Source organism: Borostomias antarcticus, assembly GCF_949987555.1.
Source record: "Borostomias antarcticus genome assembly, chromosome: 5".
NCBI classification, from domain to species: domain Eukaryota; kingdom Metazoa; phylum Chordata; class Actinopteri; order Stomiiformes; family Stomiidae; genus Borostomias; species Borostomias antarcticus.
The window spans coordinates 2,868,803-2,940,891 of record NC_140238.1 but is presented as its reverse complement, the minus strand read 5'-3'; the positions used below and the strand labels follow the sequence as shown (position 1 = coordinate 2,940,891).

Here is a 72,089-nt window from a genome sequence, read left to right as displayed (position 1 = left end):
ACAGGACCCGAGCCGGGAATCGAACCCGGGTCCACCGCGTGAAAGTCTAGCCTTCACACGGGACGCGCCTTACCCGGTGAACTACCAGGGCGCCCCTCCAGACCGTATCTTTGCAGTGATGTCAGATGGATTAAATCCACACGTGACGTGGAAAGAGAGAAAACGGTAAACGCTGCCGTTTTTTTTTTTTCATTGCCTTTTTATCCATCACAGCCTGTACACACTGACTGAGCTTAAAGTGACATGACCCCAGATCGTCGACGCTACAGAGAGCAAAGAGGAAAGCTCTTCCGCGGGGCCTGGGTAAACTCACCCTCGGACCAGAGCAAACACCTGGCACACGCTCGGTAGAGCGGCCCGGACAATTCAAACAAGCCCTGGGGACACAGATGACACGGCCGTCCAGATGACACTGTCATCTCTTTTTGTCTGTTTGCTGATTGTTCCCTCGGTCAAAAGGCGTAAGCGCTTTTCTCTCTATCGCAAGCAATAGTCTTCTTCTTCACCTGGAAACCACTTCGCTGTTTCCCTGGTAACGGGGTAGCCGACACAGATGTGATTTACATCCCATTTGAACTCACGTGACTTTAAAGCACAAAAACAAGCCTTTACAGATATATTACAGTACATCACATCACATCACATCACATTACATTACAGTCATTTAGCTGACGCTTTTATCCAAAGCGACTTACAATAAGTCGGAGTGACGCGGAACCAGTCGCCCCGAGGTAGCAGAGCGTAGCGGTCGGGCGGGGGTGTAGGGTTTGACCATGGCCTGGAGGTAGGAGGGAGCTGTTCCTGTCATTGCCCTGTCAAGATATTAAGGGATTGTAGACATGGATTTTTCAGGAGGTGCCACAGCTGTTTTTGGAGAGTGCTTGAGAGGTTCAACCTATGTGTAGTCTCATGAGACCATCCTGCTTTTCTGGATGGTCTCTCACCGGTGTAAACACCCCTGTTTCACTCAACAAACCATCTGGCACAAGAGGTTAAAGGAGTATTTTGGTATTGGTATCATAAGCCCTGTCATAAGGTTATTTACAATCATAAAGGTCCATATAAAGATTTCGACAAATTTTGCACTTGAGATATTAGCACTCAGTGTTAGAGATATTCCAGGCGTGTCCGGCTGGGAGGAGGCCGCGGGGTGGCCAGGACCAGGTGGCGGGACTACATCTCCGCACTGGCCTGTGAGCGGCTAAAGATTCCCCAGGCAGAGCTGGTTGATGCTGCTAGGGAAAGGGATATCTGGGGCCCACTGCTGGAACTGCTGCCTCCGCGACCCGACCCCGGATAAGTGGATGACGATGGATGGATGGATGGATGGTTAGAGATATTAGTGCTAGAGATATTAACGCTAGAAACCCATCAGCACTAGATTATGCTCTTAGTCACTTTTAGAGAGAAGATGCACTTGTGAGTTCTGGCAAGTAGTAGTACATCGGCTCTTCCTCCGTTAAATGCAATTATTGTTAGTCGCTTTGGATAAAAGCGTCTGCTAAATGACTGTAATGTAATGTAATGGCTAACTATATGATGGATCTCAATGGGGGCGGCTGTAGCTCAGGAGGTAGAGCGGGTCATCCAATGATCGTAGGGTCGGCGGTTCAAATCCCGGCTCCTCCTGTCCTCCTCCTGTCGAAGTGTCCTTGGCCAAGACACCGAACCCCAAATTGCTCCCAATGAGCAGGCTAGCACCTTGCATGGCAGCTGTTGCCACTGGTGTGTGTATGTGTGTGAATAGGTGAATGAGCGGCCTTCATTGTAAAGGGCTTTGGATAAAAGCGTTATATAAGTGCTGTCCATTTACCATTGCATATATATTGTGTACATGCTGTGACATGAGCAATGAGCACTAATCTCAAGAGTGCAAAGTCTGTAAATGTTTTACTATGGACTATTGTCTATGGACTATTGTCTATGGACTATTGTGTATTATTGTAAATAATTTAATAACAGGGCTTATGATGCTCAATACCAAACCACTGCTTTAATCTATGTGTGCATCTCTGTGTAAATTCTCAGAACTGGAGAAAGCTGTCTTACTTACTGTAGCAAACTATTAAAGACCTTCAATCAAAACCAGGCTGTCACATTCCAGATGTTCCCACATAAACTTAAGTAACGCATCTGTCTGCATCCCTAAACAACAAATTAACAATCTTCATGAATGATTCAGTGCAACCTGAGCCTGTTCTGTACAAGCTAAGCGGAGCTGGGTAGACGTTTATAGAACACAGCCAGGACATGCAACTAGGCTACAGTATAGCTGCTCAATGTTATTGCCTTTTTACATAGAGATTGTATGGGTTGTTTCTGCTTTTCACAGTGAAAGCCCTGTTGGCGTCTTGGTGCTGTTTTGACATGCTGCCCTGTTGGTTATTATTACTACGAAGATGACATCTAGTGGCTGATGGTGGAACTTCTCTTTTTCTCATGTACACCAAGCTGTTGTACCGGTACCATAAAGGACCTTGCAAAGAACCCACTATTCATGTATTTTATCTCTCTTTTCAGAACCTCTCCTTCAAAATGACTCGCCCAATGGACCATTCTTTCTCACCCAAACCGCAATAAGGACCGTTTGAAGATGGAGGCCGGGAGCATCCCGAACTCGTCTATGAATAACAACACCGCCGCCGACGTCCACCTGGTCACCCACAGCCTGTGGGAGGTCATAACCATCGCCAGTGTGTCCGCCATCGTCAGCCTCATCACCGTCGTGGGGAACGTCCTGGTCATGCTGTCCTTCAAGGTGAACAGCCAGCTGAAGACCGTCAACAACTACTACCTGCTGAGCCTGGCCGTGGCAGACCTCATCATCGGCGTCTTCTCTATGAACCTGTACACCTCCTACATACTGATGGGCTACTGGGCCCTGGGGAGCCTGGCCTGTGACCTGTGGCTGGCTCTGGACTACGTGGCCAGCAACGCGTCGGTGATGAACCTGCTGGTGATCAGCTTCGACAGGTACTTCTCCATCACCAGGCCCCTGACCTACCGGGCCAAGCGGACGCCCAAGCGGGCCGGGGTCATGATCGGACTGGCCTGGCTGGTGTCGCTCGTCCTGTGGGCCCCGCCCATCCTGTGCTGGCAGTATTTCGTAGGCAAGCGGACGGTGCCGGAGAGGCAGTGTCAGATCCAGTTCTTCTCCGAGCCTGTGATCACCTTCGGGACGGCCATCGCCGCTTTCTACATCCCGGTGTCGGTCATGACCATCCTGTACTGCCGGATATACAAGGAGACGGAGCGCCGGACCAAAGACCTGGCTGAGCTCCAGGGGGTCAACTACTCCTCCTCGGAGACCGCCGGGGTCCCCCCGGCCCAGAAGACCGTCATCAGGTCCTGCTTCAGCTGCAAGCAGCTAGGCTCCGCCTCCCGCGACGGCGCCCAGGCCTCCTGGTCCTCCTCCAGCAAGAGCCACGCCCCCAAGTCGGCCTCCGGCGCCACCAACGACGAGTGGTCCAAGGCCGACCAGCTGACCACCTTCAACAGCTACGCCTCCTCGGAGGACGAGGAGCGCCCGGCGTCGCCGGAGGCGTTTCAGCCGCCCTATCAGAGCCAAGCCTGCGGGCCCGGTAAGGCCGCGGCGGGCGGCGCCAGCGGGCAGCTCGGCGGCTACGAGGAGGACACCTTCTTCCACGCACCTCCCAAGAGCAGCCTGCAGAGGAGCAGGAAGTGCGTGTCGTACAAGTTCAAACCCGTGCCGCCCAAGGACGCCGGCGCCGGGCGGAGCAAGAACGGAGACGCCAAAACGGCGACGTCGTCCTTCTCCTCGGCCGAGTCGATGAGCGCCCCTTCGTCCGCGCCGTCCTCCAAGCCCACGGACGCCACGCTGAAGATCCAGATGACCAAGAGGAAGAGGATGGTGCTGATCAAGGAGAGGAAGGCGGCGCAGACGCTCAGCGCCATCCTGCTGGCCTTCATCCTGACGTGGACGCCCTACAACATCATGGTGCTGATCTCCACCTTCTGCTCCGACTGCATCCCCGTGTCCCTCTGGCACCTGGGCTACTGGCTGTGCTACGTCAACAGCACCGTCAACCCCATGTGCTACGCGCTCTGCAACAAGACCTTCCAGAAGACCTTCCGCATGCTGCTGCTCTGCCAGTGGAGGAAGAAGAGAGTGGAGGAGAAGCTGTACTGGTACGGACAGAACCCCGTGGTCAACACCAAACTCACGTGAACCGCTCGCTCGCGATGAACACATGCTGTACCCGCTACTGAAAAACTCACACTGTGGATAAGACACGTGTGATTGAGATACAGTACAATATCTCTGACTTGAGATACAGTACAATATCTCTGACTTGAAGAACTTTAAGAAGAGGCTTCGTCAAAAGTACAAATCTGTTGACAAGACAGTAGGTTATGGTGTAGTTTATTTAATTGGTATGTTGATCACAGCTTGAGAGATGCAGAATACAAAAGTATGAGATCATCTTGCCCCAATATACACATTGACCCTGTACAATTCATTGCAATTGAATATCAAAATATCAAAGTTACCCTTCAATAAATTTGCATCCTTACACATTAAAATGTCACAGAATAACATGTACTGGTTGTTTTAAAGGTATTAATTGTGTTTGTATTGAGGATGCACATAATTGTATTATTATTGTTTTATTTTGTAAGGGCTATAACTGTTACTGTCTTGATTTCAGAGTTGGCTTGGTAAGAAATGATTGTATGCTCTGATGATCAAAGCCTTGCTCACGTGTGCCATTTATTCACAGTCAGTCAGATCAACCGTCGAAGATTCAACATTATGCTTCTTAACATTTATTATTACTACATTGGTTCAGAACAAATATAAAACCGTGTTCCTCATAAAGTTCCCATGAGGCCGGGCAATACAGGAAACAGAATTTGACAGGAAAGAATCGGATCAAGATGCATGATGGGAGTTCAACTACTGCCATTATTCCTGACTCGGAGGGAGGTTTTTGTCAATGCACTGCATCATAACACTTCTTACGATCTGTCCTCAGGATATTGTATTGTTTTGTTATTCTGCGTTAAAATGTTTTCCTGTGGCTGACAACAGCGACCGCCAGTTTTTAACAGCCCAGGACCCATGAACTGACCACCATAACCCAGGCTACAGTATGTGTTGAGAGGCTTATACAGTCTGCTTAAAATGGGATAACTTTATGTAAACTGCTGCATCAAATCCTTTTTCTCTCCAAATACCTTTCCATAAAACATTTGATAAGCATTGTATTGTATGGGTGAGTAAACGTGTATTTACAAGTTGTTTTACATGTGTAATAAGCTGCAGTATGACGCCATGAGAAAAGTGTTTATTATTTCCATTTGTGTTTTTTTTTTTTTACTCTGATGAAATAGAAATACAGAAATCTACACTTGCTTATATGGGAGAGGGTAGAGGAGACTCACTGTAGACATGGTATATATGACTTATATCCAAAATGGCTTTTTAAAAATATTTTCAAAAATGTGCTATGAATCAGTTGATACAGTATGTTTCCTTTGTCGTATTTTGTGATCATAAGTCTGTGCATTTCTGAATTAAATGTGCTGAAGCCACTTACTGTACATATACAGTACCTTCATTCATACCAGTCTGTTATCAAACCTAGTCCTGACGAGTTACAGTATGCCCCCTCTAGTTGTCCCTGCCCAGATCTAGCAAACTCGATTTAATGTACCATAACAAATTCTAGATGAGCTTAATCAGGTTAGTGCTGGTCTGGGTCAAAGAGAGGCGCCACTGCGGCTCTCCGAGACCAGGATGTAAACAAAGGAAGACCACATCGATATGAACATACAGATTGCATTTACCCCCCTGAGGTCCACCCTCTCCGGACCCCATCAGCCCTCACAGCTCATCCTTGGGGCAGTCCCCGTTGTGAACCACCTTCACCGTCTCCGAGGGCTTCACCATCATCCAGGCGTACTTACACAGGTGCTCCTTGTTGCAGTCCTTCTGCCAGTAGATGACGTTCTTGCGGTTGAGGTTGGCGCCGGCGCAGGAGTCGTACCACCACCCTCCGCCCGCCACGCCCTGGAACTCCAGCCGGGCGCAGTTCTGGAAGTAGTTGTCGTTGTCGCGGTCCTTGGTGGTGAACCTCTGGTTGTCGTGGAGGTAGTTCTCCGTGTCCTGGGTGAGGGCGTCGACGGCGGTGCCCTGGAACAGGCCCAACCTCAGCCTGTAGCCCTCCGCCTCTCTCTCCACCAGGAAGGGGTCGTACACCCCCGCCTTGGTGACCGCGTTCCCGTCCACAAGCTTGACCCCCAGCTTGTAGAGGCCGGGCCCGCCGGTGAGCCGGTGGAGGTGTTCGTTCCCCAGCCAGTGGTCGCCGGTCAGCACCCCGAAGCCGTGCTTGTACTCGTTCCAGGTGCGGTCGAAGTCCACGCTGCTGTTGACGGTGATGTGTTGGACCACGGTCCAGCCGCCCTCCTGCATGGCGCAGTAGGCCAGGACGGGGGCGTCTCCGGGCTGGATCAGGTACACGCCGTCCCTGGCCTGTCCCCCGGACCTCAGCAGCATGTCATGGCAGTCCCTGGGCAAGGCTGAGGGGCAACAACAACAACAACAACAAACCCCATCATCACTCTGGATCAATTAAAGAGTCGTCACATGACGTCATGCTGATCAAATAGGCTACTTTGCCTGATTATTTGCTCAGTTTAAACACCAACTGTTGATGAACAAAGATGATTCACCTACAGCGCAGCGCCACTCCTCGACTTATCAGCTTTGAGCTAATCTGCTGGCTAAGGCACTTCCAACACATACAAACTTTAAATGTGATAACATGGTAAAACATTGATGCTCTGTCACGTTATCACAGCTGTCGGTCTGAGAAGACAGTGCCACGCCGTACAAAATGGTCTCTTATCAACGAACGAGAAGTCACCCTGTGAAGCAATGGAGGTTTTTCACTATTTGGAATTTGGAATTTGAACTACACTAACTTAAAGGAGTATTCAAAAGAGTTGGTATGTCTATCAGTGATAAGACTAGAGATACCGTAGAAGACTTGTATGTTGTAAGTAGAAGAACAATGTTGTAAGTAGAAGTCTCGCTGAAAAACAGGGATTCCATTTATTACAGTATCCATGAATTACGAGAAAATTCTGTTGAGCAATTAAAACGGGTCTGTAACCTGCGGCAACGGAGGTCTTTAACCCCTCTCCAGTGGCTCCCTGGCTTTGACCCAAAATTATATGGTTATTTTCATTTATAATTTTGTAATTATGGTTATTTTCATTTATCTTTGTCCGGGCTAGCTCTCATTTTCTGACTGGGACTGAGAGATGATGAATTATTTTCGATTCATTATGAGACTCTAGCGAGACATAATATTACATAACATTGTAACTACATAAGAACAGTAGGGCCTAATGTAACCGCAGTCTTCAGTCTGTCTTCTGATGTTAGTAACTATGTAGGCTAGATATGTTGTAGACAGAGTTCTAAAATAAATGACTGATGTGATAAAATGCTAGCATGGCGCCTAATGACACTAATTGAGAGGTGTAAATGTACCCAGCACAAAATTCACCAGAATGCAGGAAAGGAAATGTTTGATGCTCATTATTTCCTGGGAGAGGACCCCCAGACCCCCACCACCCCCCTTAATATGCCCCCCCTAGTGCATTACACCAGGCCTGAAAATAATATCTAGGAGAAACAATACCTTGATTATAACGCTCTAATGTTTTGTGGCTCCAAGGTTTTTGATCTATTTTTTGTTCAAAATGGCTCGTTTGGCAACGGATGCATACAAAACATATATAATCTTTGAGTTACATGGTAGAACTCATAAAAAGGATCTTAGATAGTGTATATCCCTATGCAGTACGTTTGAGTCCCTGGTTGAGGACCATCTCGTGCTCCTCCAGGGGCAGCAGGTGGAGGTTCTCAGCCTGGATGGGTTCAGGGTGTCCTTCAGCCAGACTGAGCAGCAGCAGGACGACCGCAGCCGGCCACGACCTCTGACCCCGCATCCTTCACCTGGACCGTCTGTCAGGGTCAACATACAAACACAGACACACACACACACACACAGACACAGACATACACACACAGACACACAGAGACAGACACACACACAGAGAGACAGACATACACACACAGATACATACACAGACAGACACACACACATGCACAAACGCACGCACACACACACACACCTTTACCTTTTGTTCAATGGTATAAACTGAGTTGAGAACCAGAAGCAAAAACACTGCAATTATAGTACATCACATCTGATCATTTGACAACTAAAACTTAATTGATCAGTACATACAGCCTACTGTAACTATCGACCTACTCAACGCACAACTACTTCCAGTAGGACACAGGAACACGAATGAAAGAATCACTGCCAGGGTGACATTTAAATGGAACCAAGAAAACAATACACTCACCTTCAGTGGGACAACCAGTGAGTTTAAAGCTCTTACAGGGTATGCTGTAGTCTGTGAATCCTCACACACACACACCCACACACAGAGACTGTACGTTGAGTACACTGAATAGACAGGGAGAGACACAGCGAGCTATAGACAAGGCAATCCTGGCCGCCAACTGTAGTTTCAGAGTCCACCGAGGTGTAGTCTGTTCAGCTCAGTCCTCTACGGCCCAATCTTGGCTGGACTTCAGCCCCCAGGCTCATATCACCATGGGAGACACCAAGGGGTTAATGACGGGTCTTTACTCATCTGTGTCAAGTGTGACGGTTACGTCATATCTCTCCCTCATTGGTAGATCTTCCTCCAGATCAGGGGAGATGATGTGACAACCTTTGTGTCGGTGTTGCAATTATCAGTTTGGTGTATTTGATTAAGTGGAGCAGCAAACGGCTGCTCTTTAAAACAAACGACTGTGCCAGTTGAAAGGTTGTCTGTTTTCACTGCTGTGCAACATCTGGGTTAATCAGATGTTGCGCAATGATATTCAACATCAGAATGACTTGATAATGCAATCAATAATTTATTTGAAATATGTGGTGGGGATGATGATGTATTAATCGGCCTTTTGGAAATTCTTCAGTCTGTACATACAGGCCCACAGAAGTCACCTCTCTCACTTCTTAATGATCCCTCCCTCCCTCCCTCCCTCCCTCCATCTTTCACACTTCCCATGTCTTCCAACCCACCATCCCACATCTCATCTCCGCTGCCGGGCCGGGCCGGGCCCACCCAGGCCTCAGAGTTGTCACGACAGGCTCAATAACAGGATCAATATCTGCTGCGCGTGGCGCTTTACGAACCAAGAGAAGAAGAGGAGGCGTCGGTGATGTACAGTAGCGTTTATGGACTCTCGTTTTCAATGAACTACAAAACATTCATTTTCTGTCATACAATTCTTCAACCAAGATCGCGAGTACATTTGACGTTCAATTGATCCACCAAGTCCTCTAAGTGCATTATCGATTCATTCACGTGGCATCATTGTACAGTAGCACTTCTGATTAAATTGATTCACAATAAACAAGACAAGGCACAATAGTAGAGTAGGCACTGTGGACTCTGAAGTGTTTCTGACTGAGGTAAACAGTCTTCATCTGACTGAGGTAAACAGTCTTCATCTGACTGAGGTAAACAGTCTTCATCTGACTGAGGTAAACAGTCTTCATCTGATGGCCTTTGTTAGCTGAAGAAACCGTTTCTCTTCCGTCCAAGAACAGTGGAAGCAGCTCTTAAAAGTGCATTGATTCTTTGAAGCGCATTGTGTTGCCTCTGGGTATGAAATGCGCTATACAAATAAAGCTTTGATTGATTGATTGATTGATCGACTCTTTGAAACGGTCTCAGGCCGGATTGTAGCTTCCCACTGTCATCAGGGAAGCTGGGCCAGGTAAGTGTCTACCACCTAGGGAATGAGAGAGAAGAGGATGGATTTAATAAAACAGCAGACTGAGTACTCAAGTGGGTTGATTGTTGATCTCTGATATTTGGCTGATGATTGGCTCCGCCCATACAGAATGCCCCACTCAGGTCTGTGTCTTTGTTTAAGACTGAGCAGCTGAAGATGCTTGTTTGATCTGCCCTGACGAAGGCCTCTTGGCCGAAACATGTAGGCATTTTTAGATGTTCATCATGAACTAGCCCAATAACAAAGGCTTTTTTAATTTTGTACCAGAAGAGCTGCCTTAGTTTTTTCTTTTCCATGGTATGAATTTAATGTTCTGTGTCTCTACTCATATCTTCATGTTCCAACAAAGACACTGATAACACTTCAACCAAAGCCCCTCACCGTTGCTATGTGGTCTTCAGTCCCAGAAATCAAGCTCAAATATGGCTCCTGCTTCCACAGCTCCAGAAGCTGTTGTTTGAACACTTGGACATTTCTGCGAAACCATGATTAAAGACAAGATGTTAGTTACTCAAGGAAGTGTGTGGGCTCCAAAGAGAATACCAGCATCTCTCCAGTTCACACTAAACAAACCTATCTGATGGATGATTGACAGTTCCATTGCCATCATCGGTCGTAAGCTCCTCCCACCAGTTTTTCAGCACTGACTCCACCCAGCGTAAACCAGCGATCACATACCTGCAGTAGGCAACAATGTAGGATCAGTTGAAATGGATTTGGGGAGTGTTGTTGGTTAGAGATGATTCATAACAGGTGGTGGTACTCACTCTTCATAAGGGCTTGTCAAGACTTTTCTCACTAATGGGAAAAAGTCAACACACCAGCCAATGGAAATGTTTGCCGATTCCTCCTTGATGCTACAGGGAAAAACAATATTAATGTCTAAAAATGTATTTTCTAGATCTTCAGTTCTAGTTACTGCTTCCCCGCCCTTCAAAGACGGTACCTTTTTGTGATCACTGGAAGAAAGTCAACAAAAGCGCCCAAGTCTTGGTTTCTGCGGGAAAGAACACACTGTTACGACACAAAGTCATTGTAAAAATTCAAAGAAATTCTCTTGACATTGTGACTTTGTTACCTGAGGAAATACGTAAGCAGTTCTCCAGCGTTCCTCCTCCACAGGGTAATGGCCACGCTGAGTCTCAGGTTTCTGCCGAAGAGCACCTCCGCCATGGCGCTGTGATCCTTTGACATCTGAGCAACGGCATTGTGTCGAGGTGGCGCACATCAGATCGCATTTCTGGAAATGTGCACATCCAGACAAATCTATACGATACTATTACAGACGTACCAACGACCGCCTCACCTCTGTGATGTAGTCAAGGTTCCTCGAGCTCCCCGCCTCAGGCCTGCAGGGATTATTGGCAGTTGGTGGGAAGTCTAACGGATCCATGTAGAAGATCTCCTGCTCCATGTCCTGCGTGGACACCAGCTCGTTCTCCTTGTTGGCCATGTCCACGTTGCGGCCGGCGGCGGGCTGCTTCCTCCAGCTCACGGCCAGGCGGTGGGTCTTCCTCTTACACGACACCACCCTCTTCAGCCTTGCTGCGTTGTTCCCCGAGCGGCTCACTGGACATCTGGGACACAGAAACTGTCACACAAAAATGCATACATGTATGGCTACAAGACTGCAGTATGCAGTATGTTATTTTGATGCTGTCGAAGGCAATACCTTTACATGTAATGTGATTTTTTTTTTAAAGAGCACAGTGCTGTCTCACCTCTTTTTGATGATGTCGTGCTTTTTATTGAAGTCCACCTTCAAGGTTAATAAAAAAAAAATGTGTGACAGATTGAGGAAGAGCTTGACATAAATGGCAGAGGAGTTGCACACTACATAAAGGTATTATTTGTTCATCACGATATCACACTTGTTGTTACGGAACATTCCAGACTAACGGTGTAAAGCTGCTCACCTCCTCCTCCGTGTTCCTGGCCTGGGAATAGCGCACCCTGTACTGGACCATGTCCTGGGGTAGAGCGTCCTCAACACCCTGATACTCTCCGTCCTCACTGTCCCGGTCCTCAGACGCCATCATTCAAAGCACATCGTCCTGGAGAGACATGAACGTTTGTAATGCAGGAATGGCAGCCTAGCTTCCAGTTCCACACTCGGGAGGGTTCAGGGCGCCTCAAGGGAGAACAGAGCCTTAGTTCTGAGGCAAACATACACTGGTTCAGTCCAGCTTTTACATCCCTTGAAGAATCCCCCTTTACATAACTAGCTGGTGCAGCACACATGTATACACAACCCCCTTCCCAAGAAAGAAACATAATAGGCTTATTTTCTGTTCTTTTTCAAAGCTACTTTTTTTTTTGCAGCACATGTTGTGAAACTACATCACCATGACTCAATCCAAGTTATAGGATTCAACAAGAGAGCAGGAGGGGCCCGAAGGTAGTTGTGGTCTCAGGTGAAAACAGGTCAACTCAATTACCCACAATGCACACATCACGTGAGCATTGTTTTGAACAATGACGGCTGACGTCAAAGAAAATGGTGAGAGCAACATCCGACTCCTTTTGTAAGTAAGATGTTTTCCCCTCCCGTTTAGTTATATCTCAACCGTGCTCAGCTACAATACTCATAACAAAGACGTAACTAACGTTAGTTATGTAGTTAAAGTTAAAGCAGGCTCTCGCTTGTTTCTAAACCTTCTTTTAGATGTCTTTTTTGTCTTTTTCGACGTCCAAAGACATCCAATTAGGAGCCAGAATGAATGTTTTTTTTTTACGTTCAGATATTGAACCCGTTCTGCACGTCCACAGACGTCTTAGAGGGGTCCAAGCCAGACGTGTGAATATTGAGGGGTCCAGCAGACGAACACACGGGGTTCAGGACCCACGGACGTTATTAAGACGTGATCTGAACGTCTCCCTGACGTGTTTGCTGGGTAACATGGGCAAATTATGTCACTTGGAGGATTAACAGACCTGTCAATCACGAGATGAGATTGCTAAACTAATGTGTCGATTAAATGGAAAACGTTAAGGAAGTAATTTGTAGCTATTGCCCAACAACGCCCCATCCCCATAGCACATACCTCTGCATGTACGGATGACCTTTCAACCTTCTTAACTTCCCATATTGTATTTCCGACTGATTAGTGGTGTTTGTCTACTGTACTGTCTACTGTAACTGTGTTTCTGTCTACTGTAACTGTGTTTCTGTCTACTGTAACTGTAGCTGCTTCCCTGTGCACAACGACCGCCCTACAGTAGAGTACAGTCTGCATGGAGCTGTCAGTACAATGCATGCACTGTGCCTTGTTAATGTGTAAAGATGCCCTCTAGTGGCAAGATGAGATATAGTGGCTGTCATCAAGATTCAAATCTAAACAGCCTTCTTCACTGTCAGGGTCACTGTCTACTGCTGTTTTTATTTACCCCAAAGTAGCCTACCGTCTTTTGAAGATACGGACATATTGTGCATGTATCTATAATAACCTTACAGAGGATATTATGCATTTATCTGAAGTCACTTTTAGAGCCATAATAACAAAAGAAAGCAAAAGCACAAAGTAAAGGGTGGGGGGGGGCGGGGGTTACTCGATTACTAGTGGTCCAAACCATGGACATTGGACAATGCAAGAAAGGGGGATGGGCTGCACTTGAAACAAGCTAGACAAACAAACAGATTTGGATAGGATTTGAATTGCTATATTTATTCTCAGTTTTTAGCATTTTGGCACTGGCTAAAATCTCTTTGGGGGGGGGGGCCCAAAAATTCCTCTATGCAGGAAAAACCCTGCCGATGCACCTCCAGCCACCAGTCTGTCAAGCTCCTGAAGTTTTCGGACGACACCACCCTCATCGGTCTCATCCTCAGAGTCTGCCTACAGGTGGGAGATCGACCAGCTGCTGTCCAGGTGCGGCCAAAACAACCTCGAGCTCAACGCTCTCAAGACACTGGGAGGATTGTAGACTATAGAAAGAAACCCCCGCCCCCCCCCCCCTCATCACACTGAATGACACCCCAGTGACCACTGTTGACTCCTTCTGCTTCCTGGACATCACCACCCAGGACCTCACGTGTGAGCTGAACATCAACTTCCTCAAAAAAGCAGAGAGGTAAACTTACTCTCTCTCTGCAGAGAATATATACTGTTCTGTATATTTTATGTAAATTGCATTCGTGCCGCCCTTTTCAACAGTGTATCTATCGTATGTTGTATATTGCACAGTATTTGTATTTGCAATGTTTTTTGTATTGCATTTGTACTGTCATGCCTTTGCACTGTCCTGTCCTGTCTTGCACCCTGTCCTATGTCGTCTGCAATAGCGTATGCCATTACTGCAAAATGGTGTGTGTGTGTGTGTGTGTGTGTGTGTGTACGTGCTTAGGTCTGCTATTGTTCCTAGTCCAGTACATTCTTCCACATTTTATGATAGCATGTGACATTTTGATGAGAAGGGCTACAAAAGTCATGTGACTGCAGAATGATGTTTTCCTGTTTCTCACAGGACGACCGCGCTGGAGCAGAGAAGAAGTCGAATGGCGTCTCTCCGTGCTGCTTTGACCGTGCTGAGCCTGGCGCCGCTGCTGGTTCTGGGCGTGAACCCTGTTGAGACCCAACCAGAACAGGTGCACATCTCCTACCCAGGTACGGTATGTCTCTCTGGGTCATTTGGACACATTTGCTTACAGGCCTTTTATCATTGCTGGGACATCTGGTGGATTTGCAATAGGGATGCACTATATATGGTTTATGCATCGCCATCTCAATGTGCACATGTGCAATAGGCTCTGTGCACCAGCTTCACTACTTCCTGAAAGTCACTTGGCTGCTTTATTTCCTGTCCAATATGATTGGATTAAGTGATTAATCAGGTGTGCGCTGGGTCTGCCGCACACCTGATTAATCACTTAATCCAATCATATAGGACAGGAAATAAAGATGCCAAGTGACTTTCAGGAAGTAGTGGAGCTGGTGCACAGAGCCTATTGTCACATAGCAAGGGCCTGCAATGTTGTTCTCTTTTTCCCCTGCTATGTTAACTCAAAATATGTCATGATACAAACTTTTTGCTCAACTTTTTAATTTTGATGACTAAGAGACACATTATTAGTAGGCGTTTTGGAACGCAGTCAAGACACTTGGCTACCGGTGTAAGCAGACGCGAGGATCACTGTTTAGTTCTAACCTCATATAGGACATAGGCCTGTATGTTTACAAGTTTGCTTATTTCTGTTTTAAACAAACAAAATATATTGCAATATATATCGCCAAAAAATGGCATCGCTGCAATGTATGTTTTGGTCAATATCGCCCAGCCCTAATTTGCAAAGCTCTACAGGTGTGTTACCCATCTACTTGCGTTGGTGTGAGGAATTTCCTCCTGCAGGGGTCATTAAAGTGACCATCTGTCTAGTTAACAGATAGACCTGTCTGATCTGACATCTGCTTACGGTCACCCTGACCATTCTATCACTTGTAATTGCACACACGGTTCCAGAATGTACCTTTAAAATGAAAGACATGTGGGAGTTATTTTATCATTCTTGGCCTCTTGATATGAAATAGGGGTACTTTTCCAATTCTGGGCTCAGCTCTTCCAAGGCCACGTCTCGCCAACGGAAAAGATAAAAAAAGCGCCAGAACTGTTGAGCAATTATCAGCCATTTTCGTATCCTTCGTATCTCTCGGCTAACGTAAACGGATCCAGGGTGCGTAAACGGAGCACCGCGCTCGGCCTGCCAGGCGCTCACTCTCTCTGGGTAACTGATCCCGCCTCCCCAGGGGTCCCGGGCTCCATGGAGATCACCTGGACCACCTCAAACCGCACGCAGAGCCAGGTGGAGTACGGCCTGTGGGGGGGCCGCCTCTTTGAGCTGACCGCCGAGGGCGGGGCCACCCTGTTTGTGGATGGGGGAGAGGAGAAGAGGGCGATGTTCGTCCACAGGGTCACCCTCACGGGCCTCAAGCCCGCCTCCGCCTACGGTGGGTTTAGGCCACGACCGAACGTTTACTTTCTCTACGACTTTTCTCATTGCGCCCCCTGCTGGACCGTAGGGCCCAACTCATCCGTTGCGTGTGTGTGCGTGTGTGTGTCCCTCTCCCCCGGCTCGACCCTAGTGTACCACTGTGGCAGCGACGCCGGGTGGAGCGAGCTGTTCTTCTTCACGGCCCTGAACGACAGCGCCGTCTTCAGCCCCAGGTTCGCCCTGTTCGGGGACATGGGCAACGAGAACCCCCAGTCCCTGGCCCGCCTGCAGAAGGAGACCCAGCAGGGCATGTACGACGTCATCCTGCACATCGGTAAGAGGCCATTACAACACCGGCCGGTACCTCCACTGTGAGCGCGTGGCACACCGCAAGATAGCCTCATCCTTGGGGATATATATATATATATAGATAGACAGACAGACAGACAGACAGACAGACAGACAGACAGACAGACAGATATGGTACCTCCACTGTGAGCGCGTGGCACACCGCAAGATAGCCTCATCATTGGTGATATAGATAGATAGATAGATAGATAGATAGATAGATAGATAGATAGATATGGTACCTCCACTGTGAGCGCGTGGCACACCGCAAGATAGCCTCATCATTGGTGATATAGATAGATGGATAGATAGATAGATAGATAGATAGATAGATAGATAGATAGATAGATAGATAGATAGATAGATAGATAGATAGATAGATAGATAGATACGGTACCTCCACTGTGAGCGCGTGGCACACCGCAAGATAGCCTCATCATTGGTGCTAGAGTGAAACAGGTAGCAGGGCTTGACATAAGCGCTGGCTCGGTTCTGTCTGGATCACCTCCGGGCCAGTAGGGCTGTCAAAAGTGCCATGAAATTGAGTTTGAATATATTCAAATTAATTTAGTGGAGTTCGAACAATATTAGAATTTAAGATTTTTCATGAATATAATAGCCTGATAAAATAACCCTTGACTGTAATATTGTACTGTGAACACTGTTACCCCTCGCTGAGGTGTTTTTGACAACGAGGGAAATGAACGTTTCGTGCATGAACACGATTCGCTGGATAATTTTTTATAAATAATATATTATTTATTAATATTACAATATTCAAACTCTCAAATTTAGGTTTGAACTTCTTTTAAAAAAAGATATTCAAATTTTCAAACTTAATTTTTTTTTGGACAGCCCTACGGGCCAGTAAATAACGCTTTTCAATGGCCCACACACACACACATATATATATATATATATAGAGAGAGAGAGAGAGAGAGAGAGAGAGATATGCTTACAATTGTCTTCCCATAATAAAACACATTTTTGAGAGATTTGGTTTTGGGAGAAAAGGCAGACACCGCAGCTGCAGTCACATTCCACAAACAAGGCAGAGAGCACGGGGACACAACGATCACGGGTGAGTTCAGCCCCCACAAAGCGTTTATGTTTTGCTATGCTTCCCAGATTGAACAACACATTTTCTCCGCGTTACCCAATCAGCAGAGTGTTCCAACACACCACGTTTGCTACATTTTGTCGGGGGTGAAGATCAACTCGGCCCAGCTGTAAGCTTCGTGTGACAAGAAAAACAAACATCCGAGCCTTTACTCCGATTGGCCGTGGTAACGCGCCAGCGTGAGAACTTGAATGTGAAGACAAGCCAGCCGAATACCTTGTACATAGCCGCTAATCAATAGCCGCTAATAAAAATTCTGACCTGCTGCTGGCAAAAAAAACTACTGAAAAAAGAACAACATTGGGGCCAGTAACTTTGAAAAATTCAACTCTATGTCAAGCCCTGAGTAGTATTCCCCTCTTTGACTAATTGGAGGCGGCTGTATAGCTCAGGAGGTAGAGCGGGTTGTCCAATGATCGTAGGGTTGGCGGTTCGAATCCCGGATCCTCCTGACGACATGTCAAAGTGTCCTTGGGCAAGACACTGATCCCCAAATTGCCCCTAATGAGCAGGTTCGCACCTTGCATGGCAGCTGCCGCCATTGGTGTGTGAGTGTGTGTGTGAATGAGAGGCCTTCAGTGCAAAGCGCTTTGGATAAAAGCGCTATATAAGTGCCGTCCATTTACTAATTGAGCACAATCTTTTGTTTTCCAGGGGACTTTGCGTATGACATGCATGAGGTACAGTAAAAGTTATTTCCTGTATATGTTTGGTACTGCACATCTTGATTAGTAATTAATTTAACAAAATAACAATGCACATGATGTAGAACATTAGTGACTCGTCATATAATCACCACACTTTAGGCCGAATCACGGTCAGAAGATGACCCACAGAAAACGAGCAGCACTCAGGGTTAATCATGAAAGTGGGCTCCTCTGTCATCGTGGGCTTAGGCTCTCTAAACCATTTAACCATCTCCCTAAATCCACACTGACGGACGAGACGGACCCCCCCCCCCTCAGGCCGCGCTCCACCTATCAACAGTCATCCTAAAGACCCCTCTTCTGTGGTGGAGAGGGACTCTAAACGAGGAGCTCCGCCCGTGAAGTGCCTCAGTCCTGTTCTGAAAGAGGGGGATTAGGGCCCTGTCACCTGACTGGTCCGGGGGGCAAACTTTCTAAAAACTAGTGCAGCTGTGACGATATTACGTGGATGAATAGCTGTCGATCGCCCTCAGTCAACGCCGGCCAATTAATCCTTTTTCGAAATGAGCTTCGAAATTGCTGCGTTGCACCATTCATCCCCCCCCCCCTCCCCCTCAGAAACAGACGACCACAGAAATGTATCGCCGCAATTCACACGTCGCTTCCTGTTGGAATGTCTAGCTCTGTTCTTCGGGCCTGATTGATATTATGAATAGAAAAACAGAAATCAAAATTGTGATCTAAGCTCATTAAGGCCTATGGCAGCTAAAACTGATAGGATGACCATCGACCGCAGAGCGTTTTTAAACTCAGTCGCCGCCGTTAGAATGTTTGAGAAATAAATGGTTCTGGTTTCATTGAGGTCAGTTTAGATATGTGCGATGCAGATGGCACATTCTTAGAGCTGTCTGGGAAATTGATTTAGCGGATTCTTACACACACTTTGGCTTGAAATCAATACGTCAGAACAATTGCTTTCACCCTGTCAGCATTATCAAATTCTTGCTTGGTGATAGATATGCTCTAGTCATGTGCTGCTATAGTGACTGTCTGACCCTGTTTCAGGACAATGGGCGGATCGGTGATGAGTTCATGAGGCAGATCCAGTCCATAGCTGCCTATGTGCCCTATATGACCTGCCCAGGAAACCATGAGGCCACATAGTAGGTGGAACCTTCTAACCTTCCTTCCTGTCTGTCCGGCTGTCTGTCTGTCTGTCCGGCTGTCTGTCTGGCTCTGTCTGTCTGTCTGTCCGGCTGTCTGTCTGGCTCTGTCTGTCTGTCTGTCCGGCTGTCTGTCTGTCTGTCCGGCTGTCTGTCTGGCTCTGTCTGTCTGTCTGTCTGTCCGGCTGTCTGTCTGTCTGTCCGGCTGTCTGTCTGGCTCTGTCTGTATGTCTGTCTGTCCGGCTGTCTGTCTGTCTGTTTGTGTATCTGCCTGTGTGTCTGTGTGTGTGTGTGTGTACAGTATCTGTATCAGCATCAACATCAGTATCTGTATTAGTGTACTGTATCTGTCTGTTTGTCTATTCCTTCTTTTCTGTGTTCAAATACGCACACACACACACACACACACACACACACGTTCAATTAGTTGGAAAGTCAATGATTAATGATGGCAGTTATGAAAGATGTATATTTCCCCTGAACAGTGAGTAAACATAACTCCCTTAGCTAATGTTTTCCTTCTTTACACACATTTTTCGCAGAATTCTGTACAGGTCACGTGCGATCAATGATGTTATTAAAGGGTTTGGGGCAGAAACAAAGCACATTCTGTATTTCATATTGTTGAGAGAGAGAGAGAGGGAGAGAGAGAGGGAGAGAGAGAGCGAGAGCGAGAGAGAGCGAGAGCGAGAGAGAGAGAAAGGGAGAGAGAGAGAGAGAGAGAGAGGGAGAGAGAAAGAGAGAGGGAAAGAGAGAGATAGAGAGAGGGAGGGAGAGAGAAAGAGAGAGAGGGAGAGAGAAAGAGAGGGAGAGAGAGAGCCTGCCAGACCCCCCTGACATAATATATATATAATCTCCTACTGTACTGTGGGGGGGGGGGGCAGAAGCTGAGGAAAACAAACCGTGAGGCCACAGCGGAGAGACCACAGCTTTTCCACAGTAGAGAACACTTTGGTCTGCGAGGGAGAAAAGCCGTTAGTCTGCGGAGAGCTCCGCCGGGCCCCCGCAGCAGATGGGAGCTGTTTTCAGTTTGGTTAAAAAAAAAGTTCTGGAGAAAGCTTCGGGAGCCGACCGGCCACCGACCGTCTAAACAAGTGAGCGCACAACACAAACAAACAGGAAGGGAGTTTTGACAGCTCGCTATCTCAAGAGCCCTAGACGGGGAACTAAAGAATTTTGGCTGAAATGCTAGTTTGGTTTGTTGTGTTTACCTCATATGGAGTCCCGAAGTAAACACGACTGCGATGCCGTTTTTGAGCATTTCATGAGGGTGTTGTAATGCTACCAAGTTAAGTCATTAACTCTATATAACCCCACTGTCCTTACATTCAACCCAATTTTAGGTTGAAATTCACCATGTCCTCCATGTTGTCACAGAGATAAACTATAATCACAGAGTTATATAACTAGTCCCTGGGAAAGATGGACAGACTCAGGGGTCAGGCCTGTAATATCCAGTAGTTCATTTGCTAACACGTGTGTGTGAGACAGTGTGTGTGTGTGCCTATATATCAGCTGCGATCACAAATGTGTACTCACACGTGTGTGTGAGACAGTGTGTGTGCCTGTATATCAGCTGCTATCACAAATGTGTGTGTGAGACAGTGTGTGTGTGTGTGTGTGTATATCAGCTGCTATCACAAATGTGTGCGCACACGTGTGTGAGACGGTGTGTGTGTGTGCCTATATATATCAGCTGCTATCACAAATGTGTGTACTCACACGTGTGTGAGACAGTGTGTGTGTGCCTATATATATCGGCTGCTCTCGCAAATGTGCAAGTGAGCGCACAACACAAACAAACAGGAAGGGAGTTTTGACAGCTCGCTATCCCAGAGCCCTAGACGGGGAACTAAAGAATTTTGGCTGAAATGCTAGTTTGGTTTGTTGTGTTTACCTCATATGGAGTCCCGAAGTAAACACGACTGTGATGCTTGTTTGTGAGCATTTCATGAGGATGTTGTAATGCTACCAAGTTAAGTCATTAACCTTTTTGATACGACCACGTCACCGGCAACATTTAAAAAATATCTAACAAATATTTAATAATATAAAAAAAATATCCAGCAAATCTAAAAAATTCCTCACTCCAACACTTGCTGAAAGCTGAGAAACTGCACTTTCTAGTATTATAGGGAAAATCCAATTAATATTCAAAATGTTGTCACTGTACTTTCAGGGTTAAAAGGGTTAACTCTATATAACCCCACTGTCCTTACATTCAACCCAATTTTAGGCTGAAATCCACCATGTCCTCCATGTTGTCACAAAGATCAACTATAATCACAGAGTTATATAACTCTAGTCCCTGGGAAAGATGGACAGACTCAGGGGTCAGGCGTGTAATATCCAGTAGTCCATTTGCTAACACGTGTGTGTGAGACAGTGTGTGTGTGTGCCTATATATCAGCTGCGATCACAAATGTGTACTCACGTGTGTGTGAGACAGTGTGTGTGCCTGTGTATCAGCTGCTATCACAAATGTGTGTGTGAGACTGTGTGTGTGTATATCAGCTGCTATCACAAACGTGTGTGCGCACACGTGTGTGAGACAGTGTGTGTGTATCAGCTGCTATCACAAATGTGTGTGTGAGACAGTGTGTGTGTGTGTGTATATCAGCTGCTATCACAAATGTGTGTGCGCACACGTGTGTGAGACAGTGTGTGTGCCTGAATATCAGCTGCTATCACAAATGTGTGTGTGAGACAGTGTGTGTGTGTGTGTGTATATCAGCTGCTATCACAAATGTGTGCGCACACGTGTGTGAGACAGTGTGTGTGTGTATCAGCTGCTATCACAAATGTGTGCGCACACGTGTGAGACTGTGTGTGTGTGCCTATATATATATCAGCTGCTATCACAAATGTGTGTGCTCACACGTGTGTGTGAGACAGTGTGTGTGTGCGTGCCTATATACATCAGCTGCTCTCACAAATGTGCTCGCACACGTGTGTGCGTGTTCATATTCGTGTGTTTGCGTGTGTCTGAAATGTTTTGAAAGGTAAAACCGTTTGATCCGACGCCCACGATACAATCGCCCCCTCTATCCGCGCGCATCGGCCCTCCTGTGAGTAACGCGCCGCCGGCTGGTCTCACTTACGGAGCTGCTAACAGTAGTGTGTTTTTCTTGGCCCTGCCACCACCTGACATAAGAACCCGATATCCAAAACCAGCTCTTTACATTACATAACCCCTAATAGTCCACCAATCCAGCTCCCGCTCCCCGTACCCATGTGTTCGGCGGCGCTGTTTAGGTCCAAACCTCTCCGCGGCAGCTGGCTCCTGCCCCTTCTGCTCCTTTCCAACCTCAAAACCAGCGGGCTAAACGGCAGATGAATGGAGCCCGACCGCAAGACGAGTCCACATTCCAGCAGCATGAGACCAGCGCGTCCGTATGAGGACACCGAGAGCCCGTTTCAAGGCCGCCTTTGTTCCCCACCGACACGCCGTATAGATCAGCGCGTCCCGGGGGACGAGGACGCGGCCGTCGCCATTCAGAGGGAAAGGGATATGACGCGGGGTTTGGGATGTTTACATTCGCACGCAAACGGTCGCGTACCTTGTTTACTCCCGTTTCCAGCCCTGGATTATGTGGGCATCTTTGGAGCTCCAACTCATCAGTCCCATGAAAGGGTAGATATGATGGGAGGAACGGTCCCTTTTTTTGGGCTATGAGTCGCCCCATCCCCATCCACAAGTCCTGGGAATGTCTCCCCTACGATTTTCTATATGGTGTTTTCTCGGAAAAGAGAAACACACATGGAAAAGAGCCTGTATATGATTACCGACGAGAATGACGTGCGGTTGCGTTACGCGAACCTAATGTAGATTAATGACACAAATATTAGCGTAGCGTAGCATTAGCGTATTATGGAGTTGATCAGATTTTCCACTGTTGAGTCTGGCTTCGGTTGTTTGTTATCCTTGCGCTCGATCGTTTCCTCTAAAACGTGCCGGCTTATATATCATTCCTTATACCCAGAAAGAATGTATTATTGCAGTAAATAAATGCCCCCGGACGACCCCTCTTCTATTTCCACTGTCCAGGGCCTCCTAAATGTCTCCTGCTTCATGAATAAGCGGTGTCCTTTTTTAGGGACAGGGGACCCTTGGGGCTCATGTGCCTTATGCACCTTATGTCTGCTGGTTCCCTGCTTGGCCACAAGATGGGGCTGTTCATCTAGGTCTAGACCACGCTGTAGGCCAGAGATGTGTCCCGGTCTCTCAAATAAGCAGATATGGTGTCTACTGCTGCTCTCTTAGGAGAGATCAGCTCCTGAGTACAACTGTCTCCCTCTCTCACTTTCAGTACTGTACATGGTACATGGACTGCACCTATATTATAACGCTTTACAATGAAGGCCTCTCATTCACCCATTCACACACACATTCACACACCAATGACGGCAGCTGCCTTGCAAGGTGCTAGCCTGCTCATTGGGGGCAATTTGGGGTTCAGCGTCTTGCCCAAGGACACTTCGTCGTGTCGTCAGGAGGAGCCGGGATTCGAACCGCCGACCCTACGATCATTGGACGACCCGCTCTACCTCCTGAGCTACAGCCGTTATTCTAATTAATGATAGAATAGAATAAAAAAATATCATGAACAAATTATTTTATCTGAAAATCTGAAAAAAATATGATTATCAATCCAACCCTAACCCAGGCTAAGCAAGCAAACATGGCTAAGAAATTAGTTCCATGCCTGGAATGACCACCACATAAGAAATTGCCCAGTAGCCATGATGTCACAGCCTTGAGCACGCACTCCTGACCACAAGGTCTTCCCAGACCAGAGAAGCTCTCATTAAACCACAAGGTCTACCCAGACCAGAGAAGCTCTCATTAAACCACAAGGTCTACCCAGACCAGAGAAGCTCTCATTAAACCACAAGGTCTACCCAGACCAGAGAAGCTCTCATTAAACCACAAGGTCTTCCCAGACCAGAGAAGCTCTCATTAAACCACAAGGTCTACCCAGACCAGAGAAGCTCTCATTAAACCACAAGGTCTACCCAGACCAGAGAAGCTCTCATTAAACACATTCACCGTCAGACACAGAACCCACCTTTATATGGCTCTGAGTGCTCTGGCCCTGCTCCGTTCTTTTAACATCTGACCCTGACCCTAACCCAGGACTGACCCTGACCTAACCCAGGACTGACCCTGACCTAACCCAGGACTGACCCTGACCCTAACTCAGGACAGAACCTGACCCTAACCCAGGACTGACCCTGACCCTAACCCAGGACTGACCCTGACCCTAACCCAGGACAGACCCTGACCCTGACCCAGTACTGACCCTGACCCAGTACTGACCCTGACCCTAACCCAGGACTGACCCAGCCCCAGGACTGACCCTGACCCACGACTGACCCTAATCCAGGACTGACCCTAACCCAGGACTGACCCTGACCCTAACCCAGGACTGACCCTAACCCAGGACAGACCCTGACCCTAACCCAGACCTGACCCTAACCCAGGACTGACCCTGACCCTAACCCAGACCTGACCCTAACCCAGGACTGACCCTAACCCAGGACTGACCCTGACCTAACCCAGGACTGACCCTGACCCTAACCCAGGACTGACCCTGACCCTAACCCAGACCTGACCCTAACCCAGGACTGACCCTGACCCTAACCCAGACCTGACCCTAACCCAGGACTGACCCTAACCCAGGACTGACCCTGACCCTAACCCAGGACTGACCCTGACCTAACCCAGGACTGACCCTGACCCTAACCCAGGACTGACCCTGACCTAACCCAGGACTGACCCTGACCCTAACCCAGGACAGAACCTGACCTAACCCAGGACTGACCCTAACCCAGGACTGACCCTGACCCTAACCCAGGACAGACCCTGACTCTAACCCAGGACTGACCCTGACCTAACCCAGGACTGACCCTGACCCTAACCCAGGACTGACCCTGACCCTAACCCAGGACTGACCCTGACCCTAACCCAGGACTGACCCTGACCCAGGACTGACCCTGACCCTAACCCAGGACTGACCCTGACCCTAACCCAGGACTGACCCTGACCCTAACCCAGGACTGACCCTGACCCTAACCCAGGACTGACCCTAACCCTAACCCAGGACTGACCCTGACCCTAACCCAGGACTGACCCTGCCACATGTCCTCCCGATCACAACATTCGGTCAGAGCTCCTGGGGCGAACTGTCCCTCCCCTCGGCTGTTACATGAGAGACAGCAGAGCTATCAGACTACTGCCCCCCCCCTCCCCTTCCCTTAGTAGAGGAAAGATTGGCTCACACTTTTTATGACCGAAATTAAAATCCCAATCCATAAAGAGAAAGCACTGAGTGTTCAGGCGTTCCGTACGGGATGGCTTTCTTAGAAAGTCTTTTCCCTCCTTTTTGCATACAGCGTGTCAACACCGGTTTTGGCCAATGGTAATATTTAGGGACTGGCACGTGTTTCTGGTCGGTCTGGAGAGCAGGCCCGGGCCCTGGCGCTTCCCGAGGCACAGCAGGTCCGGGGTTCTGGTCGGGATCCTTCTGCCTTACGGGAACCCACTGTCTGTCTGTCTGTGTTTGTGTGTGTGTGTGTGTGTGTGTTTGTCCTGGTTTGGTGGTTTTGGCGTGGCGTGTTTTCTTTTCGGTAAATTACCGGTGGTAGAGCCGGTTGGTGACAGCCTTGGACCGATGGGCAGGAAATTCTGCCCGTGCCCTGTCCTGTCTGGGAAGCCCGCTTCCAACAGACCCTGATCCTGGCTGCAAAAGTACAAAAATATACCGTGTTATACCATAACAAAATGTCAGATACAGTAGCTAGCTGTATATCATCTAGTTTAAAGCCGGTGCTTAGCTCCTGTCATCAGAGTGATCTATTGGGCTCTTACTGTAGCTACTGTGACGGGAGAAGTGGAGAGGGAGAAGTTAGGGTGAGAACGGCCCCACCATTGGCCACCATTATATTCCTGAATGACTCAAGTGGTCGTGGACTGCATCGTGACTAGTGTGTAGTCTAAGATTAGGGTTTGTTGACAAGCGCTGGCGAGGGGACCACGAGATGATGGAGAGCCAGGGTCTGTAGCTGGAAGTTACAGCACCTCCATATTCCAGGCACATAGATCGCACGGGTCATTCGTTTCAGTAGCTTTCTCCTTGTCTGTTTTTCTCAGCAACTTCTCCAACTACAGGAGTCGGTTCAGCATGCCTGGACAGACGGAGAGCCTCTGGTACAGGTAAGAGAGACCAAAACACGGGCCCGCCATAAATCACATTACAGTTAAGCCATTTATGAGGCGTAGCCTACTCTAAGTAGGTGACATAACCCCATATCGCATTGCAAGGAAAAACTTCCCAAACTATAGGTGTGGGTAGCGACTACAGTGATAGGGAAAAAAACTTTTTTTTTTTGTTGTCGGTGGAGCGACCGCATCCGTAGCATCACGTGCAGGCTTGCAGTACCTCCAACCGTATTTTAAGTAGCCGTTAACGACCCGAGAGCCTCTCCGGGGGAATTGACGGAGAAGCGAAGCGTTTTCCCCCCGCGGTCATTCCATCTGAGGGAAGAGAGCCGCACAAATGAGCTAGCCTATACATCCGACCTGCGGCTGAGACATAACACGCGGGCCGCTCTCCGAGGCCGTAACAGAATACCTCCAGGGTCCAGGGCAGGCCCGGCGCTGTCGGCCCGGAGCGCGGCATGCGCCTCGCCGGAGGAAATCTATCTCTGGGAAGAGGCACGTGCGAAAGGCCACGCACGTGCACACACCCGCAGGACACCGTGGCGCACGTGCGCGCACCGGTCTCGGCGGCCGGCGCTGGTCCAAGGAGCTCGGAGCACGACTCGTGTCGAACCCGGCCGAGCTGTCACCGGCCAAGCCAGCAAACAAGCAATCAAGATTCAAGATGATTTTATTAGTCACATGTAGGCCTAGCCTACGGTGTACAGTCACAGTGAAATGTTGCTGCCGGCTCCAAGATTATACTACAGATAAACTCTAATACTGTACTTAATTCCAAATAACACATTTACAAGTTACAATTTACAAAATTACATTTTACAAATTAACACAAATTACACAATAGGTACCGATTCTATAAGTATAAAATTAGCTGATGGGATAGATAAGGGTCTGGATGGATTATGTACATGCTATATGGATTAACAGTCAATCAAATACTGTAATCTATGATTGTGAGATCGCCTGGTAGGGAAGAGGGAACTGCATCATTGGGTCTTCCACAGCTAAGTCAAAGTCAACTTTATTTATATAGCACTGTTCATACAAGCAAATATAGCACACAATGCTTTACAGAATAAATAAAAACATCGTTAAAATAGTAGACTGGTCAGCACCAAAGAACAACTCAACAACCAAAAACCTCACCAATGCCAGCTGACATTTCTGCGTAGAGGGCAGTTGGTCAGAGCCATTTTTAAACGATGTCACAGCAGGGTGTCCTTTGGGGACGAGTCAGTGAGAGAGACCAGATGAGGCCTGGACCTGCCACTTGGAGTTAATGCATGTTTGCTTTCCCTGGTCAAGGCTGTTGATCATTTGAATGTTGTGCGTCCACAGCTGGAACATAGGCCCCGCCCACATAATCTCCCTGTCTACCGAGGTCTACTTCTACCTGGAGTACGGCCAGGATCTCATCTTCAAGCAGTACGAGTGGCTGAAAAAGGATCTGGAGGTGCTCTCTCTGACTGGCACGCACACACACACACACACATACACACATACACCCACACACATGCACACACACACACGTACGCACATGCAATAATTACACTATGTCTCTGTCACACACACACACGTAATAATTACACTATTTATCTCTCTCTCACAAACACACACACACACACACTTGTGTGTCTTACACTCTTGTTTCTCCCGTTCCTTCAGGAGGCTAACGAGCCAGAGAACAGGGCAGCGCGCCCCTGGATCATCACTATGGGGCACCGACCCATGTACTGCTCTGACGACGACCAGGACGACTGCACCACGTTCCACAGCATCGTGAGTCACGTTTCCAGCTTGACTTTAATAATTAACACCAGCAAAGCACTAGGGAGGTGGAAATAGCTCACAAACAGACGCGTCATTTCCGAACGATTAGTTCTAATAGCGTACATATGAGAGAGTGTCTGATTATCGGATGTTGATTGTGTTCTAGTCGAATAGCTTTTGGCGCAGACTAGAATAACCCGACTAGCAACAGGCCTGTTGTGAGCGGTGGTTCGTATTGGAAGTGGAATTATTAGAAAGTGTGTCTGAGCATGAATTTGTGGATTATGGAGATCAGGTCCAGACGCAACTCATTAGCAACATGTGCGCTGAAGGTTCTGGTCAGCCAAGCAAACGCGGTGCGTGGACCCCTCCGGGGCATAAAACACTCCATGACCCCCCCAGGGCCTGACTAAGGGGAGATGGGGAGAGACATGTAAATGGTCCAGGAAGTAGACTGGCCCCAACGTCTGCTGCCGAGTCCAGCGACTGTGGCGCCACAAACGCCCGCCCCCCTCGGTCCGAGAGTGTGTAAATTCTGACCGCATTCCACCCCGCCCAAATATCCCCTTGTGATAATATAAGACACGTTTAACGACCAGAAATAACTCAACAAGCAATAAGCATTTATTTGTTACCCGTTATTTGATGTTTTCTGACCCTATATCATTCTTTCAACATAAAATTTCAGCATAAATATCCTGGAAATGTATCTGTCGGGGTTTTATCGTTGTTGTTCATGTGAAGAAGACTGAGTCAGTATCTCGAATGCTTCACTGCGAAAGCGCAAGCAGACTTTTGTTTTCCCGCCACGCGTCGCGACGCATGAACCACCAGCAGCGTGCGACACGACGAGCCAGAGACATCAGCACATCTATCTGTGTCTGCGCTGAGACGCCGTAATCAGAGTCAACGTGGACAGAGCGCTTTCCGTTTCGGACCTGTCGTCCGGCGCTCGGCGTACGGTCGCGCGCGTGGACTGACATGCCGGCATCGGCGCACGAGGCCGCTACCGGTTAGGGTTCCAGATGGTTACATGCCAACACTCCCTTTCTCTCTCTCTCTCTCTCTCTCTCTCTCTCTCTCTCTCTCTCCCCCTCTTCGTCCTCCTCTCTCGTCCTCTTCTCCCCCAGGTCCGACTGGGACGGAACGACACCGAGCCGCCCGCCCCCGGTCTGGAGGATCTGCTCTACCTCCACGGTAACGGCCTCCGTTTGATGACCTCACGCCGCCGGCGCCCGCGCGCTAATAGGTGTTACTCTCGCAAATCTGCCCGGCTCAGACAGACTCGCGTCCCCGGGGCCGCGGCGGTTAGGAATCCAAACACACATCCTTTATTACAGCAGCAGACCGGCCGTCTGGCCATCTTCCCGACAGGCCTCGTCCAGATGTTTTTCCGATATCGCCTTTCCCCCGGCGTGTTTGTTGCTCTTCGAGAGTTGCCTGAGCGCTGACGAGTGTTTGGAAGATCTTATCTCTGGGCGCGCTCGTCGACGGCTGGAAAATAAATATGAGATAAGTCGGCCGAAGACGTGGAGAAACCCCCCAGATAGCGATCGCGCGGGAGGGCCCGTCTGAACCGCGCCTCGACCCACCCCCCCCCCCCCCGTCCCGAACTTAACCTGCGCCGAGGAATTCGGTTTACGTTCGCCGACGGCGTCGGAAGTATCGCGGCGAGGTGTTAACTGTGTTGTTTTGTTTCCCAGGTGTTGACCTGGAGCTGTGGGCGCACGAGCACTCGTACGAGCGGCTGTGGCCCGTCTACGGCGACAAGGTCAGCCCCCCCCCCGCCCGCGTCCGCCGTCGCCTCCCCCCTCCCGGGTGTCGACGCCACGACTCATCCCCCTCTCTCTCTCTCTCTCTCGCCTTCTCTCCCTCCCCCTCACTGTCCATCTCCTCTCCAGGTATTCAACGGAAGCGCGGAGCAGCCTTACGTGAACCCCAAAGCCCCCGTTCACATCATCACGGGCTCCGCCGTAAGTTCACCCCCCAGGATCGAATCAGTTTAGTCTACGATCTGACATCCAGCTCTGAGTCGTCATTATCCTCCTGGCCTCTGATGTGTGAGACCAGCGGGCGTGCATTGACCTCTCGCGCGCGGCGGTGGCGGCTAGCGCGCCTGGTGAGACTCCCGGGCCAGCTGTCTCTGCTGCGCTGGCGGCATGGGGTTGACGTAGCGGTCCACAGGAAGGTCACCCGGGCCCGCCACATGGATCAGTCCCTCCGCGTTTCAAAGAGCAGTCAGGGGCCCCGGACGGCAGCCAGAGTCCTGGGTTCCTAATGAACACGGGGGCCCGGGAACGAGAGGCGCCCTCGGGGGAGACATGTGACCCTCCGCAGAACCGGGGGGGGGGGTGCACAGTAGACGAGTGATGTCAGAGGACAGGACCGGGGGGGGGGGGGGGGGGACGTGGCGGTGACTGACGGTGCTTTTGGATCCCACCGGCGTCTCTTCCAGGGCTGCAGGGAGAAGACCGACCCCTTCGTCCCCGAGCCCAGAGAGTGGAGCGCCGTCCGCAACAACGACTACGGCTACACGCGCATGCAGGTGGTCAACTCCACACATCTGTACCTGGAGCAGGTCTCCGATGACCAGGTGAGCGCACGCACACACACACACACACACTATCGTTAACTCTATTACTGTACAGTATACACATACACACGCACACACACTATCGTTAACTCTATTACTGTAAAGTATACACATACACACACACACACACACACACACTATCGTTAACTCTTATCACTGTACAGTATACACACACACACACACACACACACACTATTGTTAACTCTATTACTGTACAGTATACACATACACACACACTATCGTTAACTCTATCACTGTACAGTATACACACACACACACTATCATTAGCTCGATTACTGTATAGTATACACACACACACACACACACACACTGGGCTCATTGCATCGTCTGGTCTTTCAGTACGGAAAGGTGATTGACAGCATCTGGGTGGTGAAGGAGCAACACGGCCTCTCAGCCTGGTTCTGAAGACCCGACCCAGGAGGCTCCAGGGCCCCGACCGCCTGTCCAAAAACAACATCATCTCCTCTCAGGGAAATGTGCTTTGAAAAGCCAATCATGCTGATGAACGCTGCACTTTAACTGCTATCAGCCCAATCAACATACGTTGTGATTAGCCCAATAACACAAATGGTTATTACATAACCATGATCCTGCACAGCCCGTAGTGGTCAGGCCCATGTGGTTTAGATCGGGCAGATATTCCGATTTCAAACTGTCGGCTCAGATTTAGAGTGTTTACACCCCTCTAGGAAATGGGTGATTCCAAGAATCACGATGGAATGGATGAATCAGCAGAGTACATTTGGAAATTCATAGGGAAGATTTAAATATTCTCCTATAGGCCACGATCGTCGTTTCATAAATCTAGAGGCTTCGTTCCAACGAACACAACATGGAACAAGTTTCCACTAGACAAATGATGACGAGGGGCCTATGTTTTATAACTGTCTGCTCGAATTTATTTTTGCTTACATCTTTTTTTTATGTTGCGTGAGATGCCGTCACGCTTGCTACGCTTATCCTGTACATAACGACAAATCCCGAACAATGCACTAGACATGTTAACACATGGCATCACTGTCTTTCTACGAGCCTCAATAAATCCCGCTGGTCCGAGTATCCGTCTTGTGAAGTGTGTTCCAGCAGAAGCGGCCTAGACGCGGCAGGAGGGCGCAGGCGAGCGATGGGGTCCTGAAACCCGAAACCTGGGTCTCTCACACAGACAGGCACGCTAACGACTACCAGCACCCGGACATAGCATTAGCCCGTCTTGCCTGAGCGCATTTTCCAAAAGTTGAAAATCCTGGAAACTCTTAAAAAAAAAAATCGACTCTGTGATATCATGCTGTCAAGATGGCTGATCCTGTCGTAATGCTGCAACCTCGTTTGACTTGTCCGACGCTAGCGCTAGCTCTTAACAGTCGCGGTAGCTGAGAGACCGAAGGCCAGACGAGCCTACCAAGAGCCGTTATGTAACTAAGGGATGTTTGCGGCTTGTGCTGATGCAGATTGCTGGTATAATGCTCTCTCCCTGAAGAGGCATAGCAATGCACTGTATTAAATCCCCTAATAGCTGAATGATGGGACAGATGCTGGCAGCCGAGCGGTCCAACTCAGTCAAGTCCCTGCATCAGCAGAAGTGAATGGATTGAAAACTCATAGAATCGTATGGGATATTTTCAGCTGTCAAAAGTTTAATAAACCTCAGGCTCACAATCACATCATCCAGCTGTTTCAGGCAGCAGACAGAGTCACATTCCCCGACACTGCCAAGTAGGCCTAAAGAGATTGTAAATTTCAACTGTTACTCGTGTCACATAGATCAGCATCTTTCCGAGGTGAAAAGGTAAACGGTTCACACAACAGCACGGCACTGCAGACTAGAGGAAGCATGTCAAGAATGGCGCCCTCGTTAGTCCATGAGCTTGATTATGGCGCCCCGTCCCCAGAGTCGCCGCCTACTACAGACCTGCAAACGTGTCACCTTTTGGCTACAGTCACCTTTTTTACGTTAACTATGGTAGTTTCAGTGAATCTAGAGGGTTTTAGTTTTGTATGTCGTCACCTTTTTCACTACTCCAGAGTTTGCAGGTCTGCTACTAGTGTGGCTTTGAGTCTGGCCGTGACTGCCGTGCCCCATAATGCACCTCTCTTAGAGATGGCCCTCCATGGAGTAGTGAGGTATGTCACGAACAGGGGCCATGAGGCTCTTGGTCCACAGCCATCCCTCAGCTCACACACGTGCCTGGTGCCATGCCGTGTCTTCCTACTGTTAACCGCCAGCCCAAAACCACATTTATTATTGTAAGGCTATACTGGGTTCTTGACCTGGGACCCCCAGCCTCTCCACCCACCCGTACTTCTGAGACCCCAGCGGTTACTGAGAGAGGCACGTGGAACCGGTGGTTCTGTGTGGGGACCGTAGGGACCGGCCTAGGGCCTTAACCGCACGGCTGACTGTGAATTTATATGCAGAGTTAGACATCGGACTTGTTTGCTATGATTAGTGACCATAATAGTCCTATAAGGAGGGACTGTTTTTCCACTCAGTAGCTCAGACGTAATGTATAGTGCATGAGAGGACCCGTATATATCTCTTAAAAGAGAGGGGGGTGATTTAGCGTGCGCAAAGTTCCCGCTGTTAATAATCAGAGCGTCACATGTTGAGCACGTTTCTTTGTCGTCGACTTTATGTGATTTTTGTGAAAAGAGGAAAAAAAAAAAAAAATGAAAAGATTGATCTCAATCCAGGAAAAAAAGGGCCAGGATGAAAATAACGTGTTGCTGGAGATCGCATGCCTGTTTCTGAAACACGATGTGCTTATTAGTGTGGACACGGCAGGTTTGCGGTCTTGTGGCTTAAGGTCTTTGTTGACAGATATGAGTCTCGCTGTGTCTTTAATAGGGTCCTTTTTCTCAAAATACCTTGTCTGTTTTGTGTTATTGTTCACTCTGCGTTTGTTAAAACCTAATAGAATTTATTTTGGAGTGGGGGCGAGTGCTGTTCACTGCCTCGATAGTTTTATGTTCTGCTCCTCAAAGCACACTGAGCTAGGAGAGCCCTGTCACAATTTTTCTTTTAAGAATTCTCAATGAGGTCTTCTTCCTCTCTTTTGAAACTAAGCGGATAGGCCTACTGTGTAGGCCTACAGAAACATAGAGAGCTTTTGACACCCGCTGCTCTTCAGTGCCACACTCTGTCTGTGTGCTAGGCCATACCCTCTACTGTAGGGGAGGTCGAGGGGATGTGGAGCCTTCTTGGAAAGCTCGGTCTGCCTGGTCCAGGAAGTGGAGAGGTTACCCTGCTGTTTGACTAGGATCAAATGATCTGACTGGAATCCACCTTGTTAGTCTTCATCAGCTCTGGCATCCATTAGCAGGCCTGCTGCTGGCCTATAGTGATATACTGTAATACACGGTGTTCTGTTGTCGTGCCTGTCTATACCTTCCGGAGGCCTCTGCGGGAGTGAATCCTACCCTCAATCCTACCCCTAAGTCATTGTATATTTACTATTTCCCTCATGTCCTTCTTCGGTGTTGAAGAAGTTAACAAACCCATGAGTAGGCTAGGGCAGCCAGAAACGCAAGATGTTGACTATTCAAAACAGCCTTTGAAAATCCCCAGTGAGAACAAGGCGACCCGTCCTCAGATCGGCCCCGGCCTGCGGTCTTGCCACTGTCACATATCTCCTTCCAGACGTTTTCTTGAGCAGTTCCTCCAAAAACAAAGAGACGCAAGACGACTTCTGTGTGGCTTTTCTCCCCATGTGAGATGAAGAGGGAACGCTTTATCCAGGGGGGGAAAGAGTCTGGAACGTGACGCGCACGACTTCAAGCTCTCTGATGTTGTTCCTCGGTGAGATTTCCTCAATCTAGAACCCCGGCATGCATCGGTTCCCCGACCACATCGCCACTGTACCGAAAAGTTATCTTTTTTCCAGCCCCACTACAAAGCGCCAGACTGGGAATGCACTCCGCACATCTCCAACATTCTTAGCTGTCTATCTCCTCTTAATAACAATCCCACCGACTTAGCCTACAGGACCAAGGAATGTGGTGTGAAACGACGGAGCTCAGCACACACACGCTTTGAAAAACTGACCGCCGTAGTAAATCTCAAGCCAGCGCGGCAGCGGGCGTGCCGGGGCAGAGCGCCGGCGGCCGCGGAGTGTGTTTTCCCCGAGTCGCACGACGTGTGATGGAAAAAAAAACAAAAAACACATTGACTTCCCCCTTTACTGAAAGATGTCAAGAGAAAGTGGATTAGGAACGGCTTTAATGAAAACAATATATTATTCCTGGAGTTGTGTGGGGGGTTGAACAGGTCAAAATAACAAAAACATGAAAGCGAAGTCTCACGGCCGTCACGAGGAGGCTCTCTAATGGGGATTGAAGGAGCACGTGGCCTCTCCCTCTCATCCCCACACACCGGGGCCCCTGTGGGCTGCCTGTAACTCACTGCAGCCCTACAGGGAGAGAGAAGCACATGTCCATTTGCAAAAGGTGACTAGAGTTGATTGATTGCTTCTTTCAGACACAAACATGTTGTTAACCAGACCCGAATTCACTGTAGGAGACACTTGGAATGAAAGGTACAGTACCTTGTGTGTGTGTGTGTGTGTGCGTGTGCGTGTGCGTGTGTGTGTGTGTGTGTGTGTGTGTGTGTGAACAGAGTGAATATCATTGCTCTGGCATCCCCATGTTAGCTGCTAAATAAGGACACACAGTACATGGAGGTCCATGCCTTGTGTCTTTCCCAGCAATCAGACCATGCATTTCTGAAAACTGACCTTTTACTCCACTGCGCGTTGTCAGGAAGACAAGACCTTTTTTTTCCCCCCTTTCTCTGCAATTATAATGCACGTGTGCGATCATTCACAGATGGTAATGTTTCCACACGCGGTGCGGTCCACAAGGACAGATCCAGGCAGCATCCAACACAACGCTGTGCTCTTTGACAACATGCGAGGCTCACACAATCATCTGCCCTGCTGGTCATTGGTGGATCATGGGAAACATTAGTTTAATCGTTGCACAATCAGTTTCAACCCATGCAACAAGAACCATTAGAAGAACCCCATTATCATTCGCTACAGGCAATTTAACTGGCTGTAAGGGGATTCTTCCCCTATTCTGCATCTGTGACCCCCTCCGATGCCCACCAATCACACGCAGTAGGCCTGGAGTGGGCAGAAAGGTGCAGAGAATAGCTATGGTGCAGTCTGGTGAATGAACATCTGAGAGGACTGGGAGAAGGTCTTGTGTCACAGATTCAACTCATTAACCTTGATCTGAATCTGACCTGAATCATGATTCAACTCATTAACCTTGATCTGAATCTGAATCTGACCTGAATCATGATTCAACCCATTAACCTTGATCTGAATCTGACCTGAATCATGATTCAACTCATTAACCTTCGTCTGAATCTGACCTGAATCATGATTCAACTCATTAACCTTGATCTGAATCTGACCTGAATCATGATTCAACTCATTAACCTTGATCTGAATCTGACCTGAATCATGATTCAACTCATTAACCTTGATCTGAATCTAACCTGAATCATGATTCAACTCATTAACCTTGATCTGAATCTGACCTGAATAATGATTCAACTCATTAACCTTGATCTGAATCTGAATCTAACCTGAATCATGATTCAACTCATTAACCTTGATCTGAATCTGACCTGAATCATGATTCAACTCATTAACCTTGATCTGAATCTGACCTGAATCATGATTCAACTCATTAACCTTGATCTGAATCTGACCTGAATAATGATTCAACTCATTAACCTTGATCTGAATCTGAATCTAACCTGAATCATGATTCAACTCATTAACCTTGATCTGAATCTGACCTGAATCATGATTCAACTCATTAACCTTGATCTGAATGTGACCTGAATCATGATTCAACTCATTAACCTTGATCTGAATGTGACCTGAATCATGATTCAACTCATTAACCTTGATCTGAATCTGACCTGAATAATGATTCAACTCATTAACCTTGATCTGAATCTGACCTGAATAATGATTCAACTCATTAACCTTGATCGGGGCGGCTGTAGCTCAGTTGGTAGAGTGGGTCGTTCAGTGATCGAAGGGTCAGTGGTTCGAATCCCAGCTCCAACTGTCCACATGTCGAAGTGTCCTTGAGCAAGACACCTAACCCCAAATTGCTCCCAATGAGCAGGTTAGCGCCTTGCATGGCAGCTACCGCCATTGGTGTATGAATGTGTGAATGAGAGGCCATTGTAAAGCGCTTTGAGTGCCGCTAAGGTGGAAAAGCGCTATATAAGTGCAGTCCATTTACCATTTACCATATCTGAATCGGTATCTGATCTGAATCACGATTCAACTCAGGGAGCCTTGCCACTCATAGGGGCAAAAGGGGGCTTGACGACAGTGAGGCAGGCGAGCAAAATGGTACAACATTGGCGGACAGCACTGGGGGAATAACTTCTTGTAGAAGAGGTCTCTGTTTGGATCCGTTGAGGAAAAACAGTCGTCCGTTAGCAGCCAGCCAGTCCCTGGAAGCTGGGCAGTCTGTGGCTGCTCTCCTGGCTTCTGACGCATACAGGCGGCACTGTCGATGCTGAGGAATCTGCTCTACCGTGCCATTATTTACAGATATCATCAGCTCAATTATTATGAGTGGACCAGTACTTAGACCTATGTGATTATGAATAATAATCAGAGTAATTAACAAGTACTAATCAGTTTAGGCTGATAGCCATTTTAAACATCTAATTTGGGTGTAAACAATTGGTAATTACAAACTGTAAAGTATTACCGAAATTATTAAAAGCTGTAATAGCAACCCAGCCAGTAATCCAGATGTACATCTGACTCCTCTGGCTCTTTCTGGCCAGGGCATAACTGATCTATTCATTCTACAGGGCCCTAAGGGCCCCTGTCATGCCTGCAGAGCAAGCCACATGGTGGGCTAAGATAAACAGCATGGCATGGCTGGCACCTCTCTCAGATTGGGCACTGCCTGCCAGTGCTTTCACTGGATCCAGGATGCTGCCGCGGAGAACAATGGCCAGCTTGTTATGTTGTCCTGGTTCTCGTCGGTGCCAGGCAGTCTCCGTGTCTCCCCGTGCTCCGGCGGTCCCCGCCTTCTCACACGGGACGTCGAGGCATCAGGGTGAGTGTTTCAGGGGGTGGAAGAAAAAAAGATCCGGGATAATGAGGTGGTTGATCCATGTCGCGGTCAGATCGTACGTTACTGTGGCGTAGAGGTCCGTGTGGAGGTGAATGGTCCACTGTTGAGGTCCCGGGTATGAAACCTGTCTTTATCTCCACAGGTGATCTGAGCGTTAGCCACGGAAAGGCCAGTGGGTGGGTTACACGGTCAGAGTGATACGGAGTGGGTAACACGAGCACTCCTGAAAGTCTCATATTTTAATGTCATTTAGATAGGAATGACCCGAAGAAGAATTTTTTATTGGCTAGCGTAGTACTGTAAAAGAGTTACGACCACCACGCCGACCACAGAGTGAGCCTTCAGGGCTCCAGCCGAGGAGCACGCGGAGAGAGCACTTGTAAAGTATCCTTGCTCACAGCTCCTCGAAAACGGAAACAAAATGGAGTGGTCAAAACTACAGGTCCTTCGGTGTTTAAAGTTCAGCGTTGAGGCCCTGCTTTCTGCCTGTATTCGGTGTTTAAAGTTCAGCGTTGAGTCCCTGCTTTCTGCCTGTATTCGGAGTTTAAAGTTCAGCGTTGAGGCCCTGCTTTCCGCCTGTATTCGGTTTTTAAAGCTCAGTGTTGAGGCCCTGCTTTCTGCCTGTATTCAGTGTTTGAAGTTCAGCGTTGAGGCCCTGCTTTCCGCCTGTATTCTGTGTTTAAAGTTCAGCGTTGAGGCCCTGCTTTCCGCCTGTATTCGCTGTTTAAAGCTCAGCGTTGAGTCCCTGCTTTCCGCCTGTATTCGGTGTTTAAAGTTCAGTGTTGAGGCCCTGCTTTCCGCCTGTATTCAGTGTTTAAAGCTCAGTGTTGAGGCCCTGCTTTCCGCCTGTATTCTGTGTTTAAAGCTCAGCGTTGAGGCACTGATTCGGTGTTTAATGTTCAGCGTTGAGACTGATTTCCTCCTGTAATCGGTGTTTAATGTTCAGCGTTGAGACACTGCTTTCCGCCCGTATTTGACAGAATACTGTACTCCCTCACCTTTTCCTAAATTAACCCAGCCGTGTCTCAGAGAGACAGTTTAGAAATATGAGAGTGTTATGCCAAGGCCTAACATGACACCAAGCATTAGGTGGGTTTTCAACACCTTATTCCTCATGGGGGGAATTGCTGGCGTCTCCCTCTGGCAAGTTTAGGATCCTCATACTGACAAGGCAATAGCTCTCAACCCTCAGCGGTTACACTGTCAAACAGGAAAGCAATTACCCCCACTAAACCCCTCACCCGTGTCCTGAGGTCACCAGTGGGCTGTTCCTGCTGCTGGCTCACATCGATTGACAACTGCATGTGTCAACAAGGCAGCCAGCCTTTAGACAGGCGGGGCGGGCATGACAGCGAGCATGTCAGAATGACACTTGAACACAGGGGGGTAATTTGTAGGCCCCCACCCCTGGACGACACACAAGTCAAAGGCCAAGAGAGGCAGGGGATTGTGGGAGTTGTATTGAAAGCTGTCTCCGTCCTCCGCACCACTGGAGAGGCTGTGAAGGTAATTACATCTTAAGTATTTTATTAAATGTTGGACTGTATCATACTGTCTAGCCCGAAGTGGTTTAGATGTTTGTGGAGCTTTTTAGATCCAGAGGAATGAGCAACGTGGATCTCCAATGTACCTTGAAGCCCGTTCTCCTACCAGCCTGACGGCAAAAACACACACGTCCCATCGGCTGAAGAAAAGTATTTGAAAAATCTGCCTGACGACAGCAGGTGGTTTTGTCATTAGAGCACCTTGTGTCCTTGGCCTTGTGACACAGTTAAGGCATGCCTGTCCAGACAGATATGTGAGGTCTGGTGGAATGTCCCCCTGTCTATTAGCTCTGTCTGACTGTCTGTTTAAACCTAGCTGCCTACATTAGCTCTGTCTGACCGTCTGTTTAGACCTAGCTGCCTACATTAGCTCTGACCGTCTGTTTAGACCTAGCTGCCTACATTAGCTCTGAGCGTCTGTTTAGACCTAGCTGCCTACATTAGCTCTGAGCGTCTGTTTAGACCTAGCTGCCTACATTAGCTCTGTCTGACTGTCTGTTTAGACCTAGCTGCCTACATTAGCTCTGTCTGACTGTCTGTTTAGACCTAGCTGCCTACATTAGCTCTGACCGTCTGACTGTCTGTCTAGACCTAGCTGCCTACATTAGCTCTGACCATCTGACTGTCTGTTTAGACCAGCTGCCTACATTAGCTCGGACTGTCTGACTGTCTGTTTAGACCTAGCTGGCTACATTAGCTCAGACCGTCTGTCTGTTTAGGCCTAGCTGCCTACCTTAGCTCTGACTGACTGTCTGTCTGACTGTCTGTTTGTTTAGGCCTAGCTGCCTACTATCGCTCTGTTTGTCTAGACCAAATCTGATTTGTTTTTCCAAGCTGATCAGGTTTCCTCTAACCCTCAAAAACAATGCACAGTTGTTGTGTCACTTAATGAGGAGGATTATCCCTGGCGATAAGGTGTCATAGGGACTATCATTTTACACATACTTGCACTTGGACCAAGTGTTGTGAAAACAGTGTGTCTTACCAAATGAAATGTGATATACAATAATTGTAAATACATAAATACATGAGAGATCTTTCGAATAGGCCTACACTTATTGTAACTCTATTCTAGTCTTACAGAGCAAACTCAAATTGCACACCGATTACAGTATGCCCATGCGCATGATAAGGGAAACAGATGTTTGTACTTTCTGGCCCGTTTCCCCACAAGAGGGAAATAAACCTACAGTACATAAACACCGCAGCCAGTGTTTTTCTACTTTCACAATAAGCACATTTGTCTGTCTAACGATTAGACCGGAGTAGGGGGCCAGGCCGGGCGAGGCAGATCGGAGAAAATCATCCAGTGGCTGAGAGTGGTGCTGTGTGGTCACCGGCTGTCGTAGGAGTGTGTTTAAACAGCCCCAGGCTGAACGATTTAACGGCCACGCCGACGCTGACAACAGTCACATAAGTGTCTTGCGGTGGGTGTATATTGTGGCGGGCAGCGCTCGGGTGATCGAGGGCTGAGTGTTGTGGCTAGCCCTCCGATTATGTAACCTCAGGGGAACGTGTCTCTCCTGTCTGGGGGATCCGACTTCTGTGTTTGTTCTGCCAGTCAACCAAAACCAACAGGGCTATAGACGGACGTGCCTACTGAGGCACACAGCGTTGTTTGTCTTGCCACCTCAACCTGTTCTTTAGTTTTCCCAGCGTGTCATCTCAATTCAGCTCGGCGGTGTGGACAGAGTGCAGCGCAGAGCTGGGCTAAAAGAGAGAGGGTTCGTGTTTTTGGTAAAGCGGTGAGTTTGAAAATTACCTTACTGCTGGCATGGAATAATATTTGCGAGTTTGATTGATTTGGCCTCCCGAGGAGCGGTATAAGCACAGCGCATGTGCTGACCACCTCACTTCTAAGACACTTTTTGAGTGTGCAAACTAGCACTTAGAATCCCAAGAGCGTTTATAAATACATGGATAATAGTAGTCTGCTGTTTATGATTATGCTTTTTTTTCTGTGCGGAAAATAATGGCACCGTCAAACTAATGTTTGAGCAGAAACACTCAGTGAGAAAGTAACTATCACTCTGAAGTGATCATGGAATAACTGTTCTTATTGGATAATACCGTATAATCAATACCTTTGTCTGAGGGCAAGTCAGAGGTTATTGATGGCATTGTGGTGGTATTCGTGAGAGCAGCAGATAGTCCCAGGTTTGGACAGATGTTGTCTGATCTTCAGAGGTTTGGTTTGTAGGCCCAGATCTTTCCGGTAAGTCTTATCATCAGTCCCAGAATGCCCCAGGGCTCTGAGCATGGCTCCGGGAGCAGAAGCCACATGTGCATCAGAGGATCAGCAGCGTCTCTGGAATGTTCTCTAGCCTAGCCGGTCCAGGACGGTTTATCTGATGGAGTCTGGGTCTGGTGCTGGGTTCTGATCCCCTCCAGAACTGGGCTGGGCCCGGGCCAGGGCGAAGGTCATGATGACTGCTCATTTTACCCACAGATTAAATTTGTTTGAATGATCTCCTCTCTTTGTTAAATACACAGATTCTTGTGTAATACATTTTCTTATTTCTATGGAGCATTAAATGGTTCTACCACTCTGACCTGGACAATTGCCACAGAAAAAAATAAAACAGGTTGTGAATGTCATTAAATCAAAAAGCAGAGTGTGAAATATGTCCATGGTCATGGACAGGTCAGACACATTAAACCTTCTGTAGCAATACCCTCGAGTGTGATTGAAGTTGTCCTCATAAAATAATTGTAGTCCCAGTACAAACGTAAAATGTCTATATTTAAGCAATTGAATTCTTTCAAATATTAGTGTAATAAATACATTTAATTTGTTTATGTCTGTCAGTTGTATGCCGTTGTATGTCATTCTTTTGGAAAACAGAACATTAAACTAGTCCTTCCAGGCCTTAAAGTCGCATTGAAACGGACATTTGAGATCATCTAACTTCCGTAGTTTGACGTATTTCCGACGCAAACAAGCTATGAGGGTGGGACATATGTTTAGAGGAATTGGAACATTGACAAGTGGACGGGTTTTAAGAACTTTAGACAGATTCGATAGAAGGATAGCGTTGATTGACGGGTGGATCATTCAAAAAACATGTTTTTTGAATGATTTTTCAAGGTGCCCACCCACATCCATTGTATGACCAAAACAGTGGTAGAGCAATTATCAGACTTTATCAAAAATGCTAGTTTTGTCAACGTTTTGATCTGAACCATTGTATATGATCATAAGTAACCTTAAAACAGGGCATTTTCCCTTTACTACTCCTTTAACAGTTAACTAATGTTTTTTGTGACCCTTATTGTAAAGTGTGACCTGATATTTTAAGATGAAATCAACAACATAGTGGGGCTTTAATCACCGATCTGGTTTACATGAACAAATTTATTTTTCCTGTTAGTGCATCTAGTTATTGATAGTAAATCTCTTTTTCATCGGCATGTTGTGATATTCTGGGGACCAGGGTGCTTCTGACGGGAAGAAGGACTGTGGAGAGCTTAGATGGGAGGTTTTGCAATTGGCAGAAGTTAAAAGGGTAGTTCCAGTGTCATCTCATTGACGGGGCCAAGTTTAAAGCTAAGATTAGCTACTTTACCGTCATTCACAACTATAAATCAACTAGCATCCTCCACCCTATTCTTTAAAGTCTAGGCCTACTGTAACATGCAAGGTTACATGGTTGTTCCCACTTCACTGTTCTGACCTTGCGTTTGACCCTTGACCTTTAGCTCTGTCCCCACAGCACAGCCCATCAGACCCACAAACTCTTTTTTTATTCCAGACATTTGGACTTTGCACTGAGAGAATTTCTCACGGTTACAAGGTCTAGCTCGAGACAGCTGTGAACGCAATAGCCTGTAGGCCTACTAATTGTATAATCTCACTTCAGAAATGCTAGTGAGCTATAGTGAGTAAATAAAAGTGAAAATACAGTCTGTCTGCTACACAGCTTGAGATATGTATGGAGAGAGAGAGAAAGAGAGATGGTAGAATAAAAGAAAAACATGACATTGCAAAATGAAATCTGGTGCTGATTTACTGATTCCCCGTGTGCATAAAGCAATGAACCCCTTTCCCACAAATGCGAGATCAGATTCAAAAATTTGAGAGTGTGACGTTGGCTCTCCGTTGTTCTGTGGTGACACAAGAAGAGTCACGAAAGCTATAGTGTTGAAACTGTTTCCGTCTTTATCTGAAAATCTGTTTTACTTCATGCCAGAGGTCATCGGACATTCAGCTCACAGTCGGCTATCTGTCTCAACAACAATGAATCCACCCCAGCGAAGATCTTCAGATGAAAAATGTAACTAACGTTTGTCTTTAGTTTCCGTTTTGCAGAACGGCGACCGTGATAGAGAGACGAGCGATTTGATCCCTCGGCCGTCACTCAGCAGTGTGAATAATTGATCGTGTGGAACACAGATCCTTCTGTGACTGACTGGGCAGCGTGCAAGCTGTGACATCGCAGACACACCGAGGAGAGGCTATGGAAACCTACAGACCATTACACCACCATCCGTATAGAGGGGTTTCACGGCCCGTCATCAGTCGGCCATGTTGGAGGTTGAAGCTACTGAATGTAGATAGCTAGCTAGCTAGCTAGATCAATAGACAGGTAGATAGACCTATCTATCAACCTATCTATCTAGTCGTTAGCCTAAACCTGAACTTACACCTGCAAAACCTAAGCTTAAACCTCCAATATGGCCGGCCTTGAAAACCCTCTATACCGAAACTCACCGAACCCCCCGCTGGCCAGTCTCACTATGAGAGCCAAAGTGAGCCGCCTCCTCAGTAAGGGCTGCGAGAGAAATAAACGGTCCCTTTCTTTCTGTCAGACAATGTCGGCGTCAGTCTTTGCATCTTTCACCACATTCTCGAATCCCTCCGTGGCCTAATCTCAGCTCCTGGTTCGCCCCAGAGGGCAGACGCCGGGTCAGGCGTCGGCTTTACGCTGAGGTGACATGTTTTCTCTCGTGTTCAGTTTCGTGCTTCCTGTCTGTGCTGGTGATGCTCCGGTGTCACTGTGGAGGAGGTAAGACCACTGTGTTGTTCTCACTAGTTTTCTGTGTCTCTCTCACTGCTTGTACACCCAATACATTATGTTCCCTTACATCATTATTCTATATATTAGGATTAAGATGTGATCACTGACAGTGGCTACCTTTTAGTCACAAAAGGTTGCTAAAACGGCAAAAGCTGTCAGGATAAATGCTTTATTAGGTAAAACAAACCATGTGCAGCGTGCCTTTGCAAGTACAGCGTATTTTGTGAAGAATTCTGTCAGTCAACCAACAGCAAAATAGTGATGAAATACAGCCTTGACCTCTGGCTGTCGGAGGTCGCGGCTGTGTGGGAGTGGGAGCAACACACACTCTCATGTGTCAAACGCACACATGTGCCGTGGCTCTCCACCCCAGGCCGGAGGATTCCAGCCATCCCCACTGCTGTGAATCCGCTCCAAACACCAGTCAGCCAGCCAGGCACAGATCCATGATTCACTCCTTTGTGCTCGGAGACTTAAATCCCCTCTTTCCTCCTTCTCCTTCCTTCTTCCCAAGCAGTTATGACTGCCATCTGAAGCTCGGCCAGTTTGGACCCAGTTCCCAATGGTCAGCTGGGGAATCATAGACTGTATGTCTATGAAATCATAGACACAGTTTACTGTAGTGGTTGAATACTTAGATGATATCACTGTCATTCTACTGGCAAAATTACAGTACATTTTCAGTATCCATTGTCAACTTATTGATTCCACGTTCCCGGTTGCCAGACATCCGCTCTATGTGAGTGAAGTGGGCACACTGGTCGTAAATTTGAATGTTTGTTATTTTTATTTGTAATGCGCCCCATCATCCAATGTTTAAATCAGCCGTGGCGCAGCTCGGGGAAAACAAAATAAGTGAAACAGCAATAACAACAGGCCGACACTCAATCAAACAAACACACACAAGAGGGAACTGAGACATGTAAACCACTCATACACACAACAACAACAAACCAGCTCAAGAATTACTTGCAGCAAACAAATGGGTTTCAAGTTTGGCCCTAAAAGTCTCTAGAATAGTGGCAGACTTGATCTTAAGAGGGAGCTTATTCCGCAGTTTCGGCCCCATCACTGCAAATGCACGGTCACCCCTTGTCACCATCTTTGACCTCGGGACCTTTAGATGCATCTGGTCATCTGATCTGAGGATCCTAGAGCTGGAGGGACGGTCCAGGAGATCGATGATGTAGGCTAGGGCGAGACCGTTGAGAGCCTTGTAGACAAACGTGAGGATCTTAAACTCCCCTCTACGCCTTCCTGGGAGCCAGTGGAGAGAGGTGAGGACTGGAGAGACTCAACTTGGTGCGGGTGAGCCTGGCAGCAGCATTTTGGACCAACCGCAGGCGGTGGATGCTTTTATCTGCGATCCCGGCATAGGGCCTTACAGTAGTCCAACCGGGGAAAAGATGAGCATGAGGACAACCCTCCGTAGGTCACTGGGGGAGAGGGAGGACTTGATCTTTGCGATGGTACGCAGTTGAAAGAAGCAGGACTCCACCAGCGATCCACTGAGAGGTTCAGATTCTTTAGTGATGTCCTTTCCAGTGTGTTCTGTTTAAATAAACCGAATCCTTGTGTAACCTCCTGTGAGTTCCCTGAAAATTGTCCCACACCAGGGAAAAAAACAGCCTCCACATATATACCAAGCCAAGCTGAGACAACAAATCAATCAGTGTCCACTGTCCAGGCGGGCGGGGCCGCTGGCGGGTGTTTGACGAGACTCGCGGGTTTCCGATCGCCATCATTTCTCCGAAGCGCGGAGAGAAGCGCAGATGTTCAGGCGTGTTCTGTTGCCCTGAGGTCTCGTATCCCCGCGACCCGACCCAGATCGCTTATTACACCGCTATTGATTCACATGACGCAACAGCTACAGCAGCGCTTTTGTCTGTCCGCGTCTGCCGAGAGTTTACAGTTTTGACCAGGATAAGAGGGTGTAGGATGTGTGTTGTTTTAGTGAACGAGACGTCGCCAGGATTGTAGAAGGAAGGGTGAAATGGTGTGTGAATCCTCATACCTCCGGGTGGAGCTCCGTGGTTGGATTTTAGATGCTTTCTCTTCAAAGCATCCTTATAGATTCCCCATGAGCTGTGAAGTTCGTTTCCACAGTCTCACACCCTCATCAGTTCTGCACAGTAAACCACCAGCATCTACAATGGAAGCAGTCACAGATTTAAATGAGGGGAAAGTGAGTATGGCCCAAGACATGGTTTCATACAGGCCTTGGAGCCAAAGGCATTATGGGAAGGCTCATACTGACTGTGCAGCATTGTGATGTATAACATTATTATGGCAATAGAAAATGTAATACATTTTTGTCTGAGCTGAACTTGAAACAGGGGATCTCAGATAATCCACTCCTTTTTCCAAAAATTGAAATTGTAGATTGTCTGGTAAATGCTTGCCTGGTATCCAAAATTGAAAAAGACAAGCCCCTAAAAATGTTAACACTGAACAAATTGAATCTTGGCACGACTCAATAAACTTGTAATCAAAAGATAGTGTGTGCCCATAGTGAATTGTGTTTCTCTGTGTAATGTGGGTCTCATAATCAGAGATAATCAAGACCATTTAGTATTCTATTATTTATTCAGGACAATCACTGGAAAAGACTGGCCGTTTTGAGGAGGAAGAGGGAGGAGACAAATGACCAATACATGAGGGTCTCTGCCGGGACCCTAATTATTTAAAACCTCTTTAAAAATATATCTTTAAAATCATGTGTCTGAAATCCAAAAAGTACAATGCCTGAGTCGGCATTCGCATGTTTTCCCTGAGGAAATGTGCATGAAGGCCATTAGCTAAGCTAAATGAAACCATGAGGAGGTCTGCAGGAAGTAGAAGGAAGAAGAGAAGACAAATGACAAATACATGAGTCATGTCAGCAGGGATTGCCAACAACAACGTTGCTGTCGATAGCATTCTGAGGAACGGATCAATGCTCCAAGTGGTTAGGGTGTGTCTGTGTCAGCTTATCATGTGCGTCGGCAAGTCAGAGGACTCGAGATGGAAAACCCTGCACTGTGGGCTGGATGGAAGTGATGCTAACCAGGAAGTGAAAGTAAACCAGTAAAGAAGTGAAAGCAGTGGTGTCACGAAGGTGCGTGAGACTGACTCAGGCCCGTGCATGAGACGTCACACTTCCTAGGAAGATTCATATTCAGGATATTGGGAAATACAAGAGGACCGGCAGCTGAGGCTGCCCAGGCTTAAGGCTGTTTTTTTTGGTGTTGTTGAATTCATCGCGAGACAGTTTTTCGTCTCTGTGATGTATCTTCGCACTTTTATATTGCGATATCACTTTAATATTGCGATATCACTTTTATATTGCGATATCACTTTTATATTGCGATATCACTTTTATATTGCAATGTATGTGGGAAATACAAGACCGGCAGATGAAGCCGCCTGGAAGCCACCTGGCCCCTAATTAGTCTCTTTTTAATGTTGTTCATACTGTACAGAAAAAAGTGACCAGAGACATGTGTGGATGTGAATTCATCAGGTGTGTGTGTGTGGGGGGGGGTATTTAACCCAAAAGTAAAAAAGCACCAAAATATAGCCTGCCTGAATGGTAGCTGAGACATTACTGTATGGAGATTAATAACTTGTTAAACACTTGGCAGGCTAGCAGTCTGTAAGTTGCTTAATGTAATAGAAACAACTTAGATGTGAATATCTTGTTGAATATAGCAAATATACACATGCCTAAAATAAGCGGAAATGTAAAAAATGAATATCTATGCTGAATGTTCTCATTTGCTTTGTAGTAACTCTGCCATGCGTTTTCATATAAACACAACCAAGGGCTTGTTGGAAAGGTGTTTTTCTAGGCCTGCTGAATCTATCATGTTGTGATCTTTTTTCAGACACACTCATCCAGGTCTTTGAATGTCTGAGTCTGAGTCTGAGTCATTGGGTCTGTGTAGAAGAGCCATGCCACCAATGATATATGCTGATGGTTCTTCAACATTGGGCAGTTGTTGGCTTCACATGACGAAAGGAAGATCTCACAAGATGGTCGATGACAAGACCTGTGACCACTGCATATGTGGATGCCATGAAAGACCGTTGTGACACTGATGGAAAGAGACCAAAAGCCCCCCAGGAGCATGGAGCCTCCAGAATGGACAGAGGTGAGAGAGACGTAGCCTAGAGGAGATACTGTAACGGAAGTTGTCGAGCAGAAGCAGAACCCCTTTGACCTCGATAGCATACCGAGGAACTGATCAAAGTTCCAAGTAGTTAGGTTGTGTCTATGTAAGGTTGTCGTCATCGAGATGGAAAACCAGTGTGGGCAAGAGAGGGTGGAAGTGATACTAGCCAGTCAGAAGTGAAACCTGAGGGGTCACAAAGGTGAAGAGGTCAAGTTCAGGCTCAGAAACAGAGGTGAACCCTCCTCCTCCAGAACGGTTCACGGTTAACAGCGGAAACAGAATCATCTTTAATTGTTCCAGAACAGAAACATTAATTTGAAATCTCTATTACCGAGTCAGTTTAGCCAGTTGTAGTCCTTGGGTCCACTATTGGGGCGGAGTTTCCAACAACAACGTGTCTGATTGGTGGAGAAAATGCTGTTCCACTATAGGATTGTGGGTAGTGTATTATTTCCTGTATGAACAGCAGTAGTTTGAGGAGATAAAATGAGGACAGACTTCAAAATACTGTCAAAAATTCAGTTGAGATTAAACGATGCAATCGGGGTGGTGTACGATGTAGCAATTGGGGTGTCAATTGACCCAAAAAAATGTAGGAGGAGTAGGGTTTGATAGATTTTACAGATTTTGAGAAAAACCGAGTGATGGACTTCATAATTCCTGCCAGCTCGAAGCATATGAAAGTTTCTACTCACTTGGGCCTACGTTTTGGTGGTGATTGCAAAGTGACGGCTGATTTGTGATGAGTTTTTTCTTCAACGTTAGACTGTTGCTGTAGCGCCACCATCAGGACTATTGGCCCACAATGCCAGTTGAGGACTTATGGCGTAGGACTGGACCTATGAGTAAAGTTTGGTGATTTTTCATGCATGAAGTCAGACTTCCTACATGTAGCAAGAAGAAGAAGAAGAAGAAGATTGGGAAATACAAGAGGGACCTGCAGCCGAGGCTGCCCAGGCCCTAATAATGTTAACACTAAACAAATTGAATCTTGGCACGACTCAATAAACTTGTAATCAAAAGATAGTGTGTACCCATAGTGAATTGTGTTTCTCTGTGTAATGTGGCTCTCATAATCAGAGATAATCAAGACCATTTAGTATTCTATTATTTATTCAGGACAATCAATGGCTTAAACATTCACAAAACTGGGTTGGGTTACAAAGAAAACAAATTACTACCTCTTTGGCGTTGTACTTGGATAAATTCATGTATTCACATGCTAACAGTTTTGTGAGACTTGCACAGAGGTGCTCAAAGCACATACTGTAATACATATACTCTGCAACTTGAGATCTGTGGCAGAAACACTTAACACTGCTGTGCCAGTAAAGACTGTCCTTTGTGCATTATTTAGCAAAACAATGGCTAATGCCTAACTCTAAACCTTTTGTAACAGGACTGACTTGATAAAGTGAGATTCCGATGGAGTTAGAAGCAGCATGCTTGGACCACACTCCCATAAGACTCTTCTCAGTGAGTGACAATGTCCAGAATACACAGAATGATCCAGAATCTCCCAATAGAAAGGAATATGTTGCTGTCACGTACTGTAGGTACGGAAATTTGCTTCAGACGGTTGTTGTGAGAAACTCGGAACACAAAAGATGTAACTGTAAAAAAAAAAAATCAAGGTCAGGACTAGATCATCTTGAGCAGTAAAATAAAAGATATCATCAGTAAATGAGGTCAATAAAAGAGGTCATCATTAGCGGGGAAGATAGACAATGTGGAGTACGACACACCGCATCAAACATGAGGAGAAGGACGGGGAGGAGGAGAAGAGTTCCTCTAACATCTCCTCTGGTCTCCGAGCGCAGGCCTTGTTTCCTGGCAGGGCCCAGCGGATGAGCAATAACAAGACGCACCTGTGTGGACGGTCAACACACTCTGACAGACGGGCGTCTCTGAGCCCGCCTGGTCAAAATAGAAGTGACCAGGATTCCATTCCGGCTCTCAAAATAAGCAGCCGGACCGGGCCGGACCCTTCCCGCCTCTCGGAGGAAGGGAGGAATCAAGGTAGGAAGATGGAAAGAAAGAGAAAGAGAGTCCTGGAATGGGAAATCTAAACATCTCGGTTTAAACATCCAATAAAGGAATCCACTCCACTGTCAACAAGAAGTGTGCGAGATGGGCGAAGCTCATGGTTTATGATTCGTCGAGGGTTTTCGGTAAAAACGTAGAAATAACAAGTATTTTTACCCAGCGCACCGTTTCCAGTGAAACGTGCCAAGATTGCGCTGAGCAAACCCTGATCCTCCTCCACCTTTTTTAGACACTGCCCAGATGGTGTTTGTTAGGTGACCAGTCCAGCAAAAAAACAGTCTGTTTAGTCTAGCAAATGGTGTTAATTTCTAATGTCTACATCACTATTAATCACCACTGTAGCTGTCCCACTGTCCCTGATGAAGGACATGCTAGTGGACTACAGGAGGAAGCAGGAGAGGACCTAACAGCCCAGTAAACATCAACGGGATCCCGGGGGAGAGGGTGGACAATTTCACGTATCTTGTGTGTCCAGATCACCATGAACCTGACACACAGTGAGGAAGTCATGACAGAGACTGTATCGTCTCACACTTCTGAAGAACTTCCTAGTTCCCCCCCAGATACTTCAGATGTACAATTGACAGCATCCTGTCTGGGGACATCAGAATCAGAAACCGGTTATTGTCATGCATGTCATTCTGAGTCTTATGCACAAAACAAACAGATGTGACACATACATGAGAGAACTACTGAGGAGAAATACATAATAAAGATGATAATATCTGGAAGACATATGTAGGTGTATGATTCTTTGGTGTGTGTGTGTGTGTGTGTGTGTGTGTGTGTGTGTGTGTGTGTGTGTGTGTGTGTGTGTGTGTGTGGGTGTGTGTGTGTGTGTGTGGAGTGAGGTGGCCACGTGTGTGTTCTTAAACACCTGCCCTGCTGCTAAGGCTCATTTCCTGGTGCTGCTGAGAGCTTCCAAAACAAAAAGAAACATTTGTGATCTACATGATGTACAACTCCAATGGCAACCAAAGGTAAACACAGTGACATGCCCGGTTTCTGAAGAAATAGTAAATCTCGGGCCAAATGAATGTGCCGTATTGTTAGCCTGTCCAACATCATGGACTAAAGTGTTTGTTTGAACAAAACACCTTTGAAACCGTCCTGGTGACACAAAGAAATACAAAAAAAAATCCAAGTTGATTTGCTGTCCCATTCCCAGATAGCAAGCGGATCTGGGCCATATATGGGCCAGAACTAAGCCATAAGTGCCAGATCCGGCCTGTATATGGCCCTGATCGGATTGCTGTCTGGGTTCCCTTGGTCTGAGAGCTGGTATGAGGAGGGTACGATACGAAAGAGATTTGCCTTTAGGACCTCCTGTAAACGATCGACCCCTCTCCCACGACAGATCTGCCTGCGATGTGCCCATAAAAGGACGGAGAGGAAGTGACAGTGTCGTCAGAGTTTACTAGTCTGCGTTCTCTGACTGAGTCCCCTGTGGAATCCTGGGAGATATGGGGATGGATGACACAGTCCAGCTGCCGAGTCACTGACTCACTCTTGCCTCAGCAGCAGGGGAACAGAGGAGTGGGAGAGAGAGAGAGACGGAGGAGAAGAAACGGAGGGAAACCGGCTCTCCCCCCCCAGACAAAGAACAGACCCAGCCGGCCCAGCATGAACACGGGCCCAGTCAACACACATTTTCGTGTTCTGGATCACTTTGTGACGCTCTTCTGGCACTTTATAACACAGGCCATGTTGAAATAGAACTGCTTGAATTTGGTGTGGTGCTAAAAAAGATGCTACAGTCCGTGTATAAGGGACACAGCTGAGCGTTTTCATGTTAGAGTAGTTCTTCTGTACCACAATGGTGTAGGTGTGACCAAAGAGATTCACTAGACTGCAAACCTAGCGTAAGATGGAGGAGAAGTGTGTTGTGTGTGTCTGCAGTGTAGCCCAGAAGATAAACACCACCGCGACTCAACAGCAGTCTGTTTCTCAGCACAGATACAGACAGGGGGGATGCTGGGGGAATCAGACGTTCTAAACGGGAGAAAGACGGCGGTCTACGTCATCTCAGGGTGTGAGATCGGGGGCACCGACCAGGGACCTGAACCTGAACCCTGCTGAACCAAAACACACCACATGAGCGGGTCAGGACAGCAGGGCTTTGGCACCACCCCCCACCCCCCCCCCCCCCCTCTAAAACAAAAAAGGAAATCTTCAGAGTTTATCTGTTTTTTTTTTAACCCAATTTGGTATCCAAGTCACACTGACCTAGTATCCAATTACCCTCCTCTACTCCTCTACTACGTGTTGAGGATTAGATGCGCAACCCAGTCGGTTGGCGATGCGAAGGAGACAAGTCCTTGACTCTCTCAGCCTGCGACAAACTCTTGAACCGCGAATAAACCAACCACCCTCAGGGAGCAGCGGCCCGATATGCCACTCGTTCCGGGATCCGGCCGTACTCGGAACTGGCGAGACCAGGGCGCGAAACCCGGTTCCCCGGTGGGCAGCTACGCCGAAACACGATGCAGTAGAACGCTACGCCACCCACCGGGAACCCCCAGTCTATTTTTTTAATAAGAGAGTCTAAGCTTCTGGTTCAGGGAGGCATTCATGGCTCTCCTTTCAGATTATGAATTCCTCTGAGGCGTGATTCCTTCCAGATTGTTTGATTTCATATTGCTAATGTACGCGGCACCGGTAGATCCTCCCCCAGAAAGTGTCTAGAGGGGTGTTTTTGAAGACCTCACCGGGAGATAATACTGCCTCACATCTCCCATGAGCTCTCCGGGCTGTTGGCCAGCCATACTGTAAATAAATCCAAAGTGAGCATGAGATTAGCAGCTCACAGTGAGGAAATCGTCCTGTGGGGTCATTCTTTTTCACTGGCTTCACAAAGTCACTCTCAAACCATCCTACAACTGCTTCGTTAGTTTTACAATTGCGCCAGTGACTGACTGCTGTTGGGCATGGTTGAGATTCAGCGTGGCATATCAACAGCATAGCATTCATTTCATGACAGTAACCGTGGTAACTCAGCAACGGCCTTCAAAATATAACAAACCAGACGGCCATGGTTCTCAGCACAATGAGAATACTGTATACAAAGTATCTCTCTCACATACGCACAAATGTGCGCGCACACACACACTCACACACACACTCACTCACTCAAAGAGAGGAAGAGAGTGAGTCATTCCCTCAGGTACGTACCGTCTCGGGCTTGGGACTGTGTTATTGGAGGGTCAGAGGAAGCGCATGTGATGATATACAGTAGCCTTTCCCTTATATGGCAGCCTCCACTCTGCTGGTCCTCCTCTGAGAGAAATATCCAGAGCCCTCGGTAGTATTAAGTGAGTCCAGAGGAAGACTTTAATTACATAACAGGCTTGGCCGAGGGAGAATTCTGCATGCTAAACGCTCTGGTCTGAAGGTCGGACGTGGGATTTGTCAATGGAGTAGGCCGGAATGTTTGGCGCGTCGGAAGTCATGTTCTCCAGCCCGCCTATAAGAACAGCCTGCTGTTTGATAACCCAACGGAGCGCAAACAAGCCACTATTGTTCTCCCAAGTGAGCCATTAAGTTCTGCTTCACCAGAACATACGTTATAAGACGAGGTGGACATCACCGAGCGGGATAATGTGTTACAGCGGATTCTTAACTGACAACAGTGACGCTGATAATGATATGGCTGTGTGGACTTAAGGTCTGATCAGTCATGCAAGTTCTGATCAGTCAAGTTTCACAGGCGAGCACGTTTTCCAAGGCAGTATTAATCTAATAAGATCAAAGTTGCCAATCGAGGACTGTTTTGTTCCATGCAACTTGCTACCCCGTAGCAGGCTTTCCATGCCTTTGATTGCCTGCTGTTACAGTTACAGAAATAGATATGAGTCAGGGATTTTCAAAAACCAAGAGGTTTTGATTAGGCCTGGACATGTGTCTTTGATTACTCCTCAATGCTTGCGACAGCGTTATCACAAAAAGAAATACGGGAAATAGTTGTCGTCTTGTTAGCTGATAAGTGAAATAACAGCAGTGTTTTATGTCATCACTCCTGTTTATTTAGTTTTTAGTATCGATGAGATGAATGTACTGTATGTTACACACTGGAAACGTTTGCCATAGAATTTCCTCACGTCATAGTTCATCAGTGTTGAGTAGAAAGAGAAAAGAAAGTGTCGGGGTTGGTTAGTTATCAGTGTTAATCAGCATGGCCTTGGTTGCTATGCATTCTCGAAACAATAAAAACAAAGAATGTCGAGTGCAAAAGTAAATAAAAAATGATCAAGCAATTCTGCTTTTAATGACCTAACACTGCTCGTTTTACGGGAAACTTCCCAGTTGGGGGATTGTTAAATGATGCTTCTGGCCCTCAGTCAACTCCGTTTGAATGATCACCAGGAGCAGATAGACGCTACGGCATGTCAGACTCACTGCAGAGATGATGTCTTTTACGGAGGCCAAAGGCTTTGGCCCCTGGTGGACCTCATACCATTTCATTGTCAGCTCATGTACCTCAAACTCTTTTTCCCAGGGGCTGTGTGCTTGGCTGCTGCTGTGTGTCTTTACTGGATCTGGTTGGGTTTGTTTGCGTGTCGTTTCCCCACCATGGAAACTCAGGTTGAGAAAGGACAATAGGACTGTGACCTCTCTTACCACTGAGCTCAACTCCAAATCTGTATCCAATTTGAGCTGTCAACTTGAAACATCCTGTACAGTAACTACAGAACTCTGTACCAGTCTAATTGTGGAGTATAATTGATGACTTATACATTTACAGGAACAACCAATGCCTAATTCGTTTTTATTGTCATTTTATAGATGTTATGATTGCTTTTTGAATAACCCATATTGAATCAGATTTAAGTATAACAAATTAACCATCAAGGGATAGTGAATGTAGGTCATACTAACAGTAGTCTCAGAAGCATCGTCCCATAACCTCTGGGCCAGTGAAAGAGTCTTACATCTTTATGTACGATAAGTAATTCTGTTGGAATCCCAAGAGAAGTACAGGCTTCATGTCTGGCAAGAGGAAGAGTGACGAAGGCCTTTTTTTCAAACCTTTATTGATTACTGGAACCGCTTATCCTGTAGTTATGTCATTTACGCACTGTATCAGAGGTCACCAAGAGGTCACCGTGTTCTTCTGATACCGCACTCTTCAGATTAATTTTCCCAGTTCTGGCTACTCGAATGGAACTTTACATAATTACATAAATTACTGAAAACTGAATAAATGTAATAAAACGTTGACACCCAGTCAGTGCTGCAGAATTTGCAAAGAAGAAAGAACTACATTATTCTCTTCTGTCCAGCTGTGTGCTTGGGCTTGTTGGCAAAACTGTCCTTGGGATCCTCCTAGAAAGCCTCTTCTACAGCAGTTAAACCCTTAGCCTAATACAATGAACAGAATGACCATAAGTCACTCACACTAGAGATTTAGGAGATAAATCATCATTAGGAAATATGTCAAATAACTCTTTTTTTATGTATTGAACACCATGGAATACTGTTGGAAATCATATCCATAAAGTATGTTGAAATGTCATAGAGGGACAGATGGATACTGGATAGGAAATGATTGTACCGTCATCAACCATTGACAGAGACAACAGATCACTCTCAGTGAATCAACAGGGTATGTTACTAAGGCGTCATATCCCAGCCCTCGAAACATCACAGAGACAATAAATCACATCTGTGGCTCCACACTCTGCAATGGGACTGTGATAAAATAAAATAAAAACATATAAAAAAAAGAATTGATATATCCTAAAGCTGTCTACATTAGGGCGAAAATGTTGAGCGCTTGGTCGAAACTGGAGGAATTGTTTATCTTCGTTGTTCTCATAGCTGTGGGTAGCCACCAGAGCATTCCTGATGGACCGTGACATGTCCAGTCATACTTGCTGGTAAGCAACAGCCACTGTGCCAGACAGCAAGAACACTCAGGTCATTATTTAACTCATCCAGATGGATTCATCATTCAATAACCCAAGAGACAGAAGACAGCGTGAAAAATGTTCATGAGGGGGAAAGACGTGGCGATACTGGCATTTTATACACAGATGACATCATCTTTTAAGGGAAGAAAGAGGATGACATCATGTCCTACATGTCTTATAGCCTGATCAGAGTCTTGACTGATAAACCTGAAAGGCTTCGTCAACAAACACAGACGATTATAACGGTACTTTTAATGTTTGCACTTCATCGCTGTGCATTTCCCCCATGCATGTTCTTCATTTATGGCCATAGAAGATTTTATATTATTATGATTATTATGATTATTATTATTATTAGTAGTAGTACTAATAGTAGAAGTAGAAGTAGTAGTAGTAGTAGCAGCAGTAGTAGTACTGTAGTAGAAGTAGTATTATAGATCCGTGGAGATAATATTAGGAGAACATATAAATCCCTGGGTTAGATATGCCTTAACTTTAACGACGGTGTGGTTTTGAAAGCCTGGTGTGTGGTGTGCTTATAAATGTCAAAGGGGATATGCAATCTGAGGGCCAACACACACCATCACAGAGCAAATAAAAAGACTTTCCAAACGTCTTCTTCTTTCAGCATGTAGTCCTCTCTCCCTTCATAGTGATGCACATCAGCTCTGCATGCCATACCTTTGGGTGGCAGTATGCCCCTTCACACTCTCTTCGAAGCTACCGTAGTATTTACATCTTTCACTTCCACATCTGCCTCATCGACTTATTCATTTTTCTACCAACATTTGATAAAATAAGCTCTATGAAAGTGGATTTAGTTTTCAGATCTTTGCATGACAACATAAATCTACACTGAGTACGCAATAACATTGGAGAGGGTTTCTGGATCTTCCTGCTAGTATCTTCCCAGAAAGGTGCACCTGGATAACTTGTGTGCCCGCTGTTGGTAAATCAATAGCGATGATACTGAAAGGACTGTTTTGTAAGTTAGTATGAAAATAATTTGCCACAAAAATATTTGAGATGTTCATTGGCCTCGGAAAGGTGAATATTTCACAGAGTATTGAGTAACATGTGTCTTTGAGGTATTTTTATGCCTGTAATACAACACATTTATTTTATATTTCCATAATATTTTCTTTGGCAATCATGATGGCAGGTTGCAAATTCTGAATTTAATAAACCTGAAGTATATTCCTCTTCTCAGCGTTGTGCTTAGGCAGATACCAACAGCGGGCCATGATTTAAATTTCAGTTGGAGCAAGGTGACACATTCTCAGTTTTGTCATCACTACTAGGTATTATTTAAAAAGAAAAATAGCTTTATTTTTCACTTACAGGAAGGGTGTTGTGCTTGTCGCTAGGTAGCATATAGACATGCTGTATATTATTGAGTATATGCCCTCTCCCAACCCTATCTGCTCTACATCATTTTTGACATGTGGTTTAATGACATTTTGCCAAGTTCCAACCACATAAATTAATATATCCACTGCGAAGTGGGATATTATGAGCTTGAGATGTTGACAGAGGCATTTTTCCAATGAATAAAATGTATTTGTTGATATCACATGTCACATCAGCGACTACCTCACAAATCCAATTCAATGTCAAATTGCATGATGTAATTTCTAGAACTTTGCCTGGTTGATAAACTGGCCAACATCATATTAATTAGCCAAAGGATGGGCATGATGTTACTCATATTGTCCATTATAGAGTAAGAATACCTTAATATTTAACTTTTGTTTGCAACACCCTCTATGTAGTGATCCATTGAGATATTTACTAGATTTACTGCCTTGCCTCCAAGATCATAATTGAGGAGATATGGTTCCAGTACAATGGACAGCTGGTATGGCTGAATGACCTGGTTTGACTGCCTGCAAATTAAATGGCAGCAGCATCTAATGGGCTACAGGCACAGGCAACCATCGGAGAGAGCAGCTTTTGGTAAGTTTGCTGCAACTAAGAATTGCTTTCGGTTTTGTATCATGAGGACAAACTCACAATAATTAGACATGGACTGACCAAAGCTTTTCTGAGTGGAGAGTGATGACTTTTTGGGAAATGAGAGTGATTACTGGAACTGCTTATCGTTCAGTTATGTAATTTACTGAACACACAGTTCTGTATCAGAGATCACCGAGAGGTCCCTGTGTTCTTCTGATATTTGATTGATCTGTCCAGTGCTGGCTAATGAAACGGGACTCTTTTTTTTGTCTGAAGCCAGTGAGATTTGCTGAGTGAAATTGAGAGGTAGACCTTCACGTGTCCCTTCCTATAGTTGGAGGGAAATGGCCGTGCGCATCACTAACTGACTGTTGCACTGTGGGTGTTTTCTGAGAAGGACGACCAGCTGACAACAAACTCAACAGTCATGCCATAGACTCGCCCAGACTTCTCAATGGAATTCCTCAGTGGCCAAACATTATGAGTCTCCCCTCCTAAGAATTAAGAAGCCTGCCAAGGACATTTGCACAATAAAACGGGGTGCCATTTTAAGGTAAAAGGCCTCTCAATCTGTGGAAAATCTCCCCGTAAGTGGAGTTAAAGGGCTTCTGTGGTCTTCAAGCTCCCATTCACTTCCATTCTTGTTTGCTTACTCACAGAGGCTTCTTGACAGAGAAATAATCATAATCATCTGTGAGTTAATAGCTGGAAGAGCGTCTGCGTGTGTCAACAGGGCTGAGCTCTGTACCCTGTCGATGGCTCTTTACCCTGTTGAAGAGAACACCATGTACTCACAGTATGACATGTTGCATGATTGATGGAGTGATGACTCATACTACTAAAATCTTGACTCCTTCAAGTGTCATCGTTCATGTGTACACGACCACACTCAAGATCACACTCATAGTACACCCTTCTTCGATATCTGACATATTTCAACAGAACACTTGCAATAGTGATTTAACAAACTTTTTTTAACACAATTGAAAACATATTCACAAGATGTCATTGACACAACAAATTTGTTTCAGTTCCCTAATTTCAAACAACCCACATTAATTAGACATTAACCATCTGCTTCACATTATACGTTGACGGACTGTTTAGCCATGAGTTGAACCTGAATTAATATTATCCAGTTACGAAATATATTTTTCAATCCCATCCTCCTAATATTGATAATATAGCCACATGTTGTAAAGATGATAACATTACCACCTTTGATAATCCACCTCCTTTGCCAATTTGAAGACGTCTCCACCGAACAATGAAGCAATCCGAATGTGATGTCTTTCATCCACACTCTGTTTACACAGGAACCACAAGATGGAAAATGGGAAGGCCAGGACTGGCTTGTACGAAGGTTCGAGAGCTGATTCACAGAGCTCTGAAATAGTCTCGGAGCCTCAGGCCCGACGTGTTGAAGAGAACCTGCACATAAAGCTGCTATCACTAATTTAATTTACATGGCCAAAACTAATTAAAACCATCTGATCACTGAACCACTAAGTGTCCTACTTCAATGACTCATCCCAACCCGGTGGCCTGTCTGTTATTCCATCATTTCTGCCTGTGTTGTCAATAGCTGGACCATGCCTTTGCTTTGCCTCCTTTATGCCAGATGGCATTCGAAAAAAAACACAGAATTCATTGGCATCTTCATACAAACATGGCAGGTGGTTCTTCAGTTGCCGTGCGAAAGGGAGTTTCAGTACAAACTTTATTTCATAAATACAATGGTTCCCATGCAAACCTCTGTCTCTGAGCACAGAGAACATCAGTGCTCTTCTCTTGCTCCAGGAGTACAATTACTCACTAATCATGTAACACATTCATGATTGCACACTTTTTGACCTATTCACTAATATTACCAAACGCAACTGTTCTATAGTGTAATACTTTCATAGATTATTGTACACTTTTTTTGTAAGTACCTCTTCACCTGACATGCTGGCGAAATACCGCAATGTAAATCTTTCAAAGGTATGCTACTTGGCGCAAAGCTTGTCAGACCACGTTTGCCATGACAGACAGGGATAGGAGGAGGCTGGGAGGTAGGAGTGGGAGTGGCTGGCTTTGTTTATTTACATGTTTACGCCAGTCTCTTTACTGCCATCTGGTGGCGGTTATTGGTAAAATAAAGTTAGTGATAGCTGCTTTACAGGGAATTTGTTGGAGTATCATATATATCATCAGTAGGTTACAGTACCTACTGTAGAAGTGACGTCATCAGAAGACAGACTAGAGGTTGCTCATCATGTCGAACGGTGGGGCAGTTGTCGCTGTCGAGTTTTTTGACGGTAAGATATCACAGAGGAACTCGCGATCGAAGTATCTTCCGAAAACCAGACATATCCACTGAGGTAAAATGCACAGGAGGTTGCGGTTTGTCTCTCCGTCTACCATGCCTCTCAAGGGCTGGCTCAACACGAATGCTCTGAGGCTATCGGTGTACTAAGTGATTTAGCAGAAGGAAGTTGGTTGTCTGCAGAGCGAGTCTCTGCCACAAAGGTTTTACATGATCTTAAGTTGAAAGCATGCATACAGCATAGCTCGGCCACCAAGGAACGCTTACAGTCAAATGTTCTGTTCATCTCCATGTGCGATAGCCATTTAAAGGCTATTGAGAAGGGCTTACCAAATACCCTACAGTCTCGCAGTCATGGACAAATCCAGACACCTTCTGTCTCCGTCAGATGAGATATGTGAAATGATTTGATGTGCTCACCACCGTTCAAGTGTCCAACCTCAGAACACCAGCAATGTTCTATGTGCTTCTCTAAAGCCTAGTACACACCAATGAGTCGAGCTGCGACAAAACAGTTTTAGAACGTTGCGGAGAGAAGTTGCAGCGATGTGTATTACCCCGTTGCAGGTTGAATCAAGACGTCTCAGTGGGTTGCAAGAGATTGAACTTGTCAAATCGCAGCAACCAGTTTTAGAACGCAGGATAGTGTCGAGGCCATTGTTGCGATTTTCTAACCAATCAGAGACTGAATAATTTTGTGCTGGACATCTGGCACGAGAAGTAGCGGTTGGTTTGTCGCTGATGGTACGATGACGTGACAATAGCTATTACTAGGTAAACGGTGCACGATGGCAGCTTGGTTTTTTGGTGTGAACTGTCCAGTTTTAGAATGTTGCTAGGGTATCTGTCGCAAGCAGTTGCAAGTCGCAGCTCGACTCGTTGGTGTGTACTAGGCTTAAGACATGTGCTCTCCACATGTGACCCCTTGTCCACTCAGACAGGTTAAGGTATGTAGACCTGGCTCACCGAGTCCAGAAAGGATCCTGGACAATACCAGAAAATAGACAAGTACACCTGAGTTTACATCTGTAGATTTATAGCCACCGCTGTGTTGTGTCTTGCTGTTCAGAGAAAGGGATGCCATTCCTCCAGAGAGAGAGTGGAGAGATGGCATTTTAATGTTTAACTCCGACAGCAACACCTGAAGAGCATTTTCTTATAAACATTTTGCACGAGAAACGAAGATAAGATCAAAGACTGGGATTAGGAGTCCAGATGACAATCCAAAGACATGATGAGCCGATGAGGCTGTGTGTTTGTAGTCCAGAATGTGATTTAGCACACCAAGATAACTTTGTTAAGAGGTGTTACATTAAAAAAAAAAAAAAGATGCATGGTATGTTTTGTTTTGTGGAGATGTGTGGTCAGGGTGAGGTTGGCTCTGGGTAAAGGCAGAGAAACCGTCAGTTTTCCATGTGGAGGACATTCCAGGACACATCTGCTTTTGATATCTCCACACATCCAGCTGTTTCCAGCCTTTGCCGACCTTTCCCCAATCAGTCTAAAGAGGTTGTAAATATGAATGGAGGACAGTTCAAGCACTGGTGGACATGCAGAAGCACCACTGTCATCCATGAGAGATCTGTCATCCATGTCTGTTAAAGGTACCCAATGTAGTTTTTGACCACTAGTATGCGCTCTAGAGCAAATTTGAGAAGGTGGTCCCCGAAAATCGCGTACTACGTCATTGCGTCAATACGCGGAGCACATAATAGTGATGTTTCACACATCTTTGTTGTTTTCAAAACATTAGCTAAATATCATTTTGCGAAGAAATTAAAAGGTAGGAAAGACATTCAAGTGATTCAACATGTTTATTAGACTACAAGGAACCATATAATCGAGGAATTTCCAAAATAAACAAAGACCGGATTGTTTTGATTCACGTTTCGTTGGGTACCTTTAACAAATATAACAGGAAAATGGCACTGTGACCAAAATCTGAATCTGAATCAGAATGATTTGGCCAGGTAGGTTTGCACACATATGAGTTATTAGCTTTGGACTGGTGCATACCATTAAATAAACAATAAATAAACAAGGTGCCTGGAAAACTGTGCTGTCCCAACTTGGTATTGCATGCTAAACTCATAACCTTCACCTTATTTACAGTACAATACTGAATAACATACACACTCCAGATAATGTTGAACGTTGTCACCAGCAGTATGTACGGAACTATGTAAATAACTTGTGCAGAGATGAAATTGAATTATTTATAACTGTCATACTGATGAGCATAACCATCTTAGAGAGTTTAGAGAATTCCGGAGTACCTTCTAATGGATTAATTTACTAATCTGTTACATCTGGTGACTCTAATCCACTATACACAAGTCTCAAGTGCTTGATGGAATACAGTTACCTCACATGCTACCAAACATGACATTAGTCAGCATAGAGCCAGAGAGAAAACATACATTTAATTGCCATTGTTTATGTTTTGCATGGGAGCGTAACCCTCTTTACGATTAGAATAGCGTCCAAAGTTGATAATTACTTGCATAGGAGCTTGAGTTCACTGTGTTTGTAAATGTGATATTACACCTCGACATACAGTCCAGGCCAATCAGTGAGATTGCCTCAGAAGGACGTCTCAAATCGAGAAACGCACATATTTGAAATCAACACGACAAAATCAATAATTTTTTGTAAAAATAATGTTTTTACTTTGCTGGCCCGGCTCCTACTGTATGATATATGCATCACATTTCCTTGATATCTTATTTTCTTAATTGTGTAGCTCCAAAGTATGTGTACTAGAACAAAGTGTGTGTACTAGAACAAAGTATTTGTACTAGAACAAAGTGTGTGTACTAGAACAAAGTATGTGTACTAGAACCGTGGGGGCCCTCACCTCTGTGAGGAACTTTTTTTCATTGTGGTCAGAATGCCCTGCATAATTATGACCTCACCGCTGGTTTCCACATGCAATCTGCATCAGACATCGCTAGCTACCGTACTTCCTGGACGCCTGCCATGGGAAACTCAATGGTGGCAAGGGAACAAGGCCACGGAGTATTGATGTGATACAGGCTGATTGTTTTTCAAGGTACATTAAGCATGTGGGATGGGGGGTCTGGAGGGAGACGAGTCTTCATTCCTTCCCTGTTCTCACCGTTCACCAGGACCCCCCCCCCCCCCCGACACACAAACACACACACACACACACACACAGACAGAATGTGTTTGTGTTTATTGACAGGCTTGAATAGAAACGGAAAACGTCTATTATTTCCTCATAACAGGAGGATAATGATAATATAACAGCTACGTCTTGGTGAGAGATGTCTATTTAAGCACGCATGTCCCTCTCGGTTTCTCAGTCTCTTTCCCAGAAGGCCGCTGTGTCGACGGCTTGCGCGCCGTGTCAACATGCTGCTACCGTACACAAACACCTGGGACCTGTAAATGTCCTTCTCAGACGCTGCTACGAGGAAATGGCCGTGACCCCCGAAACCCCAATGAATTGCGAGATCAACACACGCTCAGCTAATGATCCTGACCTCTCGTGGGGACCGGGGTCTTAGGACCGGCGTAGTCTCGGTGGGGTGTGAACTGTGAAGTGACATGGTTAGAAAATCGAGTACAGTAGCACTGCATTTGTTCAGCTAATATTTGTTTCGTAACATTTTCTGTTTATTTTCAGAGTGTATTACATTTATATTATCTCCTTCTGACCATGCTCTCTTCTTGGCTTGGCTAATGATGAACTTTGTATTATGAGTTTTACATTGTGGAGAAAATACCTTTATCTTTCCAAAGCCTACAACATAGCCTTTTTCCTAAGCAGCCCAAATCGCCATTTGTAATCACTTGTTGAGCTCACTTGGTAACAGGATCTGGACTTGGCTGACCGTGCACTCGTGCGGACTATGTCAGGCCCTAGAGGGTCTGTCAGGTCTCGAACCTCAGGGCACTGCAGAGACATTACCATCATTCCTCTAAGTTCTGTTTGCTTGTGTTTCCACTCAAAGGTTGACCTTCTCTCATATCTCTATCACACAACATGTTTGGTCCAGAACGTATCCTACTGTGCAAATGATTGTATTCCACAGTGTCTTTTTTTTTTTCTGGGCGTAAACAGTGTTGATAATAAAATGCTGACAGAGGATATCGGCTGATCTGACGTGGAAATATGTCATCCAGAGGGCTGGATCCTGATTTACACTATCAGTCTAACTGCCGTTGTAAGTCAATACTGCCGTGGCTCGGTTCCAACACACCGTTAGCTTCCAATGCTAAACTGTTTCCCAGACGAGGAGAACAACACTATTCTCTCAGTAGATATATTTTCCCCCTGGAGAAGTGTCAGCATATTTCTGCTGACAGCACATGCATGGGTCAAGTTCTCTTGTGTATTTAGGCCTTTCCCCCCAAGTCAAATGGTTCAACCCCCCCCCCCCCCCCCCTCCATCTCACCAGTGGAATGATCCAGCCTCAGATGGGCAGTTCCATGGTTGCCATATTCATAAAATGTATGGCAAGCGTAAGGTTAAAACCACACAGTTCGATAATAAATGTAGATAAAGCAACAATGCCTGAGTCAGAAGGATATAATTTACGGCCGAGGGTACACTGCACAAACCAGATAATCTTCTGTAGAACTGGCTAAATATTTTCTGCACAATTCATTAATTCTAACCTTGTAACTGAGCTGCCAGTCATGCTCTTGAACAAAACCATTTCACATTCAACGTTTCTTACCTTAACAAACAATATTCATTAATTAGCATAGTTCAGTGTCCTCATATCTAATTATGTTTGACAGTGAGCAGACCCATTCCTATCTGACCTTGACTAACTTCAGATAGATATCGAGATATTGAAATTGTGTTTAGTTTGAAACAACTGAATCTTTTCTGCCATGATATTGAACTGTAGATACAGTAATTCTCTCATGACATTCATGTCCCAAACCCATCCAGGTAACCCTGTGCATTATCCCATGCAGCTAAAGTGCTTTTCCTGGGGTTGCAAAAACAAAAGCCAAGTCACTTAGCGAATAAGGAAGTTCAGAGAAAAAGGAGAAAGCTATTTATCTAGTGGGAATGGCAATTTCCCTCAATGTTTAGACCGTTCGTGCCACAGTGTATTGTTTGGCACGATCCATATGCGATGATGGAGTATGGTTCAGTTTTTATATGTGCCATGACCAAAATGAACACTAAATCATAGACATTCCACCAATGACCAAAATGAACACTACATCCTACAGTACACATTCAAAATATCACACATTCCTCAAAATCCAGTCCAGTATAAACTTGCCATTAGGCCAGATTAGACTCCCTAGCAACAGGTACTGTAGCTAAGCTTGATTCAAAGAGACTATAACAGATTGGTATAAAAAAAATGTCAGTTGCAATTATCTGCTATAAAATAAATGTTTATGTATGTTGTACGGTCTGTCGTTTTGGGTTATGCTCGATGTTTAGATGTCCTTCCTGTATTCCTGAGATGGATTTGTCAATATCATGGATTTACATGATTCTGCCAACCTACAGTATTAGCCCTTCCTCACTTCTGCCATTAAAAAGTTACACTTGGCAGGTCATAGGTCACAGCACAGAAGACGGCATTGTTCCAGGTGACAGATCATTCTTTTCACTTTGTATCATCTGTCCAAGTGATTGACATTCTGGCAGAAGCAGTTTGAAGCGTATGACATCCCAAAGTCTGGAGTGTCCAGCACACAGGAAATTCCAGCTTTGAAAACCCAAGACCTCATTCGGTTGAAGGATCAAAACCACTAGGACAAGTCGAGGAAAATGACTTAACCGCAAAATATATCAAAATATCATCATATTACACATTATTGAAAAGTCAACCAAAATAAATGGATCTCGCTGATCACGTGTGGTGCTGTCATTCTGAGTGGAACACACACATTTTAAAAACAATATTATGACATGTTGGGCAGTACAGAGTTTGGTTTATAAAAATTATTTCTTTTTTTCTCAGTTAACAAAGGCTGTCTGATTTCGTCAATACACTAACGTTCCTTTTTAAAAATTGCATCCACAAAATATTTCACATTTAATATGTGATGAATTCACTGCTACTACCCTCAATGCGAGCTGGTTCCCACAACACACTGTGTTTAAACTGTCTCTGGCAGATAGGATTATGTTTATTTTCCCAAAGAGGGTCTCCTCAAATAAACAGAACACGTCCAATAGCAAACTCATCCATCAGCCATGTGGAGTGGGTTGAAGCACAAGTTAGAGCCACGTAAAGGAATTGTTATTGTCATAGAGATCGTCCTCTCAGCCAAGGCCGTGTGGAAGAAGACTGGCTAGCTCTTTAGCTACCAGCTACCTCTAAGAAGAATGGTAAATGGACTGCACTTATATCCAAAGCATTTTACAATGGCCTCTCATTCACGGCAGCTGCCATGCAAGGTGCTAGCCTGCTCATTGGGAGCAATTTTGAGGTTCAGTGTCTTGCCTAAGGGCACTTTGACATGTGGACAGGAGGAGGCAGGATTCAAATCACCGACCCTACGATCATTGGACGACCCGCTCTACCACTGAGCCACAGCCGCCCCAAGAAAGAAGCTGAAATAAAATCCCAGTGGTGTGACAGCATCATGAGTAGGTAGGCCTAAAGACAAACTGAAAGGCCCATCAACATGTAGTCTCACCTGTGAAGTTGTTTGGATCAGCGGTTGTGTCGGTAAACAGTAGTTCTACGTGACAGGATATGCTTGTATCCAGTGCTACTGTCATCCCCATACCAAGGGACACATTAAATCGCTGCAGTACCAGCAAGCTATTGTAGCTAGCTAGAGATAGCCTTCCATTAGCATTACTTACTGTAGGAATAAAGAATGGTCAAAATACCTAACGAATAGAATGTTTGATCTATCTATCTATCTATCTATCTATCTATCTACCTACCTACCTACCTACCTACCTACCTACCTACCTACCTACCTACCTACCTACCTACCTACCTACCTACCTACCTACCTACCTACCTATCTACCTACCTACCTACCTACCTACCTACCTACCTATCCATCTATCTATCTATCTATCTATCTACCTACCTACCTACCTACCTACCTACCTATCTATCTATCTATCTATCTATCTATCTATCTATCTATCTATCTATCTATCTATCTATCTATCTATCTATCTATCTACCTAGCCCTTACCAACTGACCGACCTTTATAAGGAATTTGTAATGAGATTCATGAGTACATGCAGAACGGCTACAGGCCCTGTCGGGCACGTTAAATAAGGTAATATAAGGTTGTATGAGGATACAGTTCCCAATCATGCAATCATGCTCGCAGGGCCCTCTTGTGGCTTGGGCTGCAGCGCTGTAACCCATTGGGTTAATACAGACTTGAGAGCTCAACAAATGTTTGATTCATTTGCTCGATCAAGAATGTGAAGGATATTGGTCTGTCTGCTGTGAATTGTCGGGACCCAGCTATGCTACCTGACTGGTCTTCTGTCTCCCTGGATAGCTCACATTCCTCTGTCCCAGACCAGGGGATCAGTGAAGAGCTCCCCACACACACACACACACACACACACACACACACGCACACACACACAGCCATTTTTCAGGCCAACTTATTCAGTCGGGTCACATTTATTTTCTGGCCTTTTAGAGCTACAGTAGTTAAAAGGGATTTTTCCATTCCTGCATTGCTTTACAAAATACCCCCTGTGTTGTCTGGCTAGCAGTGTTGTTTTTGGCAGGAGGCGGCAGTCCTGAGTATTTTCAAAGCAGCAGACAGTAGAGAGAAGCTACCGGAGTGCTATTAGAGTGGCACTGTACACTTCAGAGCTACTTGAGTGCGTGGTTTATTGTGCTAGCTACTCCACCATGTCAAATCCTTCACACCACATGTCTAGCATTAGCTGTAAGCCTTTAGAATGTTGAGAAAAACACCCAAAGATGGCCATCAATCATTTGCAACAATTGTTGATGAGAGAGGAAGAGAGAGTCCATGTTTGATGAAATGTCTATGCTGGCTTTTCATTGAGGGCTTGGATATCGGCCTAGTGAAAAAAAACAACAACAAAAAAACAACAACCAGTTCCCATTGGGCACATCGTGTGGAACCGTTCTGTTCCCAGATGACGTTGAGTAGCATCATCAGTCGGGCGCAGTGGTGGATCTAGCATACTATCAACACCAAGGCCATAAGTGACACCAGAGCCCGTGGGCTATACCTCTACCTAACCCCCCCACCCTCCGCCAAAGGTGAATACGGCCTTGATCAACGCCCGTCTGCCAGGAGGCGCCCCACATCCCAGGAGGCCTGTGTGTGTGTGTTCACTCTCCCAGACTGCGTGAGTGAGACCGCACGCCACGCGGCCTCTCAACAAAGAAAGCAGACAGATAGATGTCTCTAAAACAAACCCCCTTTAAAAAGCCATTGGAACAGAACTGCTCTCACGCTCTTAGTCAAATGGGCTGTTGAGTCAGCAATTCCCGACTCCTCACGACTGTTCGACGTCTGACACCGAACCAGAGAGTTTACACATCATGATCTCCGAACAATGTGAACGTAACGAGCTGAAAACCCTCGATTACGCTGCGGAGTGTTACTGCCTCGGTGGCTGATGTAATGTAGCAGGTTTGCCACGTCGCTTTCCAGGCCTGTCGTCTCGGTTTCGCTCCGAACAGAGGCTGCTCTGTCCCGTGCGGCGGTTCTACTGTACGAGCGGACCCCCCCTGTCGGGCCGCTGCGTGCGACCGCGGCTCGGTCGCTGTGGCGCGGAGGTGTACAGTAGCGGAGACGGAAGGCCAGTGGCGCTGCCTGGAAATATGATAGCCCCTCGGGAGGAGAGGGGGATTCTCATAAATCCTTCAGCGAGGGCGAGAGGACTGTGAGAGGTCTATAAAAACTCCCCTCCATTAAAAACACCACTGTGGAGACTCGCCTTTGTACTTGGCCCGGTGAGTGATGTGAACGTCAAGCGTTTGAGTATTAATGCTTTTTTCTAGGGGTAAAGGTGAATAGGTCAATAAATGTGTATAAAAAAAAATCAGTGGCTTTGAATGTTCAGCGTTGTTGCACAGTTGAAGTTTGTAGCTCCATAAAGCCATGATGTGGTATGCATAGTGCAATGAAGCCTTTAATTTATCAACATGTGCAGCCATGCAGAACCAGGCTGGGCCACACTTTCTTTCTTTCTGTTTCCCCTTGATTGCGCTCAACACAGAACACATCCAGCACACATGTAGTAGCAGTAGTTCAGCTACAGCCGGTGAATGTTGACATGCAAATGCGTCAGAACCCTTTAAACCTTTTGCTGCAAACAGAAGCTCTATAGCTCGCTCTATCGGTCAGTCGGTCAGTTGGTCAGTTGGTTGGTCGGTCAGTTGGTCCGTTGGTTGGTCGGTTGGTTGGTCAGTTGGTCGGTTGGTTGGTCAGTTGGTCGGTTGGTTGGTCAGTCGGTCGGTTAGTTGGTCGGTCGGTCAGTTGGTCGGTTGGTCGGTTGGTCGGTCGGTTGGTCAGTTGGTCGGTTGGTTGGTCGGTCAGTCGGTCAGTTGGTTGGTCAATCGGTCAGTTGGTTGGTTGGTCAGTCCGTCTGTCGGTTGGTTGGTTGGTCGGTTGGTCAGTCAGTCGGTCAGTTGGTCGGTTGGTTGGTTGGTCAGTCCGTCGGTCGGTTGGTTGGTCGGTCGGTTGGTCAGTTGGTCGGTTGGTTGGTCGGTTGGTCAATTGGTCGGTTGGTTGGTTGGTTGGTTGGTTAGTCCATCGGTCAGTTGGGTGGTCAATCAGTCAGTTGGTTGGTCCCCAAAAATGTGTTCTGGCTGCACATGCGCAAAGGTGGTCTCAGTTATTGCGAATATTGCGCTTGTTCCTTTCAAAATCTCAACTCAGTCTGACCTCTGCAGTGGTAATACCAGTGGAAGTCACTTTGACAGACTCTTCGACTTATTACGGAACGTGTTTGTTCAACGACTACTACATAAACGCTCCCTATTGTTTGTGCCCCCGTATAATTAAAGTCACAATGCCACCATGTTGATGGAGGCTACGGGAAAAGCCTTCTATAATCCTGCTGACATAGCAAATCAAAACCCCTCTGATCTCTCCATAAAACAGACAAACCAAAGCAGGATCTAGAACTTGGGCTGTTTTGTCTTTTCCAACGCTTCAGATGTCAGCGCAGTCTTTGAAGCGTTGAGCTCAGCTTACATTGTCAGACTCCGTAATCCACTGAAGAAAGATGTTCTTTCTCTTCTCCCGCTCCGAGGGGCTTCCCTAACTGACGGGATACCGTGTGTGCCTCCACAGCAGCGCCGGGGCTGATTGTCAACCCTTTCAACCCTGTAGTCCATTTACTGGATTACTCTGTCATTGGTTTGCCTCTTCACAATCATCCGCATTAGGTCATTCCATCCACGGGCTCCACAGCTGGCTTGTAACTATACGTCACCCCATTCTCAGACTCGTCAAGAAACAAGATCTTTCTCTCTTTGATGAGACATGCGCTTGATTCATGTTCCGCAGTCTCATGTTGACGTTTTGATCTAGGGGACAGGATTGAGTGACTTGGTTCTGGGGAACCGTTTAATCTCTGCTCTGGCCATGACACGCTAACAAGAAGATGATTGTCAAACTGACTGAAGACACCAACAGAATCAACTCAAAGAGAAGGGGGACAAGGGGAACCACATTTTGTGGACATCGATTTGAGTCCGTTTGTCATAGTTATTGTATTAATGACTTATCAGAGACATCAGAGGGTAGGAGATGGTAACCAGCCATGGAGGGAGGTCGGTAGGTTTGTGTGTCACTTCATCCATAACCCTCATGTCCTCAGCCTGTTTGGAGGATCCTGTCTAGAGAAAATACAGACACCCAAACCTGTCATTTATTTTTAGACTTATGTATACTGTTCATCGCTGATATATGAACTAATAATGAAGAGTCCATAAACTACTGGCAAGCAGAACCATAATAAACCTTAGACTTTTGCATTGACTGGCGCATAAAACGAATGGGGAAAGTTTTGATTGATTGTATCAGCATTTTTTGTATTCATATTTGGCCCTTTTAAAATGCATTTTGAATGCCTTTTTCGATGGGGTTTTTCCATTTAAATAAGCAATGTGTTACCTAGTAATGTAGATACTACTACTATTTGCTACAATAGGTTATGGTTAAGGCTGGGCAATCAGTCCCTAGTGGTTGGGTTAGGGTTAGGCATGCAAATTCAGTAGAACAAAAACATTGCACTTAGTTGGTTTTAAACCTAGGATACAGGATTACAAAGGCAATGTTGGGTAACACTTTATATTAAGGTCCTTTAGTTAGCATTAGCATTAGTTAATTTGTAATAAGGTCTTTATAAGAAGCTTACATTAATGTGTTAATAAGACATTAGAA

At 46.3% G+C, this 72,089-nt stretch overlaps 4 protein-coding genes across 4 annotated transcripts; 2 read left to right on the top strand and 2 right to left on the bottom strand.

Moving 5' to 3' along the window:
- Positions 1-2,593: 2,593 nt before the first annotated feature.
- Positions 2,594-4,189, top strand: chrm5a (cholinergic receptor, muscarinic 5a; the record flags this gene model as incomplete). Its single annotated transcript, XM_084437983.1, has 1 exon — positions 2,594-4,189. The coding sequence occupies one exon, from the start codon at positions 2,594-2,596 to the stop codon at positions 4,187-4,189; it is 1,596 nt and encodes a 531-aa protein (XP_084294109.1).
- A 1,186-nt stretch (positions 4,190-5,375) lies between these two features.
- Positions 5,376-8,516, bottom strand: LOC311308880 (fibrinogen-like protein 1-like protein). The gene is made up of 3 exons (XM_084437954.1): positions 8,407-8,516; positions 7,839-7,999; positions 5,376-6,543 (listed from the first exon to the last, which is right to left on the bottom strand). Exons 2-3 carry the CDS (start codon positions 7,981-7,983, stop codon positions 5,849-5,851), a joined length of 840 nt encoding a protein of 279 aa, XP_084294080.1. The 5' UTR covers positions 7,984-7,999; positions 8,407-8,516; the 3' UTR covers positions 5,376-5,848.
- Positions 8,517-9,591: 1,075 nt separating this feature from the next.
- LOC311309182 (KATNB1-like protein 1) lies at positions 9,592-11,892 on the bottom strand (the record flags this gene model as incomplete). The annotated part of the gene is made up of 9 exons (XM_084438361.1): positions 9,592-9,853; positions 10,238-10,331; positions 10,430-10,534; positions 10,624-10,713; positions 10,803-10,853; positions 10,935-11,050; positions 11,163-11,433; positions 11,578-11,615; positions 11,773-11,892. 9 exons carry the CDS (start codon positions 11,890-11,892, stop codon positions 9,821-9,823), a joined length of 918 nt encoding a protein of 305 aa, XP_084294487.1. The 3' UTR covers positions 9,592-9,820.
- A 1,908-nt stretch (positions 11,893-13,800) lies between these two features.
- Positions 13,801-31,722, top strand: acp7 (acid phosphatase 7, tartrate resistant (putative)). Its single transcript, XM_084438070.1, has 14 exons — positions 13,801-13,927; positions 14,321-14,460; positions 15,598-15,798; positions 15,934-16,116; positions 17,905-17,930; positions 18,963-19,060; positions 26,214-26,276; positions 27,621-27,735; positions 27,948-28,061; positions 29,183-29,249; positions 29,756-29,823; positions 29,954-30,025; positions 30,508-30,645; positions 31,006-31,722. Exons 2-14 carry the CDS (start codon positions 14,352-14,354, stop codon positions 31,069-31,071), a joined length of 1,320 nt encoding a protein of 439 aa, XP_084294196.1. The 5' UTR covers positions 13,801-13,927; positions 14,321-14,351; the 3' UTR covers positions 31,072-31,722.
- Positions 31,723-72,089: the final 40,367 nt, after the last annotated feature.

Bases quoted from the DNA above. Each gene is read 5' to 3' on its own strand.
- LOC311308880 (XM_084437954.1), bottom strand. From the start codon at position 7,983: ATGCGGGGTCAGAGGTCGTGGCCGGCTGCGGTCGTCCTGCTGCTGCTC. The intron at 6,544-7,838 runs GTACTGCATAGG...GTTGCCCCTCAG, and splicing joins CCTCAACCAGGGACTCAAAC to CCTTGCCCAGGGACTGCCAT.
- acp7 (XM_084438070.1), top strand. From the start codon at position 14,352: ATGGCGTCTCTCCGTGCTGCTTTGACCGTGCTGAGCCTGGCGCCGCTG. The intron at 14,461-15,597 runs GTACGGTATGTC...CCGCCTCCCCAG, and splicing joins GGTGCACATCTCCTACCCAG to GGGTCCCGGGCTCCATGGAG. The intron at 30,646-31,005 runs GTGAGCGCACGC...CTGGTCTTTCAG, and splicing joins AGCAGGTCTCCGATGACCAG to TACGGAAAGGTGATTGACAG.